We start from the raw sequence: 72,089 nt of genomic DNA, 5'->3' as shown, positions 1-72,089 counted from the left end.
ACAAGGGCTGGGATACCTCACGCCGGGTAACTGGCCTGCGACTAGCTGTGCGGGGGCACAAGCAGATGGCATCCCTGTCAGCAGCCCCGCCACGATCGATCAGACACCTCGAGTAGGATCCGAGTCAAACCAACAAATGGACTGGCAGCAGGGGACAGTCGTTACAACAACTCCTCTAGCAGCTGGAACACACCAGAACCATCAAGAGCTCGGACCAGGAGGCAGAATATTGAACCAGCAGGTAGCCGACAGGCGGACCCTAGATTCAGGCAGCATAACAAATCAGCAGTGTGGACAACGCCCTCGGGAACTGCGTCCGCGGGATCCACACTAGGCATAATCGACTCGAGGTTCTTTCGAATCGAATTAAGACAAATTAGAGTCGCCACCAAGTTTTATGGGAACTTGGAACCGTTCAAGTCAACTTTACACCTTTCATCGAAAAGCATAAATCCAATCGACTACGAGTGATTAAAGATAAAGACTTGTACCCTATATCACTCGATTTGAATGACTCTCGTAATCCAATGGTATTTAGACGGATCCACAAACCATAGATTTTGAGCAAGGGGTGAGGGTACGTGTTAGGAAGCCCATAAGGACACCTAACCCCGCCCGTCAATAACGGCCTCTACTAAGTTAAGTATCGGATTTCAAACAAGGTCGTAGCTACTACGATATGTCGTTTAATGCATGAATACTAACTTTGTCAAAGTTGTAATTTAGCATGTGGGTTGATTGATCTAACAACATACAAAACAAAGCAAACAAGGCTTAGGGGGAATGGGGGAGCCGTTGGGATCTATCCTATTACAACCCAGGCATTTCATGCCGACACAACGATAAATTAAAGATACAACTCGATCTAAAATACAACGCTATACACAAAATCGTACACGACACATTACACGGCCAATTCGGCCTAGGGAAACGTGCACAAGGGGGGTGGCCCACGGCTTACATGACTCACGGCCTTGGGTCACTCCTCGTGATGCGTGCTTTCACTTAATCTTATCGAATTAGACATAGGGCCACACACCAAAGCATGCATTAGCATAAATCGGGCCATGTTGCTTTAAACAACATGCGATTTACTACGCTCTTACATGCATTGGGGCATAACCATCTAACCAAACAAGACTAAGGTTTTTGAAGAAGTTTTGACTCGATAAAAGTAAAACAAACTTGAAAATTACAACTCGATGAACAAACTATAAATTACAAGCTACGAAACGACAAAGAGCAAATGATATGAGACAAACGAAACAAGAAGAGGCACGCCCACCCTCACGGCCTAAAGCCACGTCCAACCTAATTCCTAGGTTAAATTCATTAGGTTAGATAGATTTGCGAAGCGATGCGGGATGTATATTAGAAAACGATGATAAAAAAAGGTCAGAAAGCTTTGCCTAAAACCGGGTGCTCTACACGGCCTAAAGGGTCGAATTAGGTCAAGTTCGCTAATTAATTTAACTCATCGAGTATTAATAAGAAGGTGCTAATCACGCACTCTTATACTAGCGAGAAATTATGTGAAAGAGAAAGATGCATTCAATTAATTTACAGAATTGTTAGTTGATTTTAATGCTTGTGTCGAAGCCACCTAACGTGTCTAATTAGGTTATTAAATCGATCTAAAGTCGTCTAAATAAGTCATATGTTAACAATCAGAGGTCGAACTAACATGCGAAGGGTCCTAGGGTAGGTCGAATTGGTCGAAACAAACGAGGGGTCAAAAGCGAGGAACGAAGTTAGAATTCGTTTTATTAATGCCCTACCTTGAACACGAGGATATGTAAATGAGACGGGGTGTACGACCGACCGATGTGGCGGATTTCTTTCCCATCTCAAGTCAACGCGGGTGTTCGTGGTGGTACTTTAACTCATACTCGGACTAAACTAGTTTTATAGTTAACGATATCAAACGATAAAAAACGATAAACAAAATAAAACGAAACAATAAAAAACAAACATAAAAAAAGAACGAAATAAAAGGGAGAAGAGGAGGATTTGATGCACCCTCAACCTACATGTATCGTTGACACCGTCTTGGGTCGTAATCGATCGTAGATTTTATCTCGAGAGGCCGTCGTCGACGAAGGAACAAAGCAATAACACGTTTTTTTGCAAATCTGGACAGCAACTTTCAAACTGCAATTTCTCACTCGTTTCACGGTGAAAATTAGATTTAAAAGATGTTTTGAAAACTAGAAAGAGAGGAGAACAAAGATCTTAAAACAATCCCTGCCCGTTTTGAATTATTAGGCACGAAAAACGAGCACAAACAGAACTGGACAGACAGGAAAAGCCGCGAAAACAGAGTGTATGTCACTCTGTTTTTCGAGGGGATTCGTGTACTCTCAAGGGCAATTTGGCTCGTGAATCTTTGTCTAAGATGTAGATGGATGTTGTGTGATTAATTAGGAATAAGAAACTCGAATTTTAATGGAGGTTTGAGGGTTGAACGAAGGGTTCCAAAGAGGACACACAAACTGATTCTCAGTTTGTAAGTCGGTTTTGTCGAGGGTTTTTGGGAGGCAATTAGGGTTTGTTTCTGGAGTTTAAAGCTTGTGAATGACGGTAGTAGGTATGGAGAATTTAGAGGAATGAATGTATGGTGAAGGGGGGGTATTTATAAGGAGTTAAAGTAGGGTAAAAGGGAGCCATAAGCAGTCGGGCTGCTCTGTTTTGCTGCTGCTGTCCAGCAGCTATTGTGAGCTCGTGTAGGGTTTTGGAGGGGGTTTTCTTGGTGGTTAAGCTAAGTTAATATGGGTAGGATACTAGGGTATGGTGTAGGGTTAATGGGCACGGGTTTTGGTGGTGTTTGGAGCGGGTTTTGGGCTCGGGTTTGAGCTGAATGAAAACAGGGGGGTCGTGGGCTGTTTCGTTTTGGGGCCTGTTTTGGATGGACTTGTGGAAGTGTTTCGAGGTGGTCTAGGTGCTGGGTTGTTGTGGGTAATGTGGAGCATGGGTTGGTGGTGATGGGTTGCGGGTTTGGACCAAGTTTGAGTCGGTTTAGAAGGGCTTTCGATGGGCTATACAAACACGGGTAAAGGAAGGAATTGGGCTGTGTTGGGGGGATGTTTGGAACGAGATTTGGGATGTGGATAAGGGGGTTCGAACTGGGGTTGGATGGGTAGAAGCCTAGGTTGGTTAGTGTACTCGAGATTCGTGACAACTCGTAAAGAAAACGGGCCCCAAAACCGAGCTATAATCGAGCTCCAAAACGCGTGGTTGAAACGAGTTTTCGATTTTCAAATTCGATTTTTCAAATTGATTAACACATTAAAATAAATGATTTTTCAAATCAAATACACTCATAAAAATGATCTTTCAAATCAATTATTTATTTTATTTTCAATAAAATAAACTTGAGAAAATAAATTCAAAATAAAGTAAAATGAATTCACCTTAAAAACTTTAATTTAAATATCATTTAAATTAATAAAATACTTCGTCGAGAACGCTCATTCTACATCGTAAAACGAACCCAAATAATGACAATGACAACTAATAAATACATGTGTCCTATCATCATCGGGTGTTTGTCGGGTTCTCTATAAATTTCAATATCGACGGATACGGGTATCTACAAGCAGTACTAGGAGTTAAAAGAAATACTGAGTAGGGTCCCAGGATTGCCACCCCCACTCGAGAAAGCAGCTCTAAACAGCTACGCCAACTCACCATTCGTGGACACCATATCCATCAGCCACGCCAAAGGGATTCATAAATCCAAATATGCCTCTCTTCGACGACACGGCAGATCCCTTTGATCATATAAGCCAGTACAAGCAGAAAATGATGACAGTAACTGCGTGGACACCATATCCATCACAGCCATGCCAAGGAGGCTTGCATGTGCAAAGGGTTTGGGTCCACCCTAACAGGACCGGCACTTCGATGGTTTGTGAGCCTGCCCAACAGGTCGATATCTACATTTGCTGAATTGGTGAACGCATTTACTCAATAGTTCGCAAGCAGCAGAAAACCACAGAAGCACGCAGGAGATCTATACAGAATCGTCCAGGGGGCAGGAGAGAGCATTGGAAAATACAATACTAGGTTCAACAATGAGAAGGTAGCAGTGCGAGAGTGTGATGTCTCAACAGCAGTAGAAGCCTTCAGAAGAGGCTTCCACCACGACTCCGACCTATACAAGCAGCTAACCATGCATCCATGCCATAGTTTCGAGGCGGTACAGGAGAAGGCAGCTGCTGCAATCAGATTAGAGGAAGATATCCTAGCCGAGCGACCATCGAGCACGCCAAGTATTTCTAGTACCTCACCGTGGAGAAATCGGGAAGAAAGCAAACCACCAGCAAGAAGGATGAGAGGTACAGACCATATGGAAGGGGAGTCAACAGAATCGAGGAAAATCAGCTACTCCCCACTCTGGCAGAATATGGATTCACTACAGGTATAGGAGGAATCTTGAAGGCACTCAGGGAGATGGGAGATGGAGTCAGGTGGCCCAACCCATCAGTAGGAGAGCAAGCTTGGAGAAAGGATAGCAAGAAGAAGTGTGAGTTCCACCGTGATATTGGGCACAACACTGAGGATTGCTATACATTACGAAGAGAGATCAAGCGCCTGTACGAACAAGGAAAGCTGAGCCACCTATTACCACGTGGGGGCAAGCGCAAAGAAGATAAGGTAGGCTCCGCCAAGCCTGCAAACCCACCCACATGCACCAAAATCATAAACGTGATAACAGGCGGCTCAGACTTAAGCGGGCTGACATACTCAGCAGCTAAAAGACGTGTCACCGAGATCAAAGGAGACAGGCCAGCCAATTCTTGCAGAATTTCTCGCAGTGACCTACCAGCGGTCAGCTTTGATGAAGGAGATACATACGACGAGCGAGAACATCACGACGCACTTATTATCACCTTATCAATGGCCAATTGCACAGTCATGAAGGTCTTGGTAGATACAGGAAGCTCGGTCAACCTAATCATGCTGAAAACTATAGAAAACATGGGATTCAGCGAGAAAGATTTGCAGAAGAAGACTATTCCGCTAGTAGGCTTCAGTGGAGAAACAGCCAGCTCACTAGGCGAGATAGTCATCCCAACCTATGTGGGAGGAGTCAACAAGCAAGTCAAGTACCTGGTTATAGACGGTCCCTCCACCTACAATGTCATCTTGGGAAGACCATGGTTGCACCAGATGAAAGCAGTCCCCTCAACATACCACCAGTGCATAAAGTTCCCCACACCATGGGGAGTATAAACAATAAGAGGAGATCGGGGAAGAAGCTAGAGGTCGCTATAAGAAGGCACTCAAGTGCACCGCCAGACCCTCCCGCATAGCAATTACTGTATGACCTATCCAGACGAATACATCGAACCCCGCCAGAAGAGCTGGATCAAATCAACCTGGACAAGCTGCACCCAGAAAGAACCGTGCTCATTGGAGCAGGATGCACATGAAGCTTAAGACAACAACTAGTCAAGTTCTTACAGGATAACATGGATTGTTTTGCGTGGTCACATGATGACATGATAGGAATAGATCCATCCATCATAACGCATAAGCTCAGTGTGGACCCAAAGCAACCCATCCAGCAGAGAAGAAGAAAGTTTGAAGCTGAAAGAAACAAGGTGATCAACCAAGAGGTAGATAGCCTGCTGACAGCAAAGAAAATAAGAGAAGTAAAATATCCAGAATGGCTGTCTAACGTAGTGGTGGTGCCAAAGAAGAATGGAAAGTGGAGAGTATGTGTGGACTTCACCGACCTCAACAAAGCATGCCCTAAAGATCCATTCCCGCTGCCTCACATTGACGCAATGGTAGACGCAACAGCTGGACATGAGATGCTGACATTCCTGGACGCGTGGAGTGGATACAATCAGATTAAAATGGATCCTGCAGATCAAGAGAAGACGGCGTTTATGTCCGAAAGAGGAATATATTGCTACAACGTCATGCCATTCGTCCTAAAGAACGCAGGCTCCACATATCAAAGGCTGGTTAACCGAATGTTCAAAGAGCAGATAGGAAGAACAATGTAGGTGTATATTGATGACATGGTAGTGAAATCAGAGAAGGCCAAAGATCACATGCGCATCCGCGAAACATTCAAAGACCCTCGGGAATACAAAATGAAGTTAAACCCATCTAAATGCACCTTCGGAGTATCTTCTGGCAAATTCTTGGGCTATATTGTAACTCAAAGAGGAATAGAAGCCAAAGATCGAGCGATCAAAGTCAGTGTCTTACAATCGGAGTCGCCCGAGAGGCCTAAAGATGTTCAAAGACTAGTGGAAAGGTAGCGACCTTCAACATGGTTCATTTCAAGATCTTCAGATAAATGCAGGCTGTTTTACGACATACTAAGGAAAAGCCAGAAGTTCGAATGGACCCCGGATCACGAGCAAGCCTTCAGAAAACTGAAGCACTACCTCAGCAGCCCGCCGCTGCTGTCTAAACCAAAGCCAGGGGAACCACTGTTCCCATACCTAGCCGTCACAGAGGTGGAAGTAAGTGCTGTTCTGGTTAGAGAGCAGGAAAAGGAGCAGAAGCCAGTATACTACGTGAGCAAGTCTCTGCTGCCAGCAGAGACCAGGTACACATCTCTTGAAAAGTTAGTACTAGCATTGGTAGCATCTCGCAAACTGCGCCCCTATTTTGAGTCCCACATCATACATGTCGTGACCAACTACCCGTTAAAATCTATCATGAGGAAGCCTGAACTATCAGGAAGAATGTCAAAATGGTCTGTACACCTCAGTGGGTACGATATCCAGTATGACCCCAGAACAGCAATCAAATCGCAAGCACTGGCCGACTTTGTGTCAGACTTCAGTCCAGCCATCCAGAATCTGGCAGATACGGAGATCCTCACCTTAGAGGGAAGCAAGGAGACAGAGGTCTGGCAGATGCGTATTGACGGAGCCTCCAACCAAAGGGGGGAAGGTGTGGGATTAATCATGCGATCACCACAGGGAGACCTGATAGCGCAAGCCGTAAGATGTGAATTCAAGGCAACCAACAATGAAACAGAATACGAGGCCTTGATATTGGGAATGAAGCTAGCCCTGAAGTTAGGGGTCAGACACCTGCACATATCCAGACTCTTTGCTAATAGTCAACCACGTAAATGATGAGTTCATAGCTAGAGACTCGAAGATGATTGCATACTTGAAAATATCAAAGGAATTAAAACAAAAATTCGCAACTTGCAAGCTTAAGCAGATCCCCAGAGATCAGAATGTGGAAGCAGACGCCTTGGCAACTCTGGGGCCAACGTTTAAACCAATAGAGCTATCCAGCATTCTAATAGCACACATGCTGGAACCTTCTATCCAGAAGGCAGATGAAGTGGACAAAGGAGAATTGGAGGATCCGCAGAATGGAGAAGGAGCCCAGGCAGTTACAGAGGAAGGTGAGAGTTCACAATCACCTGATCAAACATCTAAGCAGGCAGATGACTGGGATTGGCGCACACCTTACCTAGACTGGTTGCGCCATAACAAACTGACAAACGACAAGAAAGAAGTAAGAGCTTTCAGAGTGAAGGCCTCCAGGTTCATACTCATTGATGATATATTATTCAGAAAATCACTAGCGGGCCCCTACTTACGGTGCCTGGATAAGGAAGAAGCACAGACTGTGTTGCATGTTCTCCACAGTGGCGAATGTGGAAACCATGCAGGGGGCATGAGTCTGGCAAATAAAGCCCTCAGACAGGGATACTACTGGCCTATAATGAAGGCAAAAGCAGAGTACGCACGCAAATGTGACGCCTGCCAGCGCTCAGCACCAATGATCCATCAGCCGGCAGAACCCTTGCACCTGGATGCTAGCAATGACAGATTACTTCTCCAAGTGGATAGAGGCAGAAGCATTCACAGAAGTAACAAATAAACAGGTCATTTCGTTTATAAAACGGAACATCATTTGTAGGTTTGGTATCCCATCAGAAATCATATGTGACAATGGCTCACAATTCATCTCCAACGATACCGAAGGATACTGTGCCAGGTGGAACATCACCCTAAAAAAGTCAGCACCTAGGACTCCAAAGTCCAACGGGCAAGCTGAATCCAAAGAACAAAATCATCATGGACAATCCGAGAAGGAGGTTACGGGAGTTAGGAGGAAAGTGGGCGGATGAATTGCCACTAGTGTTATGGTCGATTGTAACGACACCAAAGATAGAACAGTCGAACACCCTTCACTGGTATTTGGCGCGTGGCTCATTCCGTCAGAAGTTCTAGTTCCCACTCACAGGTATGAAAATATGACAGGGGAACTGAACAATACAGAGATGATCAGAAGCCCGGACACAATTGACGAGCTGCGAGCAAGCACAAAAATCCGTCTGGCTGCCTACAAACAGTCAGTGGCCAGGAGTTATAACAAGAATGTGAAAGTCAGGCTCCTTGAGGTAGGAGACCTGGTTCTCCGAGAAGTGTTTCAAAACACCAAGAATCGAAAAGCAGGCAAATTCGCCTACAAATGGGAAGGACCATACCAGGTAGAAGGAGTTGTTGGCCGTGGTGCATACAGACTGATGACTATGGACGATCAAATCATACAACGCCCATGGAACATACTTCACCTGAAGAGATATTACTTTTAATAATAAGTAGACTTTAGCTTTCAGAATGATGTACTATGAAAAGCCAAATCACTTTTAAAGTTAAAATAAAAATCCGGTAGTAGGCATACTGCCAATTTCACTTTTATTTCTGGTGTCTCTAGCTCTTTCAAAACTTTAAACTACTATTAGATGGTGTGGTCTAGCAGCGTCCTGGGACCACAAATGCTCTGGTACCCCATGAGATGGCGACAGGTACTTCACATCATTTTAATAGATTTTCTTATTTTCAGGCTTCTCTAAGTACATCACTTTGAATCCTAGTGTCTATGGTACTTTGAAAGGATGTCTAGCAGGACTGTCAACTGCCAACACGGGGTGACAAGGCACATGACACTCCAACATGCCTAACCTATTTTCTCCACAAGGAGCACCCTCACCAGGCGGACTGTGGAACATATGAAAGGGAGCCTGGTTGACAGCTAAATACGCTTATCCAGCTCCCCCTGATACCACCTCCTGGACGTAGCTCGCACTAATCGCAATTAATCAGGGCCCCAGCATGCATGCACACGAACATGGAACGTAGGGATATCTGCGCTACCAGAATCCTGCAGCGTCCCATTGGTCCTAGAATGACGATAAACTTGCCTAAATTACGCCCCTGCTGGCTTTAAACGTGATGAACACACCTTGTGTCATGAACAAGGTTAAGTAGTCCAAACCTGCGGCATACGCCTAAATCAACCATCAGGCTGACACGGCAGCTAGCTTAGTCTGGATCAGCCTTTTCAGGCTGACCAAGCTGGTCTAAATCAGCCTCTTAGGTTGACACGGCCACTCCTCCTTATATTGCGGCATATGCCTAAATCAGCCATCAGGCTGACACGGCAGCTAGCTAAGTCAGAACGTCAGTCAAGCAGGCTGACACGGCAAACTTTCTAAACTAGGGAAAATAAATAACAAGCACACGATATGTAAGCTAAAACCTTGCCAAACTATGACAAAGGGAAATTCCAAAACATGGCCAAAATACGGCCCCAAAGTTTAAACCGCCACCTTGGCGGAGCAACCACAAAAGAGAGTATTAAAACTTACAAGTCTGCCACCTCTGGGCCAGACTGTCAAAAGGTTCATCAAAACATAAAAATACTTAATTATCGGTCACATTAATGACCTCTACCTTTGGCATCTCCTCTGCCTGCTGACCTCCTATTTCAGGTACCGCACCAGCTTGCACATCCTCAGCCGCCATAGCTCCCTGAGCCCCGTCAGCAGCATCCTGGGACATTCCAGCGTTACCCCCAGCAGCTTGCTCAGCCAATGCAGGAGAATTCACCTCCCCAACTTCAGGCATCAGCGCACTCAGATCGGGTTGGGTGGGGTAGAGCATCTCCAATGCTTCTCCTCCTCCTCTATAGCTTGTTGGGTGGGAGCCTCCTCAAGAGCAGCACGCATCCCGCCGATGTTTCCCGCCGGGTAGCATAGGCAACAACGTTGGTGACCGGGAGATCACCACCGATCTTCTCATCGAGCGCTGAGGAGTCGGATAAAGTGTTGCACACCGCTTGAGTGTGAGCCACCGGTGATCGGCCCCCCTCCTTGGCCTTCTTCTTGGTGACAAAGCAAGCTCAATCTTCAGCTCCACCACACGCTCCTTCGATCAACCCGCTGCTGCGCCAAATCAGCAATAGTCCCCTTCAGCTCCTGGTTTTTGACGTTGGTAGCACGGCTGGTGGTCTGCACTATGTTGATCATCTTCCTATTATAGAGTGCAGACTGGAGGGTCTGGGTCAAGAAAGATAGAAGTCATTAAGAGAAATCTAAGCAAAAGCAAACAGACAGGTAGAAAATGAAGAGTATTTAACATGAAGGCATTGTGCACGTCGTTCTCAGCCATCTCCTCTGGGGAGAACTCTTAAAACGTCTCCTTCAGAGGAGGGAAGAGCAGCTGGTCGATCTCCGGCCAGTAAGGTACCTTGTCCACATTCTCAAAGCCCTCTGGGAAATGAGCAGTAATGCCTCCACTGGATGAAGCATGAGGACTGGCAGGAGGAGTAGGCGGATGACGAGACAACGGGTCGACCTCCAAGGGCTCGGGTGCAGCAGAACTGGAAAATGTAGAAGGAGTCTCGAAGGAAGCAGCAGAAGCACTCCTCTTGGAGGCAGAGGCCACATCAGGGCTGGCAGAAGGTCTCTTCCTTTTGGCACTTTGGAGGATGATTTCGAAAGGATCAACTTTTGAACCTGCAAGCAGATGTAGTCTCAGACGACAGGATACTTAGAGCATCAGGAGGAACTGCATGCAAATTAAAACGGTTGTAGAAGTCTTACCAGAAGACATGGTGTGAGCCGACTGAGGAGGATTGGAGGAGGAAGCAGGTGAAAAACCAGGGAGCAGGCCTGGGAACTTTCTCTCAGATTCAGAGAGGCTGAACAGTTTGCTGCAGGCAGGGATCTTGACACCAATACGGGTCAGGTCACAGGGGCCTGCACGAAAACGATGAAGTAAGCTAGTAAGCGGCGAGATAAAATAAATCAGGTGACAGGAAGGCTACTTACTCGAAGTTAGAACCCATTTCTCGAAGATGTAATCAGCAGGAGGTTGGATGGAGTCCTTCCTCACAAAGAAGAAGTCCTCAAACCATTTCTCATCACGGGATTTGGACAAGTGTTTGAAGGGAGCCTCTCCACGGCCCCGGAATGAGAATTGACTCGCCCTGGGGATCGATGTTGTACATATGGGCTAGATCGCCCGAGTGACAGATTACAAGATTCGACCGGCGGCCGAGAATAGAGAAGAACTCTCCAGATGGCAGCAGAAATTTGTGCCATGGCGAAGTTGTTGGTAAAGATGAAGTCTTGGATGAGTTTAGGAAAAGGAAAACGGAGGCCGTATCTAAATGGGTACAGATAAAAACTAACCCACCCTGGACGGAGGGCGTCAGCTTTTTGTCCCGGTTCAGGGATGGCGATGTCAACCCCGTCACCAAGACCAAGCAGACTCTTGATCATGGGAATATCGGCCGGAGTCAAGGCGGAATCACAGTCGTGGGGATGCTTAAAAAGTCCCCGAGAAGGAAAGGTTGGGTCGAGATTACGATCGGAGGGTGTGGAGGTTGATGAAGATTGTCGAGTTTTACCCATGCTGGAGAGAGAAAATGGAAATTAAAAGAAGGAAAGAGGGAGAAATACCTGGTGAAAGAGACGGAAGGGAGTGAAACAGTGAAGCCGGCAAAATGAAGAAGAAGGAAGGTTGAGGGTTTAGAGAGAAGAATATTTTTTGAAATGGATTGGAATAAATGAAAGTACAAAGTGGAAGTTGGGATTATAAAGAGGAGAGAGGGAGTAAGGTGCGAGAAAAGAGGAATAGGGAGGCTGACGTGATGGGTTTCATGAGAAGGAGTGTAAAAGAAGGCTTAAGGTTTTTAGCATTCGATTACATAAATTCCTTGCTCGACACCTTAAAGCGTACTTCACAAGAAATTTGGGGCAAACTGTTTGGGCTAAAAATAGCGCAATAAGAAAGGCCCACTTAATAAAATAAAAGGCTAAGGGAGGAGTGACAAGGAGGAAGGAAGTCCGAAATTGGGAGAAAGGGGAAACGGGCTAAAGGAAGATCAAGGGCCCATCATAGAAGGCGTCCGGATTAAGGAAAGAGAAGTTAGGGAGAAGTTAGGTAGATCAGGGAGAAGTTAGGGAGAAGTTAGGGAGGAGTTAGGGAGATCAAGGAGAATTGGGGAAGGCGGCCGAGTATGGAAAGAGTTCTTATGGAAATTATATTCCCTTTCGATAATCAAAGTAGGACATATCTAGGGTTCTTGCCCTATAAATAGCCAAGGAAGTAAATCAAGAAGGACATTCACACATTCACATTCAAGAACACATCAACACCATGGCATTAGCATAATATTGTACTCAAATATACATCCGTCCAAGATCTTGCAGGCCGGACGCCTAGTGCCAGCAAGATTAGCTTTACACCTCGATTGTATTCATCCTCCTATTCAAGTATAGTGCAATATTTGGCAGGGTACCGTCCCTCCCGCGGTTGTTCCTGAAGGAAATGTAGATCTATATACTAACATATTCATATATGTTTTAATTTAATTTGTCATAAAATTAAAGTTGGATTTTATTCATGCAAACTAAAACAAAAGAAGATAAGAAAACATTTTCTCACCATATGAAATTCGGTCATATTGGGCACCAACAAGATCTCCTTCTTGTTAGTTCTTGAGCTTTCCAATAATGGATGAACATACAAAAATCCCAAAGTAGAGATTCTCCAATTAGTAGCACCCAAGACAATCCCTTAATCCCACAAATAAATATGTACTAGATGTTTGTATTGTAGTTTACCTTAAAATCTATTACTAATACTCATATACTACTTCTAGTAATCTTAGTAATTTATATGAACAATTTGAATCAAATACTCATCTTTTTAATGAATATTAAGGAGAGAGAAGAGAGAATATTCATGAACATTTTGCATGTTAATTGAATGGTAGTGTAAGAAAAAGAAAAGAACCAACTCTCCTCCTTGTCAAGGGAGTGTCACGGTTTTAGGAGCCTAAAATGGCATCATTTCTTTTTCTTTTACTCTTCTCAAAAATAGTAGGTGTGTAAGAGGTGTAAGACTAGTAGCAGGTAGGCATCATTATGTTTATTTTATCAAATAAAATAAAACAACCAAAACCCATTAACACACCCTCCATTTTCGGTCCATATACTTAAAATGGACTACCATTTTATTTTGTCAATTTGTCATTTGTCACACAATATGTCACATGTAGAATGTTACATATTAATTAATTTGATACATATTTATCACATAAACATCATTTCATGAATTAATTAAATTTCATACAACAAATTGACTAGTGATACTTGATCACATAAATAAAATGGGTCATATAGTTATAATTCACAACTTCTTGTAATTATAATTAACCATTCATTCTTATCTTTATTGTTTCTCAAACAATAAATAATTTTAGCAACAAAGCATTTTATTACTAAAATGAATCTTATTTAATCCCATTACAATAAGATATCAATATTATTTCTCACAAATCGAATTGTTCAATTTTAAGGAATTAATTAGTCTGTATCGGTATACAACTAATTTACCTTTTCAATTAAGGGAATCGTCCTTTAGGTGTGACCTCAAGGGATCAACTGATCACCACCGTCGCACGACAGTAATGTCAAACTCTAGCCAGCCAATCATTACCGATATGTGTGGACCAGTTGACTATATATATGTAATGTATCATCCCTTTCGTATTCTTGGCATGAGATTTAATAATGATATTTAAATCATGTGATCGCACTATTGTTGAGGACACATTTCCCAACAATCTCCCACTTGTCCTCGACAAGTGTGCGTCACCAATTCTCTTGTCCTATTACTATCTCCCACTTAATGCAAGGTGTCTTTCGGGTCGTACTTGCAAGTGATCATATCGAGAGTGGTTTCCTCGATCTGGAGAATAACTGATTGACCGGAATTTATCCACCATGGATACCTTCCGAGCGTGGCCACGCATTTCGATTAATTACTCCTCGAGTGGCCCCGAGATATTGTTTTAACCCGACAAGGGGGTGGACAATTCCTATCGCACTTATTCCCTTCGACTAGCCACACCATCATAACCCAAAATATGCCCATTTGACCCCATTTACGAAGGTCGTAGTAACACAAATCAAAGTTAATCAAACGTGCCATCCGAGGCGACAGTCTTTAGTCAAAAGAATTGACTCATTAGAATAATATAGTAGCTCTCGCCACGACCAGGCTTTATAAATTTGCCAGAACTCTATAAGCGGTCACCGCCCGACAAAGTGTTCCTAATGATCTGCCTATGTGATCGACTAGTCATCTCACATGACTCTATGGCACTTGAACTTGCCATCAATCGCATCACACTCTAGTCACTTCGAGACGTCACCTCATATAAGTGACTATGGGCGAATACAATGCTAATCCGTGTTCACTTTAACGGGGTTCAATTGTCTTTACAACCCGTTTGGATGTAACAAAGTATAATAAAAGAGTTTTAAAGTAAAACTCGAACGACAAATGCGATTATCACATATGAATAGTCAATGCATGATTACTATTTCATGTTCTATAATCTAATTTGATCTTGTACGTAGTTGTTCATTTCAATTCAATTGAAATGACATGACTCATCATGTTTAGTCTTTGAGAAGGCTTTGGTTAGTAGGTTTTATCAATTTCTTGTACCTTACTCAACCTCACTACATACTCGTTTTCCTTTGTAATGTATACATTTGCATTACAAAACTTTCTGAGTACGTGTCGAGATCTAATCAAGACATAGGCCCTCTAGCCTAAGAATAGCTCCCACTATTTTCATAGTGTGCGGGACTCATCCTTCTTGCACATCTCATGATTGCAAGTGTACTCAATTTCCGTTATAAATATCTCTTATTGTTCTTTATTGCCTAGAACGATTCTAGAAAATCTATTTCTTAAATAACATAACCACAATGGTATCTTAACCATCCTAATGTGTTTTGATTATGGTTTTTGTCGGAAACCATGCGCAATCTCAATTGTCAATTGTCACTTGTGTAACACCCTTACACAAAATTGCATCATAAACACTTTGCTTTACTTCTTTAATGCTTCTGCAACCACTTAAGGGTAATCTTTATAGCTTACTTGGTAAAGATTACTTAAATTCGATTTTGAAAACAATTCATCATACTCAAAGCATATGAAGTGTTATACATCATTTCTTTTTAATTGATTCAAAGTTGTGAAGCAATTGAAATCAATCAAATATGTTCAATTTAATTGAACTAGTCATGAATCTTATCAACATAAGACTTCTTACTGGCGCTAATATCATGTGGATTTATCTTCATAAATCCGGATATTCAAGATGTATTATAATACTCCAAAAGTCTTAAATCATTCTCAATGATCAATATGTCATCCACATATCGGACTAATTAAAAATTCCGTAACTCCCACTAAACTCCATGTATAAACACAACTTCTCGACTTATCGAGAAACGTTTTATAACATGATCAAATCATTGATTCCAACTCATTGATGTCCTACTTAAGACCCTCTCTCAAGTTTCACATTATCTTAGGGTTGCAAGAATCTACTAAACTCAAGACATGTATTGAATACATTCCTTCTATTGAAGAAGTGGGTTTTAGATTCACTCGCTATGTGTTTCATAACCTCATAATGAAACAGAATCCCTAAGAAGATCCAAATAGACTTAATCATTTCAATTAGTGCAAAACCCTTTGCAACCAATTTTGCTTTGAAATATCTCTTTATTAGTGCAAAACCCTTTGTCACTAATCAAGCCCTTTTGATTCGGATTTTTATGACTCTAAGCCTTGTATTGAGTTGTGACTTAAACACTCTTATGTAAGTCATATGTTCATTACTTTCTAGAAGTAATCAACTTGAATCAAACAATTTATTTTGTAAGTTATAAGCTCTTTTCTTTCTTAAAAGTAGCATGAATTCATCATTTTTAACAAGTGACGAATTTAACCTCCTAGGTTTTAAAGAAACAATATTTTACACAAAACGTCTCATGTAGCCAAGAAATACCAGTTTCTTGCGACATAACATTCTTTGTGGCTCCTGAATAATTTTCTCCCACTCTGTCTTCTAGAAATAAACTTGTATTTTAGAAAGACAGCTTCACGAGCCACAAACCCGGTGTACTCGTGATAATTGAAAAAGGGGAAAATGAGCATTTGTTTCTTGTGAAAACTTACAAACATAGTACCCTTACCATTTCATATATTATATGATTCGATTTAGTGGAAAAATAATTTAGACAAAAATGATAAAATCCCCAAAAGGATCATGTAACTTAAAGTAACTTGATTGAAGTCCAAACCATATCGAATAGCGTTTGATTTCTTATCCAATCACACATTATTTCATAATGCGTGTTAAGAGAGATTAACTTGTGATATTAGATCACATTTCCATTGGCTTATATCAAAGTCTTCACTTTGATAATCCCATCACGACTAAATCGTGATTTCTTTAACTCTTTAAACTTCTTTAAAGATTTTCTATTTACCTTATTAAGTTAACACATTAGCGTCAACTTAAATCGTTGGTAAAAGAGAATGATCAACCTATTATGGATCAATGATTTATAACCTCGATCTCCTTTTCAACCAAAAGGCACGAGACATCTTGCTTTGAATACAAGATACGCATATACCATTAACAATCTAGTGGTTTCAAGAGTACTCGATAACTCTTTGCGTTCATCATTCCAAAATTTTAAGGTTTAATCTTGGGTTACCAATTTTGAGTCTTGCATCATCTTCATGATATATTATTCTAGTTTGGTTTAGAATATAATCACCTTGATGATGGGCTAGCCATACATCAAATCATGGTGTATAGGGTCACAAAAGTGAAACCTCTTTTTGTATCTTAACAAGTTTATATTCTTATTTAGAGTTTATACACTTAATAGTCACAATTAAGTACAACTTTAAATCCAAAAACTAGATTGAGTACACAATTACTCTATCTCTCGACATTATTGTTGCTAGTCGTCATATTCTAATCATCCTATGTATCAAGTACAATGATGAAAACCTCCATTGGTTTCTAATATTGACGAAGTGGTACTAGCAAAATTTATGTTTAATCAAATAAACATTTAAAGAAGAAGGTCCCATTAGATGTCCCACAACTAACTTGTTGATTCTTCAATAATTTGGGGCAGTTTCCTTTCTTGTGTCCAACATTTAAGACAATGGAAACTTTATTGGTCGGGATTGATAGGTTTAGTATCGTCATTCCTCAATGACTTTACTTTTAACATTACCTTGTATCAATTCCATTATTATCTTTACTTCTTGAACCTCGTCCTCATCTTAACGGTTTAAGAGAATGCTCCCACTTAATTCAATGAGTCTTTGCTTTGAGAAGCAAAATTGAATTCATGAAGATTCACTCTTCATTTGTTCGTTCTTAAAACTTTCATTGAAGTGGTTGCGTTATTTTGGTCAATTACGAATTCTTGAAAAAACTAATTACGAAAACAATTTATCGCTTCAAGGTACTTAATTCAATTAAGTATATGAAACATAATCCATTGTAAGTAGAAGTGTTAGTCAAGAATCAAAAACCTGTTTGATAATGAATAACTTTAATCTATACTCTTTACAAGAGATCCTTAGCAATGGTTCGTTTGAGGTTTTAGAAGCAAATTCAAATTTTGTCTTTAGTTACGATGTTTTAATGGAGTTTTGAATCAAAAACGAAATGATATCGTATATGAATTGTGGTAAAGAAATAGAACAATATAAAAAACGGAATAGTGGAAAACTTAACATTTATCGTTTTATTAATACTTGAAAAACAAGTATAGCATTTACATAGTGACCTCTACCCAACTATGATAAATGATTCCAAGACCCAAATTCATATTGACTTAGGCACGGTGGGGCCGATACATCCTTTATCAATATAACTCGGTGGATTAACGTTTAATCGATTCTACTTTTAGAACTCTTGGTCGATAATATTACATTAACATTTATCTTTAGCCCAAAACACATTCGACAAGGGCACGGTGGGGCCGATACATCCCTTATCAAAAACTTTTGTTGAGTTCAATCCAAATTTCGAATAAATGTGTCCATGATCCAAACCCACATTAACTTGGGCACGGTGTGGCCGATACATGCCTTATCAACATGAATTCGGTGGATAGACATTTATCACCCACTTCCCCTACGTAACAAGGTTTGTACCCCGGTGGGGCCGAGCGCACTCCCTCGCGAAATAGGTTTTCATGGTTTCTACTATTTGGTAAGGCTATGTCTCAATTGATTGTTTTATCGAGAGGTCATGTCAATTTATTATCTATCACGTTTTAAGTGAACTAAAGCGGTGAACTACGATAATTTTAATTGACACGGTCGATGAACTCGATAAAATAGGATGCATGTTTTAGTTATGGCGATTTAGCGATGCATGTGACATAAAATAAAATGCAAGCATAAAGATAAATAAATCCTAGTATGGCCTTTCCTAAAATAGAAAAACTATTTAACTATTACATATTCGGAAACCAACTCCATTGGTCCCTTGAACTTCGGTTGTGGCACGCATCTCGAGGTAACACCGTCTTTAATGTATCGTCATTCTTGAAGAAATCCGTCTTTGGGAACTCCGGAATGAATAAAATTACATAATAAATTACATAATTTCCTATTATACATTTGTAACTAAAATAAAATAAATCTATTAAATTACAAAACGGTGATACGAGATCACAATAAAATTACAACCGAATCGATATTCCCATACATTTCGGGAAATACCAATTAAAAACTAAGGCCATACTAAGTAAAATTACATAATTCAAAATTACATAAATTAAAATTATGACAATCATAAAGAAAAAAAATGCAGCATTATAATATGTATGAACATGCTCAATTTTATGCTAAATCGCCTTTAATTAGCCAATATCGTATATTACTCGGTTTTTACGGATTTGCGTGATTTCAACATTTTAAAATCACAAAGATTACATAAATTCATATTTATGCATAATTTAATTACCCTAACCTCTTAGGACTCAAAATTTAGTCTTCACTAATAATTTGACCATAATTAACCTATATTTTATAGAATTGTTCATAAATGGACCAAAAATTACAAAAATAAGCTATAAACTTCAAATAAATCACAAAATTTCAAATAAATTCAAAACTTGAAATTTAAACTCATGAACATTCTGGAAAAATACCATGACACTCATAATGTTCAAAATCTTAGGTTAAAAATTTCGAAATTTTTCCGAAAAAACAATGTTGCGGTTTATCGATTTTTAATAAAATAATCATAAAAACATGGAAAAATTATTTTCATTAACTTTTCAATTTTAGATCTGAAAAAGATAATAAAATGCAACATTAGACGTTTTTCCTAAGTCATAGATTATGTTTTATTAATTTTCGACTAATAATGTCACTATTTATGCTATTTTTCTTCAAAAATCCATAAATCATGCAAAAAGACTTCTTTATAGCCAATTATTTTACACACATCTTGTAAAATTGCATGTGACAACATATTAATTTTCTATGACCAGATTCGAAATTTAACTCATATTAACCTATTTTTCACCTAAATCCGAATTTAATAATGAAAAATTTATTTTTCGAGCATAACAAGTCCAAAAAATTATGAAAATTTACAGGTTATCTCAAAATAATATATGTGACAACATATCCAAAAATCAATGGAAAATTCGAAGTATAGCTAATTTTAGACCAAAAATGACATTTTTACTCATAAAATCATATTTAATGCCATTATTGTATAATATGAACAATAAAAATCCGAAAAATTAACCAAAATATCCTAAAACATTTTAGGACCAGAAATATTAACATGCATGGATTAATTTCGTGATATCTCATAATAACACAAATTTTACAAGTTTTATATGTTATTCTTATAACTCGGAAAAAGTTTTAACCGATTTGCATGCAAACAACCGTGGCTCTTGATACCGATTGAAGGAAATGTAGATCTATATACTAACATATTCATATATGTTTTAATTTAATTTGTCATAAAATTAAAGTTGGATTTTATGCATGCAAACTAAAACAAAAGAAGATAAGAAAACATTTTCTCACCATATGAAATTCGGTCATATTGGGCACCAACAAGATCTCCTTCTTGTTAGTTCTTGAGCTTTCCAATAATGGATGAACATACAAAAATCCCAAAGTAGAGATTCTCCAATTAGTAGCACCCAAGACAATCCCTTAATCCCACAAATAAACATGTACTAGATGTTTGTATTGTAGTTTACCTTAAAATCTATTACTAATACTCATATACTACTTCTAGTAATCTTAGTAATTTATATGAACAATTTGAATCAAATACTCATATTTTTAATGAATATTAAGGAGAGAGAAGAGAGAATATTCATGAACATTTTGCATGTTAATTGAATGGTAGTGTAAGAAAAAGAAAAGAACCAACTCTCCTCCTTGTCAAGGGAGTGTCACGGTTTTAGGAGCCTAAAATGGCATCATTTCTTTTTCTTTTACTCTTCTCAAAAATAGTAGGTGTGTAAGAGGTGTAAGACTAGTAGCAGGTAGGCATCATTATGTTTATTTTATCAAATAAAATAAAACAACCAAAACCCACTAACACACCCTCCATTTTCGGTCCATATACTTAAAATGGACTACCATTTTATTTTGTCAATTAGTCATTTATCACACAATATGTCACATGTAGAATGTTACATGTTATTAATTAATTTGATGCATATTTATCACATAAACATCATTTCATGAATTAATTAAATTTCATACAACAAATTGACTAGTGATACTTGATCACATAAATAAAATGGGTCATATAGTTATAATTCATAACTTCTTGTAATTATAATTAACCATTCATTCTTATCTTTATTGTTTCTCAAACAATAAATAATTTTAGCAACAAAGCATTTTATTACTAAAATGAATCTTATTTAATCCCATTACAATAAGATATCAATATTCTTTCTCACAAATCGAATTGTTCAATTTTAAGGAATTAATTAGTCTGTATCGGTATACAACTAATTTACCTTTTCAATTAAGGGAATCGTCCTTTAGGTGTGACCTCAAGGGATCAACTGATCACCACCGTCGCACGACAGTAATGTCAAACTCTAGCCAGCCAATCATTACCGATATGTGTGGACCAGTTGACTATATATATGTAATGTATCATCCCTTTCGTATTCTTGGCATGAGATTTATTAATGATATTTAAATCATGTGATCGCACTATTGTTGAGGACACATTTCCCAACAGTTCCCACATTGGGTTTACTGCGTCACCAAAATCTTACGTGTCAATTTACATTACGTGCTCTATTTATTTATTAACGTACGAACGATCATACAATCAACCAACGAGTAAAGACCGCATTAACCCTAATCAATTAACCTGGTAAAAAATACCTAAACAAAAGCTGTGCGCATCCTTTTATAAAAATAAATAAATAAATAAATAAATAAATAAATAAAAAATAATAATAATAATAATAATAATAATAATAATAATAATAATATTTTCCGTCTTGAGTTGTAGTGGGCTTGAGACGTAATTTTTGGTGTATATCGACTCAATTTTGCTTTTTGGGCCTAGTATGACTATTGGGCTCACATACTACTCTTTCCTCCTCATAAGAATCATGATGGAAACCCTAACTACACCTTCTTCCTCAAAATTTCAGTACACCATCTTCAACAACCATCACCATTTTTACACATTTCTCTTACAAATCTTCAAAACTCCATAACTTGCTCGATTCTTATCCGAATCAAGTGATTTTCACGTCTATTTCTTCCTCTCATCGCCCTCCGTCTTTCTAGGTAAGAAAGGAACCGACTTTCCTCCATATATAGGGCCGCCGGCTCATAATCGACACGGTACCCTTTTTCTAGTTTCTATTCTTAGTCTTAATTTGTGTTTTCTTATGTTTAGGAGAAAGATAAGTTGACCCGGAAGTGGATTCTTGCAAGTAAGACGATTCCATTAGAGATTAAGAGCTAAAAGGTAACGGTGATGGGTTACTCGACATTATATCAAATTTGTGTGTTTACATATTGTAGTTTGTTCATATGTATGTTAAAGTTTAAATCTTTACTTGTTTCACATGTTTGTTGTTGAATGAGTTTGTATGAGAAACCATCTCATGGTTGGTTGAAGAAATTTCCAATATTTTGGGTTACATGAGTGTTTACATGGATGAATTAGTGAGTAAACCATCTTATTCATGCTTAATATTTGTGCTTAATCATGTCATGAAATTATTAGTTTGGAAATATTTGATTTGAGAACAAATTGAGTATGATTAGTTGTTTAGAGTATGTAAACTTTTGATTTTAGAACAATTGGGTAAGTTGGTTGCTTGAATATGTAAACTATTGATTTCCGTCTCAAGTATACATATGAAATTCCTTATACTTACATGTTCTTATTCAATTGGATTGTAATGATAAGATAAGATTGATTTGAGGATGAAGATTTAGTTCGTATGTGTCGTGGGAATCAGGCCGTTGCCGCAGGCTCCGGCCACTACCGCAGGCTGCGGTTTCAGCCTAACCAGTTTTCGTAAAATGGTCATAACTCCTTCGTTACTTGTTCATTTTGGGCTTATGACTTACCGTTAGAACCGTAAGAGGATAAGCTATCACCTCCAATTGGTTTATCCTTATTATCATGTTTAGAACTCAAGTTATGACCGTTTGAAGTTGACCCTTGTTGTAGTCGAGTACTAAATTTGTTGTTATAGTTTGGGTTTTATGTTTCTTGTTGGGTATGCATCTTAAACTTGGTTCTAATGCTTGTGTATGGTGTGTTGACACTCTTTTTATCATGGGAGCCCCCGTTGTTTGTTATACTCATGTAATTGTATGTGCTTCACATGAATTATTTACGTTATGTTTGTGCAATCATTTTTACTCGTATTTGTGACCCAAGTGTGACGTTTTTATATTGTGTGACGACTTGACATGAAGGAAAAGTAGATCTATATACTAACATATTCATATATGTTTTAATTTAATTTGTCATAAAATTAAAGAATGATCTTATGCATGCAAACTTTTAAACAAAATAAAGAAGAAATTTTGTTCTTACATTGGAAATTTGGTTAATATGGGCACAAGAGATATCACCTTTCTCTCTTGTTCTTGTGCTTTCCTTTTGGATGAACAAAGACCCAAGTGTAGGATCTCTCCCAAGGAATTATACCCAAAGCACACTCTTAATTAAAATCAATATTATAAATACTAGTACAATATTAATTTTTGTAGAAAAAGACCCAAAATAATTTGGTTTTAATCTCCCAAAACCGGTTGAGAGAGGAGAGAAGAGGAAGTATTTTTATCTTTCTAAAATTCATATTTTTTGATGAATGAATAAGTGTATAAACAACAACAACATTATGTATTGTTTTATCAAAAATATAAGGCAAAAACCCTTGCCTTTCTTTGTCAAGAAAACCGGGTAGGAGGAGGGTAGGGGAGCCAATGCATGCCTTTGTTTGTCTTCACAATGTAAACTAGGTGTGCATGGCTAGATAATTAGGGTAAATGATTGTGTTCTCCACTAATTAATCAAACACAATATTAGCCTAAACCTCCTCCTTATTTCGGCACCTCCATAAAATGGAACCCATTTTATTTTTGTCAAATTTGTCAATATGTCACATGTCATATGTAACATAAATTTGTTATGTATTTTTAACATATTAAAAATCAACGTATTAACAAAAATACGTCATATACAAAATCGACTTAGTAATTTATAATTACTTGTACCAAAATATTTTACCAATTATAAATCACAACAAATTGTATTTATAATAATTCATTCAATTTAATTGTTTCCTTAAACAATGATTTCATCTGAGTAATGATACAATTCGATTACTCAGACCGTATCTCATTTTAATCAAATTTCAATGAGACACGTAAATTTTACTTCCAAAATCGTCCGTCAATTTTCAAGTAATTTAATTAACTCGTAACGTTATACGATTAATTAAATGATCAATTGAGAGTGTTGCCCTATAGGTATGACCTAGGGGACCAACTGATCACCACCGTCGCACGACAGTAATGTCAAACTCTAGTCAGCCAATCATTACCGATATATGTTGATCAGTTGACAGTAAAAATATTACTTCCCAATTGTATTCTTTATAATGAGATTTAAACATGTGATCATCATGATCAACAGTCGTGATCGCATTATTGTCGGAGGACACATATTCCAACAATCTCCCACTTGTCCTCGACAAGTGTGCGTCACCAATTCTCTTGTCCTATTACTATCTCCCACTCAATGCAAGGTGTCTTTCAGGTCGTACTTGCAAGTGATCATATCGAGAGTGGTTTCCTCGATCTGGAGAATAACTGATTGACCGGATTTATCTATCATAGATACCTTCCGAGCGTGGCCACGCATTTCCAGTTCATTACTCCTCGAGTGGCCCTGAGATATTGTTATAACCCTGACTAGGGATGGACAATTCCTATCGCACTCATTCCCTTCGACTAGCCACAGCCATCATAACCCAAAATATGCCCATTTGACCCCATTTACGAAGGTCGTAGTAACACAAATCAAAGTTAATCTGAAACTGTGCCATCTTAGGTGAATAGTCTTTAGTCAAAAGAATCGACTCATTTGAATACTATAGCAGCTCTCGCCACGACCAGGCTATATAAATTTGCCAGAACTCTATAAGCGGTCATTAGGCCCGACAAAATGTTCCTAAATGATCTGCCTATGTGATCGACTAGTCATCTCACATGACTCTATGGCACTTGAACTTGCCATCAATCGCATCACACTCTAGTCACTTCGAGACGTCACCTCATGTAAGTAACTATGGGCAAATACAATGTTAATCCATGTTCACTTTAACGGGGTTCAATTGTCTCCACAACCCGTTTGGATGTAACAAAGTGTACGGTGAGTTAATAATAACTCAAACAACAAATGTCGACATCACACTCGAGTAGTCAATACCATATTTCAACCTTGTGATGTATATCGTAAGTGTAAACACTTATTGATTGCAATAGAAGTTTAACATGCCATGTGTCCATGTGTTCAAACTTCTTACACTTGCATTTTCCTTTACATTCATGTTCTCTCTCATAGCATGAACCTTACCAAGTACAATTCAAGGTTCCCGACCTTGGTTTCGGTTCTTTTACTTGAAAGAACTTCCTTATCGATTATCACATAACGAACGAATTTGTGATGAATGATATAACTTGTACTGATCAAGTACTCCATCGACACACAATGCACTAGGTATATGTTTTGTAGAATCTTGCAACAATTTGTCAAGATGATTAGCCTAGCACTTCTCACAAGTCCTAGCATATTAGGAAAGATTAGTTTTGAGTAACTTATTCTCTAACTAAGTATCTTTCCAAACTTCTTATTTCTCTTTCTAGCTTGAAAGGTTAAGGATTCTCATAAATCCTTGCATGTGATCGGATTTTCTATAATATGTGCAACCTCTTGACACACAATAGAGCATTCCGTCAAACACCGAAATCGCTCATCGGATTCTACTCGAGAATTCATGACGTTTCTATTATGGCTTACCAATGAATCATCATGCTCTTATGCATATGATTCACTATTGGACATGTGCATGATTATTCTAATGGCGGAAACATTAGTAACTTTTAATCATGTCATCAACTATATTTAGGTTCAAGGAACGACCATGATCGATCGCTAATGGCAATTCCATTTTCATTTACATGAATAACCTATGTGTATGTTGATACGATGTGTATCTCCCAATACTTATCCAACATCCCTTGATGTAATTGGATTCATCATAGTCCATTTTCATCCAGAATTGAAAACTCAAATGCTTCTTTATGAAAGAAGGTATTAGCTCGTCATTCTTCAATGAGTGATGAGTTGTAAACATTCAAAGGATGATAGCTCCCACTAAATTCCATGTCTTCACATGATAATTTCTAATGCTCCCACTTAATTCCACATGTTTCGAAATTGATTACTCAATTGAACATATTTCAAAATTTGGAATGTATGTTGCTATGCAAAGTTATTAAGATGAAACCATATACGTTCCCATCATATCCTTTCAAAATTCCTATTTCGAAGAGGTCTCATCTTAACCTTATAGAAAGAGATTTTAAATCTCTAACACATTCATGTCATAATGATGTGTGGCAATGTCATTTATTAAATATAAGTAATATCCAATACACATCCTTCAAAATATCCCTTTTAGAAGGAGGTTTAACCAATTCATTTTCATAATGAGGTTAAGTAATGACATCTGCTTCGTTTAAAACTTTGGCTATTGATGATATCGGTATATCAATCCTTGCAACCTCTAGTCATAAATATTGCTTATAACTAGGATGTTATATTGATTCATTTAGGCTCTTAAGTAAATCTCAAGGTTGAAACTATTGGTCAAAATTTTCATAAACTAGTCAAAAAACTCTTGTTAAGACTTTACATTAGTCATTTTGTTCCAAAACTTTCTTTTGGTCTCCTCGTGTAGTTATCTTGAGAACATACTCTTATGATTACTTCACTTGGTCTCTTTAGTCATATAGAACTTACATGAGACCATAGATCTCATCTATTGAGTATACTATTTAAATAGACATACCTTCATTCAAATCATTCTCTCTTGCGTAGATCTCATTTACACAAGTACACAAAAATATCTTGCCTCGTGTGTTGTGTCCTCATTTTTCTCCCACTCTATCTTTAGAATAAATACACTAGAGATTCAAAGATAGCATATGAGACACAAATAATGATGTTGAAGTATAAGGAGAACTATCTCATAGGTTGACTAATAGTTTTATATTTCGTAAGTGTACTTGGTGATTGGCATTCCTTTAAGAGAGCTCATAGACTCAAAATTACTTTATAAATGATCATACACAAGCCTTAAGCATGTGGACATATAATAAAACCCGTCATTATATTTGTCTATTAGATCACTTTAAGTTATATGTTTCTAAGAACAAGCATTTAAACATGAATTTTAGAACAAAAGGATAAAATGATAAAACGGGTGACTTGGGTTGCAAACCAAGTTACCATTATCCAAAATACAACAAATTATCCAAAATACCTTTCCATGTCGAACACGGAAACTTAAGGTTCTAAAATCCAAAACATAATTTAGAATAAGACAATAAAAAGCGAAGCTCCATGAAAGCTATTCCTAGCTCCTTGATGGTTTCTTAAGCTTGCTTTTCTTTTCCTTTGTCATTGCTTGGTGGAGGCCCTATTTACAATAAAAAAGGGAGATACATTATCACAACTCTGTATCACAATACCATAGTTGAATTAGAAACATAAAAGAAAGGATAGTCATTTACCTACATGAGTAATCTTTCCAGCCTTAATATCACCAAGGTATTTGGAATAATTTCTTTTCCAATGTCCCATACCATTACAATAATGGCATTTATCAAGAGGACCCTTCTTGATTTTTGAAGTGCTAGCATTATTAGCCCTTGCTTTGGTGAAAGTGGGAGTTTGCTTCTTACCCTTCCTTGCATTCTTTTTGAACTTCCCCTTACTCTTAGTGCTTATGTTAAGCACATCCTTTGGTGGGCTCACATTTAACCCCATGTCCCTCTCGGCTTGCACAAGTAACTTGTGCAATTCTTCAAGAGACACATCCTTGTCTTGCATGTTAAAATTCACTCGGAATTGAACATACGCTTTGACTTTGGACAAGGAGTATAGAATCCTATCTACAATGAGTTCTTTGGGGATTTCAACCTTTTGAATTTTCAAGGTCTCGACAAGCTCCATGAGTTTGAGCACATGAGGGCTAACCTTTTGGCCCTCTTTGAAGTCGAGATCAAAGAATGCCGCGGCCGCCTCATATTGGACGATCCGCGGAGTTTGTGAAAACATTGTCACAAGCTTGGAGTAAATCTCATTAGCATTGCCCATTTTAAAGGCTCTCCTTTGGAGATCCGCCTCCATTGCAAATATCAAGACATTTTTCATTGCGGCGGACTCCTTTTGGTAAGCCTCATATGCTTCCCTAGTGGCGGCGGTCGACCTAGTAGTAGGTTCGGGAGGAGAGGCCTCGGTAAGGTAACGAAGCTTGTCGTCACCTTGGGCGGCTAATTTGAGTTGGGCATCCCAATCGGAGAAATTTGACCCATTCTTTTCAAATTTACATCGATCCATGAAGGATCGGAGCCATGATGTATTAGCGAGAGGCGTGGCATTAGGGCTTGGTGTAGCCATTTGTTATGAGAAAAGAAGTGGTCTACAAAACAAAATAGAAGGAGTAAAACAAATGCCGTTTTAATAATAATACTCGTAAAAATGTGTAATTTAAAAAAGTTTCATGCATTTTTCTAGTGACCTCTACCCAACTAGATAAATGATTCCAAGACCCAAATTCATATTAATTTAGGGCACGGTGTGCCGATATACCCTTTATTAACATAACTCGGTGGATTAACCTTTTAATCGATTCTACTTTTAGAACTCTTGGTCGATGATATTTACATTAATATTCATCTTTAGCCCGAAACACATCCGGAAATCGTCGTGAATACTTTCGTTGAGTACAACCCAAATTTCGAATAAATGTGTCCATAATCCAAACCCATATCAACTTAGGGCACGGTGTGCCGAAATACCCCTTATTAACATGAATTCGGTGGATAGACATTCATCACCCACTTCCCCTACGTAACAAGGTTTGTACCCCGGTGTGGCCGGGTGCACTCCCTCACGAAATAGGTTTTCATGGTTTCTACTACTTGGTAAGGCTATGTCTCAATTGATTGTTTTAGCGAGAGGTCATGTCAATTTATTATCTATCACGTTTTAAGTGAACTAAAGCGGTGAACTATGATAATTCTAATTGACACGGTCGATAAACTCGATGAAGATGATGATGCATGTTTTAGTTATGGCGATTTAGCGATGTATGCGACATATAAATAAAATGCAAACATAAAATAAATCCTAGTATGGCCTTCCTAAAATAGAAAAAAAATATTTAACTATTACATATTCGGAAACCAACTCCATTGGTCCCTTGAACTTCAGTTGTGGCACGCATCTCGAGGTAACACCGTCTTTATGTATCGCCATCTTGAAGAAATCCGTCTTTGGGAACTCCGAGATAAAATAAATTACATAGCAAATTACATAATTTCCTATTATACATTTGTAACTAAAATAAAATAAATCTATTAAATTACAAAACGGTGATACGAGATCACAATAAAATTACAACCAAATCGATATTCCCATACATTTCGGGAAATACCAATTAAAATCTAAGGCCATACTAAGTAAAAATTACATAATTCAAAAATTTTATAAATTAAATTATGACAATCATAAAGAAAATGCAGTATTATAATATGTATGAACATGCCCAATTTTATGCTAAATCGCCTTTAATTAGCCAATATCGTATATTACTCGGTTTTTACGGATTTGCGTGATTTCAACATTTTATAATCACAAAAATTACATAAATTCATATTTATGCATAAGTTAATTACCCTAACCTCTTAGGACTCAAAATTTAGTCTTCACTAATTATTTGACCATAATTAATTCATATTTCTAAAATTGTTCATTAATGGACCAAAAATTACAAAAATAAGCTATAAACTTCAAATAAATCACAAAATTTCAAATAAATTTGAAATTTGAAATTTAAACTCATGAACATTCTGAAAAAAATACCATGACACTCATAATGTTAAAAAAACTTAGGCTAAAAATTTCGAAATTTTTCCGGAAAAACAATGTTGCGGTTTATCGGTTTTTTAACAAAATAATCATAAAAACATGAGAAAAATTACATTCATCAATTTTTCAATTTTAGATCTGAAAAAGATAATAAAATGCAACATGTGACGTTTTTCCTTAGTCATAGATTATGTTTTATTAATTTTTCACTAATAATGTCACTATTTATGCTATTTTTCTTCAAAAAATCATAAATCATGCACAAAGACTTCATCATAGCCTTTTATTTTACACACATCTTGTAAAATTGCATGTGACAACATACTAAATTTCTATGACCAGATTCGAAATTTATCTCATATTAACCTATTTTTCACTTAAATCCGATTTTAATAATGAAAAATCCATTTTTCGAGCAAAAAAGTCCAAAAATTATGAAAATTTACAGGTCATCTCAAAATAATATATGTGATAACATATCCAAAAATTAGTGGAAAATTCGAAGTATAGCTAATTTTAGTCCGAAAATGACATTTATACTCATAAAATCATATTTAAATGTCATTATTATGTAATATGAACAATAAAAATCCATAAAATAACCAAAATATCCTAAAAATATTTTAGGACCAGAAATTTTAACATACATAAATTAATTTCGTGATATGTCATAATAACACAAATTATTCAAGTTTTATATGTTATTCTTATAACTCGGAAAAACTTTTTACCGATTTGCATGCAAACAACCATGGCTCTTGATACCGATTGAAGAAAAAGTAGATCTATATACTAACATATTCATATATGTTTTAATTTAATTTGTCATAAAATTAAAGAATGATCTTATGCATGCAAACTTTTAAACAAAATAAAGAAGAAACTTTGTTCTTACATTGGAAATTTAGTTAATATGGGCACAAGAGAGATCACCTTTCTCTCTTGTTCTTGTGCTTTCCTTTTGGATGAACAAAGACTCAAGTGTAGGATCTCTCCCAAGGAATTATACCCAAAGCACACTCTTAATTAAAATCAATATTATAAATACTAGTACAATATTAATTTTTGTAGAAAAAGACCCAAAATAATTTGGTTTTAATCTCCCAAAACCGGTTGAGAGAGGAGAGAAGAGGAAGTATTTTTATCTTTCTAAAATTCATAATTTTTGATGAATGAATAAGTGTATAAACAACAACAACATTATGTATTGTTTTATCAAAAATATAAGGCAAAAACCCTTGCCTTTCTTTGTCAAGAAAACCGGGTTGGAGGAGGAGGGTAGGGGAGCCAATGCATGCCTTTGTTTGTCTTCACAATGTAAATTAGGTGTGCATGGCTAGATAATTAGGGTAAATGATTGTGTTCTCCACTAATTAATCAAACACAATATTAGCCTAAACCTCCTCCTTATTTCGGCACCTCCATAAAATGGAACCCATTTTATATTTGTCAAATTTGTCAATATGTCACATGTCATATGTAACATAAATTTGTTATGTATTTTTAACATATTAAAAATCAACGTATTAACAAAAATACGTCATATACAAAATCGACTTAGTAATTTATAATTACTTGTACCAAAATATTTTACCAATTATAAATCAGAACAAATTGTATTTATAATAATTCATTCAATTTAATTGTTTCCTTAAACAATGATTTCATCTGAGTAATGATACAATTCGATTACTCAGACCGTATCTCATTTTAATCAAATTTCAATGAGACACGTAAATTTTACTTCCAAAATCGTCCGTCAATTTTCAAGTAATTTAATTAACTCGTAACGTTATGCGATTAATTAAATGATCAATTGAGAGTGTTGCCCTATAGGTACGACCTAGGGGACCAACTGATCACCACCGTCGCACGACAGTAATGTTAAACTCTAGTCAGCCAATCATTACCGATATATGTTGATCAGTTGACAGTAAAAATATTACTTCCCAATTGTATTCTTTATAATGAGATTTAAACATGTGATCATCATGATCAACAGTCGTGATCGCATTATTGTCGGAGGACACATATTCCAACATGACATTCCTCATTTACCCCTTTCGGACCTTTGGTTACGGCTATGTGTGCCATGTTTCTGGATTGGGTTATCCTACCGCCTCTTTGGACCTTTGGTTACGGCTATGTATGCCATGTTTCCAATTTTGGGTTACTCGACCTTTGGTTACGATCTGTGTGCCATGTTTCGAGTCTTGGATGCGGATAGGTCACTGCATGTCGAATCGGGTGACGCCCATCCCGAGAGTCTTGATCCAGGTTTAGACTAGGACCGTATTATTATCGTCGTCTTACCAAGAGGTTGGAGTCTAGGTGTTTCTCTTGTGAGTCCATGCTACGTAAATGTCTTGCTTGATTATGGTCACTGGCATGTCCTTATATACGGGAGTTTACGTCTTATATGATTGTTTGTAAGAGTCTTGGTCCTATCGGATACTAGAGGTGAGATGCAAGCCTCTAGTTGCGATATGATCGCCGGGATCGATGTTCCCATCCGTTCTTATGGTGATATGCAAGCCATAAGTATGAATGCGACATTAGTAGCCACGTCCCGTGCAATGTTTGTTTAGAGGTTTTCAAAGTAATGGCTATGGTTTCCATCCATGTATTTTCTATTTAATTGATACGTTGTTTATCTTCTTCATATGATTTAATGCCAAATCTCATATCTATGTTATTTTTCCTTGAAATGCGTGCTTTTGTCTAAACGACCGTGTTCGTGTCTTCCATGCTATTTAATTATCTCACATGAATAAGTGAGTCGAGTTAATATGAAATTGGTTGACTTAGTTATTCTACTTCTTTGAATGCAAATTTAATATAATGTACCATGTCTATCTCATTATGACTGTAATATGCCTATCTCATTATGATTATCGTTTATATCCCCTTGTTCATTATTATTCAAGTATGATGCATGATCAATATGTTTAATTAAGTTCTTGCTTACTTGTATTTTGACATATTGTGGCTGGGAGAACCCTGAGTTACTCTCCACTGACCGTGGCGTTCATGTTTACATGAATGACAGGTTCGTGATGCAGATCATATGGGGAAGACGTGTGAGCTAGCGAGAACGTTGACCCTTGGACTTTAGTTATCGTTTTCTTAGACTCACCTATCTTTAGACTTGTGCTTATTCGTGGGATATCTTTTCCCCAACGCACTTTGTTTTTAATTGTAATACTTAATTATCTTACTTTTCATTTCCGTCTGATCACTTATGGTGGATTTCGCACTTTAAACTTTAAAAAGTTTTAAAAATCTCGTATTTTCCGCTTAGATTTGATAGTTCTTTTGATGCCCTATCGAGGGGTGTCACAGTAATGGAGTTGGGTAGTAATATGAAAAATTTTAAGAAATAAGGGGTATTTTTGTCATTAAAATGCAAATATAGGGGTTTGGTAGCAATTTTTAAATTTTTGCAATACTTTGGGTGTAATTTTTAAACTTTTTTTTTAAAAGGGAGTAAGTTTTAAAAAGTGAATTTTAAAAGGGAGTTATTGATAATTTACTCTTTTTAAAAAAAAACTCAAAAACTTTATTATAATGCTCAAAAACTATAAAATTGGTGGTAGTATATCGGATGTATAATCCACGTAGAATGTGCATATATATATAGATAGTTAACAATAGATAGTTGGTGAAGGATAACAATGGTTAGTGAAGAGTAACAATGGTTAAGGACGAAAGGTTACAATGGTTGAGAATGAAAGGTATAAAGGTCATTCACAATATATATTTTATATCACTCCTCCTTGAATAACCATTACCTAAAATGATATAATGTCTCGCGATGCTCATGGAATGCTGCCTCGTTAAAACCTTAATAGGAAAACCAAATTAGAAAAACCACGGTGAAGGAAAAAGAGTACAACGTGCAAAAACTCTCGTGGATAAGTATATCCTGAAGATATTTGAAGCGATGCAATCCAAATTCATGAAGCAACTTCTTAAATGAAGCAGTAGGAAGAGCGTTAGTAAATAGATCTGCTAAATTTTCACTTGAGCAAATTTGTTGAACGTTAATATCACTATTCTTTTGAAGATCATGGGTGAAGAAGAATTTTGGTCGTATGTGCTTTGTTCTATCACCTTTGATATAGCTTTCTTTGAGTTATGCAATACATGTTGCATTGTCTTTATAAAAAAAACGTTGGTGCTTCTTTCTGGAAGGACAAACCACAATCTTCTCGTATATGCTGAATTACATACCTTAGCCACACACATTTACGGCTTGCCTCATGAATGTCTAAAATCTCAGAATGATTAGAAGAAGTAACCATGATAGTTTGCTTCATTGAGCTCCAAGAAATAGCAGTATCACCACAAATAAACACATATCCAGTTTGTGATCGGCATTTTGAAGATCCGATAAATAACCTTCATCGGCAAAATCAACTAAATTTTCGAGAAGACAAAATACCTAAATAAAAAAAATGGCTAATTTTTAAATCGAATTACACACCGAATCACCCTCATGTTTAAGTACAAGTAAACACATATCCATACGTACTGGCGTGTCTCTTCCCATAAACACGCCATACGTATTGGCGTGTCTGTTTTTAACCACTTTGCTAGAGGTCACATCTTAGTAGAAAAATTGCACTGAAGAAACACACCACTTCTAATGGTATGTTTACTTAGGAAGACATGCCACAACTAATGGCGTGTTTTGGATATATCATTTAGCCCAACTACTGGATTGTTTGGACTTCATACTAAAAAAAATAGACACACCATTAAGAGTGGCGTGTTTGTTGGTTATAACACGCCATTCGTTTTGGCGTGTTTAATTTGGGTCTATTTGGCCAAGTTGATGATGTATGTAAAATCCACACACGCTACTAGGTATGGCGTGCTTGACCTCTTAGACACGTCATTTGTAATGGCGTTTTTGTACCGTATCATAGGCTCAAAAAAACCGAGTCTACGTGGACATCATTTCGACAAATATTTTCAAAACCGACGCAAAACGACAATTATTTTATTTTTGAGCATTATTTCAAAAAAACGTTCTTTATAATACAAAAGGTATAACCGGATATGGTTGAGCTGGGGCTAGCAAAACAGGGCAGCAATTTGGGCCCAACCCAACTCATATATTTGGGTTGTTTTTAAGCATGGGTTTGAAGTAGTTGACCCAAACCCTATCTGACCCAACCTGACCTATGATCAGCTCTAGTCCTCTAACTAAACGTAATTAGGAGGTGTTCATCGGTCCACGCCGGATAACCCTTTATCCCTAAATGGGATACTGCATCAGTTAGGAGGAGACTCAGACCGTACCGCACCGGATCAGAACCCTTTGGATCCAGTTTTGGACCGGACCGATTTCACCTTAAAGCGTAATTTGAGTTTTTTTAGTTTGGATTGAACCGTAACGGAGATCGATCATCATTTTTTGGGGGATCCGGAGAACCGACCAGATTATATTTTGTCTGAAGCCTGGACTAACCGGGTGGGCTGTCCTGTCCAAATCGATCTGGTTTGCCGATCCGGTCTTCTTGATGAACACCCCTACATGAAGCAAGGATGGATGACATTTTCAATAAGCTTACAATTAAAGTTACTAATTTAAGTTTGTTAAATGATTATTTATATTTACGTTACGAATACGGCTTTGTTCTTTTCAGTTTAATTGCAGTTTTTATTGAACTCACTTTAGTTCAGCTCATCTTATAACTTCAACTCACTTTTTTTTTTTGGTAACGAGGGAACCCGCAGCCGCCACCTTTGGTGCGCACTGGATAAACCATCGGGTATACGTAATAGCCTGCAAACCACGTATATCAGGTAAGCCACGCGAGGGTGACATGCTCGAAGTCTATTAGGCATGGACTCAGGCCAATAATGCTCCACAAGATTTTGCTCTTGGTGAGGCTTGAACCTGGGTCTCCTGGGAATTTCACCCAAATTTTAACCACTAGACTCCACCCTTATGGGCAACTTCAGCTCACTTTAGTTTAGAATATGGCTAAATATTTGACGTATCTTTTGTAAACCTGGCAAGTGGGCCAGTCGGGTCTGTTCATTTCAGGTTGTCTCATTTTCAGGTTAGTTCGGTTCAGGTCATGTTGGGTTACCAATCTGTTTTGGGTTTGTTAGCCGGGTCAGGTTATTTCGGGTCGAGTCATTTTCGTGTCAATGATTAAGAGAGAAAAAGTCATTTAAAGTCTTTTTTGGGTCAATTAGAGTTATATTTTGTGAGGTCATTTTTGGGTTGGGTGGTTTCGGATCGGGTCTGTTACGGGTCAAGATAGCTCGAGTCATTTTCAGGTCGGGTCGGATCACATTCGGGTGCTATAGTTTGGGTCAATTTGAAGTCTCGCGTCAACCTTTTCAGATCGAATAATCGAATCGGTTTGATTTTGCCTAACCTATATCTTTGGTCGTGCTAACTCCCTAATTACTTTGGCCGGTGAAATACACAAATTTCAAGCAAATAGTTTTATGCCCATTATCCATTTGCATTTTGTGAAATGGCCATTATCCGTATACAGTGAGAATTTGTGTAAAAAAAAATAGGTAAAGAACAAACAAAATAAACTTAAATAACGCGCCAGGTAGGGATCGAACCTACGACTTTCTGCTTAGGAAACAGACGCTCTATCCGCTGAGCTACAGGCGCTTTTTTGATTTATTTCACAAAAGAATTGTGAAGAATGATTTATGTCATTAGCTATTAGAGAATCCGGCGGAATATTCGTTCATAGGAATCCGAACAAAACGAATATCACTGTTTTTATTATATACAGTAACAATCAAACAGATAATATAGTTTAAAATCTTTAATTGTTGATGTTATCTTGGGAGTTCATGTGCATTGATCTTGTTTATTGTGTAAAGGACAAATTTTAAACCTAGTATACTTTGCATGTACAGTGAATTTCACAAACTAATTAATATGGAGTAATATTTTAATTTTTAAAAGCAATTTTTATGTGAGACTGTTTTATTCCGTAAGAAAGTCTCATTATCTAAAAAGACAACTCAATAATAATATTTTTATAAAACTGGACTGTATCACAATGTGACCATCTTATTCAAAATTTTGTTTTTTAAAAGATATAGGGATTTTAGGGAGTGGTTTTGCCGTTTTGGTACTCAGTCATGAGTATTTATGTAATCTGTAATCACATATCTATAATTATAGATATATCAAATATTCACTCATTTTAAGTATAAGACAAACAACTAGAGTAGTTCTATGATAGGACTCAAAAATATCGTCACTTTAAGCATATTTAAGTGAGACTAATTGTTGTTATGTAATAGGTAAGGAATCATAGTACGATCCATTTCCATACTCTTTAAAAAACCCAAAACACATTTACTGTAGCCAGAACAGTAACTCTTATCATTTCTGCCCATTTTGCCCTTGCCTATTATTCATTCTATTTTTCGTTCCATTTATCATTCCTCACTAGGCATTCTAAATTCTCCCTCTTTCACTCTTCCACCTTCAATTCCCCTCACTTTCCCTCCTACTATTACCATCTGCGCACACTCATTTTCCCCATATCAATTGTTCATGCTTATGCGGAGGATAAATGAGATCTATGTGTCGATCAAAATCGCAAGCGAGGGACATCGGCGGGTTAGATGAGGTATCTTAAGTTTAATTAACTCTTTGCTGCTGATGTTAGATGAGGTATGTTATTGATTGTGAATTAAATTAAATAAGTTAGAGTTTAATTTTTTGGATTTAAATTGGTTGCATGCAGTAATCTGCGGCTTAAAAGAGAACTGATTATGTTCGAACCGAGGAGCGTCGCCAGCGAGGGACGTCAGCATTAGTGAGGTACCTTAAGTTTAATTAACTCATTGTTGCTGATGTTAGATGAGCTATATTATTTATTGTGAATTAAATAAGTTAGGATTTAGGGCCTCAAAGGAGAAGGACTGCCTTTGTTTGCACTCGAATACATTTTAATTTAACCGGTTTATTTCGTTTGTTTTTATACCTATTTTCTATTTTCCTAATTTTTTATGGTTACCTTTGGATGTGGGGGTGGCTAAATTATTATCATGCTATTATTCCAATGTAAATTTATGTGCTATTTTGGTGTTTCGCTATTGTATTTGATCTCCTTTCCTTGAAGATGATTTGGGGATTCCTGCATTTTATTGGTTGTTGTGATACCCTGTTTTCGTGAATGCAGCTGTTCAGAGCAGGAGACGGCGAAACCGGGCGCAGTGGCAGTTGATGGAGGCGGTGGTTGACTGCTTCCTCAATTTATTACTCGCTGCAACCGGTCACTGTGACTGTTGATGAAAGCGATTGTTGACAGTTTGCTCAATTTGTAACTCGCTGCATTGTCTTTCTTTTAATCATATATATAAGATTGTGTGAATTTGTTTGATTTGGTTTGCTCTTTCCCGGATATGGTTCTCTGATAGCAAACTTCTTAATTTTCTAGAGTTGTTATTACTTGCTAATTTACGGTGGTTATTGCATTCACTAAGGTCGTGCTTTGCTACATGTTTGTTGCACTGTGTTGCTATTAAAGTTAATTAGGTCATTAGTATTTAGCTAAGGGATGTCTCTTCTGGGTTTACTTGGGGTTTAATGAGTGGGAAATGTTTGTTGTTGAAAATTTTCAACATTCATTGGTTCCAAATTCTTGATTTCCCCTGTTTGCAGTAGAATGTGATGTTCCTATATAAAATTACAGCTTCGCTTAGAATCCGCAGCCTTACAGGAAACCATGGCTTAGACTAAACGGTGTTGCGGAGGTGAAAAACGGAAATCGGGGGTGTAGTATGGTGGATCTAGGTCCTGATCCTAGCCCGAAAGTTATAGGCGCATCAAATAGTAATAAGGTGGTTGAACATTGCACTCAAGATGCATGTGGATGGGCTAACTGAGGCACATTAGAAACCAATGGTTCTCCTGAGGTGGATAATCTATATGTCTTAGGACTTGCCAAATTCATCATTTGACTTTGTTGGTCAATTGATGTCAGACCATTCTATTATTATATCATTTTTAAAAAGTATTAACTATTGTATGAGGACTATATAATGGGTTGGAGGGAGTATCTGGCATATCTCAAATCTTATTATCTGTACTCTTGTTTGTAGAAAGTGGAAATTGAGATAAGTAGGGAGCCTAAGCCACAGAAGAGTCAAGGAAGAGGCAGAAGTGACAAACCTGTGAACATCAAAAACACTACACGAGCTTCACTTAAGATGACCAACAGTTCCATAGACGTTAAAAGAACTTCATATGGTACTCTGCATGCAAAAATACGACCAAAACAAGTAGTTGTGACAAATAAATCTATTAATGATCAAGCAACTAATAGTGATTTGAGCAAGGGCATAAAGGTTACACATGCAACAAGTCATGCTTAGAATGATAAGGTAGTTGTTGCCTTTATACTTCGATTGTGTTTTTGATGTTCTCCTTTTTCCTATTTATGAAAATATCAATTCTTTTGAATCTATAGTAAGCTACATTTTCGGTTTTGTGACAGTAGGTTTTCTCTTTTCTTGCAAACGTCGTCGCCCAAGTCTTAGACGTCTAGCTCTGCTAATTTGGTGTAGTCTGACGGCTGTGTGTATGTTCTCTCTCTTTCCTCCAACAAAAGTTGCTCTATATTTAGTCCCACAACATTATTTGTTTATTTTTGGTCCGATAACATTATATGGAAGTGTAGAAATGTTGCAGAACATCCACATTTGGTGTCGATTTATTGGCTCCAGTTAGTTAGTCTGTATAAGTTGGGGTGATTTGGTTATGATGGATTCATAGATGTACTTAAATAATCCATTAGCTTTTCTTAGTCAAGTGGGCGCAGGGCATGATTATTAATCTTCTAAAGAACGTGCATAAGCTCGAGCTGTTGCTGAATCAACCCGTACTTTAGTCCGTCTATTTGTTGTCCCTAAATTGACCAGAAGGTGCTGTTAACGCAGGTCACTCTCAATCACAGGAGATAAACCTAACGACAAAAAGACAAGGAGCAATCCTCAAAACATGTCAAACTGGACTCCGCTGCACAATCTCATCCTGAAAAGCACAGGTAACTGTCGTGCATTGTCGTGCTCTGTAATTATATTTATGTGTATGATATTGTGACTGGGGATGGGAAAGCTTACTGTCATGTATATTAGAAAATATACTCTCAAGCTGTGGCGCTTACTCAAATGTTTGGACACGAATACGGTAGCTGCATTCTTGTAGACATAAGTACACTGCTTATAAATTAGAATTTGGCTAACAAGATTTGTTTTCTCACAATTTTTTTTTAATTAGGGGAGATTGATTTTGGTCACTTTTTCTTATTGTTATTTATCATCCAGCTGCGCTTTTTATTTTGGGATAATTGATTGTGGTATGTGCACAGAATCATGTTATTATAAGATGCAATATATCGTAGGGAAGATAACTAATTCCATTAAAGTTATAAACTACCTCATACATGCCTACAACCTCAAAATTATTGACGCCAACCATAACTCCATATGCACCAATTACGAGGTTGTCCAGTGTGCCCACGCAAGGGAGAGCTACCTAACACTCTAACAGTTAAGAAAAGGGTTTCCGGCATTCGAAAGAACCTGGAGCCCACTACCGTACTTATTAAACATGATGTATTCACTTTATATGGAGAACCCTTCAAGAAACCAACTGTTCAATCCCCACCTCTTCTACCGCAAAAACACACATGCTCACCTGGAAACCCAACGAATGTCGTGAACTGCTTGCAAAGCGAAAACCCAGATTTCTATAAAGTTCTGTTAGACTTAGAAGCCGTTGTTAGGCGTCATAGGAATGCTTAGGGTTACAGCATTCAGGTTATATTCCTATAGCAGCCTTTTGTAATGATGTAAGGATGGCCGCTACTTTTATGATTTTGTTGGCACTTAGCCATTAATTAGGATATAGTGCTTTTAGAAATGATGAAATAAAACAAAATGAATGGTAAAATGTAAGCCCATATTATTAATTTGAGCTTGTGACAAATTTTGTTATGCATCTGAAAACAATGTATGCATGTTTTAAACACAAAGGTAAGGGGTAAGGCTCTAGGTAATGTTCTATATTGTACTTGGTTTAGATGTAAAAATATTTAGGGTCCTGTTCAGATGTTCATGCTGTAAATATCTAAATAAGTGCATTCTCATTTTAATGTTCGATTTGTTATTCTTATTATATGATAAAAAGCTTATCCTAGAAAATTTGCAAGGCCGCTTACTCAATATCTCTTACATGAATAACAGGTTGCAGGACATATGTTCGAGCCTGAGTTGAGTGGGTACAATGCTAGAATAGACATCATAGAGGGAGATATGCTTGGGAGACTTCGGGTAAGAACTTTTCTGCGAGCCTAATCCTCTGGATAGCATACGTTGTTTGTATGTCTTGTATTTGTTGTTCTATTTTAAGTTGTGATCTTCCGAGCAACAAAAAAAGGGCTAAAAAACCATTGTGCAAGGTTGCTTAATTCATAGTGTGGCTGATGAGAAAGCTAGTCAGGAATAGAGCATGGAGTTTGAAATGATACAATTAATAAATATGAATACACAATTGCACATAATATTTATCAAGTGTATTCAACTATTTAAACTATAAGTAAAAAATTGTGAGCGTATGGCTTATATAATGAGTGTGCTGATTTTAATTATGTTAATATTAGTATGTCAAAGATGATCAGATTGTGGCAGTGCAGTGAAGCTGGTAGCAATTATGTTATTAATTTCTTTTGTCCTTGGATGTGGTGTGATGGGCAGGTGTTCAATGTTTGTTTATTTGATTATAGTTACTTTGTAATTTGAAGTAACTTCGGATTAGGATTGAGAGTCCTCCAAAATATATTTAATATAGACATCCCTTTCAAGCGTAATATCTATTACGGCTATATGTTTGAGTAGAGTTAGTGCATTGAATTCTGGTCACCAAAGGAAATTGCTATTGTTCGAGATCAGCTCATAAGGGTTTGTTTAGAGAGGTGAGAAGATATTCGCATTTGACGGTGAAGATTTCTTTTGAGACGGTCTTATATTTGACATACAATTAATAATATTTGGCTTAAAGTAAATCACATAAAATACTTGGGACTTAACGTAAATCACAAAAAAAGTAATCTCTGTCGACATAGATTCTGGTGATCACAAGTGAGATTGTTCAATTAGATAAAGGGACATAAGAGAGCTATAGGGACAGCAACCAAGAGAGTAGTCTAATCGAAAACACGATCATCATATGGATAGGCTATGATACTCTGACCGCGATCATCCCCAAGGGATATGGTTGGAGGGAGGGAGGGAGGAGATAGGCTCTTTGTTTGCTTTTGTTCAGATTCGGAAGGAAAGGAGGGAAAGAGAGGGAGGGAGGGAGAGAAGAGAGCATCTATGCTTGGTTTTGTATAAATTGTCTCCGCATAGACGGTGTATGTGCCATTGATTTCGACTTATATGAGACTAACTACATATATATCACAACATCACGGAATGTGGGATAAGCTCCATATCCTTATTCTAAAAATGTCGTGCTTAATAAGGCATAACATTTTGTTGATGGGCACTAACATTTTCTAGAAAAAGACAATAGGATAGGGTGATTATTAGTTAGGTTTTTAACTTCCCACGTTATGTTAGGGGCCTATGTTTAGTGTTAATGTTTTTAAGTGGATATTTTTTTTCAACTTGATAAATTTTGTATCTCGTCTTTCTTAAATCATATAAATTCACGTACTTGATAGTTTAGTGTCGGTCTTATACGAGGCAGGGGGAGAAGGAATTAGACATGGAAAGGGAGAGGGAGAGGGAGAGGGAGAGGGGAGAAGGAAAGAGAGATTTGGATAAGGGGCAGATGTAGAGAAAGAGAGTGAGCGGGGGAGGATGAAGGATAAATGAGCTTTGCTTAGTATTTCTCAGATGAAGAGGAGAGCGGGAGAGAGACATTATGCTTGGTTTTTTCATATTGGGAGGGAGGTGGAGGGAGAGGGAGAATGGGCCGGAGGTAGAGGTAAAGGGAGGTTTGACAATTGAGAAGATAAGAGGAGCAGTGTCATTTCAGTGTTGATGTTGGTCATTGAGTTTTTCGATTAGGTTGAGATGGGACATTATGTGTTACTCATTTTAGTGCGTTGCTATTAGGACATGGGTCTTCTTATCATGGTTATGAATTGCTCAACCAAGTTTTCGAGCCATTTTGGGTTATGTAGGTTTTGCTTCAAATAATTTGATGTTGGTCATTGAATCGGGTGTTACAGATCAAGTCATTTATAGGTCCGTGTTTTTATTTTCCCCTGTTTGGTCAATTTTGTCAGGAGTCAGGACTACATATATCCATTTTCTTCATAGCCTCCCATTTAACTCATGTTTGATTTTTTGTTATTTAATATATAGATTCTTGTTGCTGCTGATGATGGTTCATTTTAGAGTTTTAGAGGAACGCTCGCTGCTCACATCATAGTATAGTTAATATAGATACGTAAGGTGGATGGTTAGCCTACTACTTTAATGCTGTCAAATTGCTTTACATTCATGTAAAGCTAGAAGTTTCCCTCGCCTATCTATGACTTTGTCTCATACAACCTAACCTAACATAAGAGAAGGAGAGGAGGAGAGTGCCAGATGCAAAGGGAAAAAGGACTGAAGACAGAGAGGGGAATAGGGAAGAGGGGGACGAGGAGGAACAGGGGGAGAGAGAGGAGGAGATATAGCAGGAAACAGGGGAAGGAGGAAGAGGAGGTGAGAATTATGTGAACCCCGTTGACATATTTGTGGTATTCGAAGTGAAGGTATCCATAAATTTGAAACTTTTTTACGTAAGAATGCTTTCTATATAAAGGACGAGACGGAGGATGAGGAGGAAGAAGAGGAGTAGGAGGGAAGGTCTTAGCAAAGAGAAATTTGACTCGTCTAGGAAGAGATGGAACTATTAGGTGATCAAATATTGAAGACAATTATGACATTTTGTTTTCTTTGATATACTCTCATATGTGACATAAACCCAACATAATTTTGGGAAGTAAAGGAACGCAACTGTTTTTCCTATTTCACGCATTGCAAGTTGCGACTCCAAAGTTAACAGCATTTTGCCATATGTGGTAGGGAAACCCACTACTGGCTATAGTTATTAGTCACCAAAAAAAAACACCTACTGTAACACCGTATTGTGGGGCTTTTATGAGACCATTTTCTTGATAAAATGAAGTTAAGACTTTTTTTTTTTGATATTATCCTCCTTAAAGCTTTACCCAGTCACACATGGTCTTTACTTGTTTTGTTGCACTTAACTGCTCATAATGTGAACTTTTCACTCCTCGATTCCTTTTTCGTGGTATATTACCATATGCTTGTATGTGTTTTTGGTAGGAAATATGTCTTAGATGATTGTCGGGTGTTTGTTTGACGACATGTTACAATGTTATGTTTCAGATTATAGACTGACATGTTTTCATTTTGGAGAATGAAGGGAAATAAGCCAATTAAGATCACGACTCACATAACTCTAAATTTGACCCAGAGAGCTGGGATATAGCACAGAATGATCATGCAAATTTTGAGCACGTCGAAAGGGTTCTCCGCTGCTCTTATATACTAAATATTCAGGAGGTTGTACAAGTTGGTTATGTGGCGTAAAACCCTCGCGAAAAAAAAGGGGACGAAAGCTCTCAAGGTGGTTCCCAGCCAGCACCAAGAATCTTGTCGTTGTTGAAGAGGTCACTACTGCTGCTGCACTTGTCCTGCCTAATGTATATGCTGATTGCTCTGTAGGCTGTTGCAAACTCTACCCTTTTACATGTCAATGTATGAAGGTGCGGTATAGTCAAGTGCTTAATAGGTAGCCTATGATAGGGCCTTTGAGTCTATGACGGCATGTCTGAACTGCTCATAATAATTTATATAATAATAGAATGTGATGAATTCATTTATGTTGTAAAGTAGATCAGTACTACCATGATGTCCTTTATTATTGAACGAGAAGTCATATTTTGAACGATAGGCTATTATTAGTGACTTGTGAGGAGGACAAGGTACTTGGTATACTGCTCGGCTCTAATAACAACGAAGTATATTTTTCATTGAGAGAAAGAATGGTATTTGTTATTTTTATCCGAATATACTTTACTTGCCTTACCTCATCTCGATTAAAGTTGTTATTTCTCCAAATTGGGGCACCGCGCCCGATAGGGCGCGGTGCAACAACTAGTTTAATTTAAAAGCATTGACGTTTAATGGGCAGCCTTCATTAGGACCACAACCATATGCAAAGCCCAGCTGCCCACTGCTAAAGTTCACAAAATAATTATTTGTAGTAATAAATAGCAACCTCCTAAACGTAGTCGACAAATTACTAAATATTGTCGACAATTTGTAATGACTTTCCCATTCTACCCTCACTCTAAACCACCAATATATTAACATCTTTTTTTTTAAGTACGAGTGTACGACATTTCCGTCACCACCACAACAATTCCGCCACCGAATTCAAGAAATCGACGACGCAAGTAAGGTAAACTAGTTTAATTTTTTTTAAAATTTGTAATTAGTTAGTAGATTTAGGTGGTTTAGAATACAATCTTTATTGTTAGAACGGATTAGCGATTATCGATGACCGCGCCAAAATTTAATAGAAGTCGGAACATGAAAAAAAAATCCTGACAAAAAAATTCTTCATCCAGACGAAAAAAAATCGTCCGGGATTTTTTTTCTCCCGGAATAAATTTTTTTCGTCTGGACGAAGAAATTTTCCTTCTGGACGGAAAAATTCTTCGTCCAGGCCCTTTATCGACATATTTTTTTTAAAAAAAATTATTAATTTCTATCTTAGATTAGTTTTGAGCGTTAGGGATCGATAATCGTTAATCCGTTCTACTCTAATCTGTTCGTCAAATCATAAACTTGGAACGTAATTAAAACGTAAACATATCTCTTAAACATCGTTACTAACTTGATCGTTGTTATCGTCATTAGTCGATATGTTTAAAATCGTTTTAATCGAAAATTTCGTAAATTAAATTACAATTTTTTTTCCAAAAAAATCGTCTTTTTTGTTTTAAAACATGAGAGAGAGAGAGAGAGAGAGAGAGAGAGAGAGAGAGAGAGAGAGAAGGGATGAGTTGGGGGGGGGGGGGAATGTTGGAAAGATGTGTTAATAATTGACGATAATTAGTAAAAGTGTCGACGATATTTAACACGACCTAAATCTATTTGCCTGGTTCTTATATGACTATGATATGTAATTTAAGGTCATATTCTTTTCGGTTGAAAGGAGTTTAATGGAAATGAACTTAACGAAACTGAATTGAACTAAATGAAAACTGAATTGAACTGAATACAACTGAACTGAAATGAGTCGATATTAAATCCAATTTGGACTTAATTATCGCTAATTTTAATTCAGTTTAGCTCAACATCTCAATTCATTTCAGTCCAGTTCAACTTCATTTAGTTTAATTCAGCTCACTTCTTCACAAATTAACTTTTAGGCCCAATTCTATTCGACTTATTTTTATTTTATTTGAATTTAATTAAGTTCAGTTCAGTATAACTTCATTCAATTAATTTAGTTCAACTCATATGCTATGTTATATCTGACTTACTTTAGGTTGGTAAACGAATATTACCACCTTAAATTGCCAAAACTCGAATAGCCAGAAGAAGGGTGCACATATATACACTTCTAAAACATACTGGGACACTAATTTTATGTGCAATAGACAAGAATACCCTTATAAAATTAAACAAACAAGTGGGATGAGATAAGGATGTTTTTTTTCTACAATTAGTCTAACTATAGACGAATATATCCGTCTAAAGTGAAAGATGGGTTAAATATGCTTTAAGTGGTGACATTTTTGGGCCCACCATGCAACTTGTTGCTTGTCTTATGTTTAAAATAGGTGAATATTTGACCCGTCTATAACTATAGACGAAAATCTCCCGTCTATAATGAAAATTTGTGTTTTTTCTTTTCCACATAAAATTAGTGTTCCAGTTTGTTTTGGAAATGTACATACATTTGACCTGATAAAATTGAACCGACCCAAAAATGACCCGATTTGAAACACCGAACCCGAATATGACACGGCAAAACATAACTCTAATTAAACTGAAGTTTTTAAATTGTTGTGAAATAAAGATAAGCGAATTGTGGAGAGAAGTCAGAGAGAATATAGAGAGAGACAAAATTGTATTCTTATTCAATTATGAAGGGTATATATATACAATACAATGGACATGGAGTTTCCATAAGATAATACTCCCTCCCATCCACTCCAAAGGTAACATGGACCCACTTTTCCTCTCATAAAATGTGGGTCCATGTTACCTTTGGAGTGGATGAGAGGGAGTATATTTTAGAGTTATTCTAAGATATGGGAATCCATACAATAATATTTCATAACACTTCCCTTTGGATGTCCATTACTGAAGAAAGATGTCTCGTTAAAAACTTTGCTACAAAAACCCCGTCGGAAAATGCTAGTGAAGGAAAAGTGTACATTAATCTTCAAACACGCATAATAATAGCTGTTTCGTTAAAACCTTCCATAGAAAACCCAGTGGGACAAAACCATGGATAAGGAAAAAGAGTACAGCGCGTGTCTACTCCCCCTGATGACTACATAACTTGATAAATTATAAAAGGATCTATAATTTGACATAACTTCTCGATCGTTGAAGTAGTACCCGTTGTGGTTAATAAACTTGAATCTTCGATCAATAGAAATCCATGACAGCTTCGATATTCATTTCAAAATAATACTTCCGTAATAGTGATATTGTTTCTCCTCAATAAACAACATAACATTATATGTCTAAAACAATTGCCATCTCAACAATCACGATGACATGACTATAGCGTAATAATGCGCTTATAGTGCTACCTCATTAAAAACCTTACTAGGAAAAACCCATTGGGACAAAAACCTAGTCGAAGGGAAAAAGAGTGTAACTTTCCTTCCTGAATTCATTGTTTTCAAGAGAATCAATCCGATCATTATTGAATAATTCATCCAATACCTTTGAGCGATTATCTTTGCTAAACCATTTATGTATGGATTAACATTTTCATCGTGGATTTTCAACACATTATTCTATTCGTTATGGTAATTCTGGACCATAAACTAATTTCACATGTTTAGCAAAACGCTCATTCAAATATAAATTCCAATATGCTCAAACTTCAAGTTGAGACAATAACTTTTCAAATAAACTTTATAGGAATTTTGATGTTCTATTTTGGGACTAATCACGATATCTTCTGATCGTATTGTAGAGGTTTATATATTTCATCAAGAGTTTTCAATAACTCAATTGATCAACCATTAACAATTGATGATCATTTATAAGAGGCTCCTACATGGAGTTATCCTCAAAGGAGTAGCTCATAAATATTTCTCCTTTCCAACATTATCCATTCAAAATTATATTATGAAACTTGTGCATGCATCTGATATTAAACTAAGTTCTAAATAACATAGCCTAACAAATATGCAATGATAATAATAATTATTTGAGCTAAAATATGTATAATAGGTGAAGCCCACTTAATAAGTTGTTAGAGAAATGGGCCGTGAAAGGGAGTATGGTGGAAGGAGAGTCCACGGATGGAAGAAGGTCAAATGGGCTAGGACGCGTGAAAGGAAAGGCAAAGCCCACTAGGAGAAGCGTCCGTGTTTAGGAAAAGACTCGGGGAGAAGTCAGGGAGATTAGGGAGATTGGAGGGAGACGACGTGTTATGGAAAGAGTTATTATGGAAGTTATATTCCTTTCCATAATCATGGTAGGATACATCTAGGGTTCTTACCCTATAAATAGTAAGGGAAGCAATCGAAGAAGGACATTCAAGATTACACATACACAATACCTCGTGCTAGCAAGATTTATATTATGCATCAATTATATTCAACCTCTCGTTAAAAGCTAGTGCAATATTTGGCAGGGTACCGTCCCTCCCGCGGTTGTTCCCACATTGGGTTTTCCGCGTCACCAAATCTTACTTGTCAATTTACATTCCGTACTTTATTTCTTTATTTAAATACCAAATACAAACGATCAACCAAACAACCAACGAGTAAGACCGCATTGACCTAATACAATTAACTTGGTAAAAATCACCTAAACAGTTTGGCTCCCACCGTGGGGCATTGTGGTCGTCAATCGTTGATAATCTAAGTACACCATGGATAAGCAAGTATCAGACGCCGTGTCAGGGAGTGGTCAACCGTCGTTGCCGCCAAACTCTACTCAAAACCCGGCATCAACGGTGTCAACTCAGGCAACTGGGCACACCTCAAGAATCATACCTACGGCAAAAACTTCTTTGCCTCCCAAAACCCCTGCTGCCGCAACCCATGCCAGATCAGATAAAGGAACGACAAGCTTAGGCCTCACCCCACCACCCAGTCCAACGTAAATCTTGCTTGCCAGCGTAGAAACCTTCAGAGGGACATGGAAAACATGAGAGAAGACCAGAAGAAAGCTGAAGCTGAAACAAGGAAAAGAGACAGAGAGCTCTGGGCACAGATAGACATTCTGAAGCAGCAGTCTGCCACATCAGCAAACAAGGTAGGTGAAGGAAGAGCTCCAGTAGTGGATCTAACACAGGGGGCATCAGGCAGCAGGAATCCGCTTCGACGGATTCCAGCTGAACTAGTAACGAGGCTGGATCTAGTTACAGTATCATCAGATGAAAGGATAACCCCACGAGGGTTGGGATACCTCACACCAGATAGCTGGCAGCTAGCCAGCCATGTGGAAACACGGTCAGGTGGTCTTCCTGTGGGTAATCAGATAGCAGCCAATCAGACACCTGGCATAGGGTCCACGGGCGGCCCGCAGGAGAACTGGCAGCAGGGAACACTCGTGACTTCAACCCCCTTAGCTGCCACGACGCATACGAGCTCTCAAGAGATCGGACCAGGAAGCAGTACATTGAATCAGTAGGTAGCCGATAGGCGAGCTCCAGACTCGGGGAGCATAACTAACCTGCAATACATGGAGTTGAGGGAGATGCTAAGTAGGGTCCCGGGATTGCCACCTCCACTTGAGAAGGCGGCACCTGACAGTTATGTCGACTCACCATTTGTAGACACCATATCCGTCGCAGCCATGCCAAAGGGATTCACAAGTCCTAACATGCCTCTCTTTGATGGCACGACAGATCCCTTTGACCATATAAGCCGGTACAAGCAGAAAATGATGACAGTGACAGCGGTAGAGCAAGTAAAGGAGGCTTTCATGTGCAAGGGATTTGGATCCACATTGACGGGGCCAGCACTTCGATGGTTTGTAAGCCTGCCCAATAGGTCGATCTCCACATTTGCTGAATTGGTAAATGCATTTACCCAGCAGTTTGCAAGTAGCCGGAAGCCACAAAAATATGCAGGAGACCTATACAGAATTGTCCAGGGAGCAGGAGAAACCATTGGAGAATACAACACCAGATTCAACAATGAAAAAGTGGCAGTTCGGGAATGTGATGTCTCTACAGCAGTGGAAGCCTTCAGGAGGGGCCTCCACCATGACTCCGACCTGTACAAGCAGCTAACTATGCACCCTTGTCATAGCTTTGAAGCGGCACAAGAGAAGGTAGTTGCCGCAATCAGATTGGAGGAAGACATTCTAGCCAGAGCCAGCTTGCCTAATACACCAAGCGTGTTCAAGACACCTGTTTGTAGAGAAATCGATCGAAAGCGTCTACTAGTAAAAGGGATGAAAGATACAGGCCATATAGAAGGGGAGTTAACAAGGTCGAAGAAAATCAGCAACTCCCTACTCTGGCGGAGTACGGGATTCACCATGGGCACCGGAGGAATCCTGAAAGCACTCAGGGAGATGGGAGATGGGGTAAGGTGGCCCAAGCCACCAGTAGAAGGACATACATGGCGAAAATATAGCAAGAAGAAGTGTGAATTCCATCGTGACATTGGGCATAACACTGAAGATTGCTACACACTACGAAGGGAGATCAAGCGTCTGTACGAACAAGGAGAACTGAGCCACTTATTATCACGTGGGGGCAAGCAACAGGATAAGGTAAGCTCCGCGAAGTCTGCAAATCCACCCACATGCACCAAGATAATAAATGTGATAACAAAGGCTCGGATCTAAGTGGATTGACGTACTCGGCGGCTAAAAGGCACGCCCCGAGACTAAGGGAGATAGGCCAGCAAACTCCTGCAGAATTTCTCACAGTGATCTACCTGCTGTTGCCTTTGATGAAGGAGATATATGTGACGAGCGGGAACATCATGATGCACTCATTATCACCCTGTCAATGGCGAACTGTACAGTCAAGAAAGTCCTAGTAGATACAGGCAGCTCGGTGAACCTGATCATGTTGAAAACCATAGAAAACATGGGGTTCAGTGAGAAGGATTTGCAGAAGAAGACCATCCCGCTGGTAGGATTCAGTGGGGAGACTGCTAACTCACTGGGTGAGATAGTCATCCCAACCTATGTGGGAGGAGTCAACAAGCAGACCAGGTACCTGGTCATAGACGGACCCTTCACCTACAACGTCATCCTGAGAAGACCGTTGCTGCACCAAATGAAAGCAGTCCCCTCAACATATCATCAATGCATAAAATTCCCCACTCCATGGGGGGTAGAAACAATACGAGGAGACCAGGATGAAGCTAGAGGCTGCTACAAGAAAGCACTAAAGTGCACCGCCATGATCCTCCAAAGATAGCAATTCTGACGACTGTCCAGACGAGTACATCGAGCCCCCAGCTGAGGAACTAGACCAGATCAATCTGGACAAGCTGCACCCAGAGAGGACCGTGTTAATTGGAGTTGGATGCACAGGAAGCCTGAGGCAGCAACTAATCGAACTTTTGCAGGCTAACATGGATTGCTTTGCATGGTCACATGATGATATGATAGGAATAGACCCATCCATCATAACACATAAACTCAGTGTGGACCCGAAGTGCAAACCCATCCAGCAAAGGCGAAGAAAGTTTGCAGCTGAAAGGAATAAGGTGATTACTCAGGAAGTAGACAGCCTTCTGGTAGCAAAGAAGATAATAGAAGTAAAATATCCAGAATGGCTATCCAACGCGGTAGTGGTGCCTAAGAAGAATGGAAAATAGAGAGTATGCGTGGACTTCACTGATCTCAATAAGGCATGCCCTAAAGATCCCTTCCCGCTACCTCATATTGATGCAATGGTGGATGCGGCAATTTGGACATGAAATGCTGACATTCCTGGACGCTTGGAGTGGCTATAATCAAATCAAGATGGATCCTGCAGATCAAGAGAAAACAACATTCATGTCCGAAAGAGGAATATATTGTTACAACGTCATGCCATTCGGCCTGAAGAATGCATGTTCCACATATCAGAGACTGGTCAACCGCATGTTCAAAGAGCAGATAGGGAGAACTATGGAGGTATATATTGACGACATGGTGGTGAAATCAGAGAAAGCTACAGATCACATGCTCCACCTGGCAGGATCAGTCAACACCCTGAGGGAGTACAAAATGAAGCTAAATCCATCCAAATGCACCTTTTGGGTATCCTCTGGTTAATTCTTAGGCTACATTGTAACTCAGAGGGGGATAGAAGCCAGCACCGAGCAGATCAAGGCTGTGTTGCAATTGGAGTCACCTGAAAAACCAAAGGACGTTCAGAGACTAGCTGGTAAGGTAGCAGCTTTAAGCAGATTCATCTCAAGGTCCTCAAACAAGTGCAGGCTATTTTACGACATACTAAGAAAGAGCCAGAAGTTTGAGCGGACTGCGCACCACGAGCAAGCATTCAGGGAGCTGAAGCATTATCTCAGCAACCCACCGTTGCTGTCAAAACCGGAGCCAGGAGAACCACTGTTCCTCTACCTAGCTGTCACTGAGGTAGCAGTGAGCGCTGTCCTAGTCAGAGAACAGGAGAAGGAACAAAGGCCAGTCTACTATGTAAGCAAGTCCCTGCTGCCATCAGAGACCAGGTACTCATCTCTCGAAGAATTAGTACTAGCTCTTGTAGTAGCATCTTATAAGCCGCGCCCCTATTTTGAGTCCCACACCATACATGTTGTGACCAACTGATGCGTGTCATTTAGATGATGTTTTACACCCTATTTTACACGCATTTTAGAGCTCATTTATGTAGTTTAAAGCTACTATTTACCCCATTTCGTCTACTTTCGCATTTTTATGTAATATTGCAGATTTATGCGGAAATGAGTAGATTTTGAGCTAAATCCGTCCGCAAGTACCTTGCACTGCATTTGACGTAAAGTTTTTACTCAAGGAACAAGCTTGGTGCGCATTTCGAGGCCCGAAAGATAAATTCACGCGAAGTTAGAAGTCAAGTATCAGCTACTTCAGTCGATCGACCGCTACCTATGGTCGATCGACCAACCCGCGAGTTCTAGTAGCTACTGTTTGGTGAAGAGGAGTCGATCGACTGCCTTGTGTGGTCGATCGACCAAGCCGCTATCTCAGACGTAAATTAAAAGATCGAGAATTAAGAAGCCCATTGTATTAGGTTTTAGGAAATAAGAACTACGTTGTATTCCTATATAACGTAGCTTTAGTTTCAGCATAAAGAGTTCCCTTTTGTCGAGTTTTATTCAGTTTTAGTTTAGCATTGATAATTAGGGTTCTAAAGATTATTTCGTGTTCAAGACAATTACTTTCGCTTTCGGTTCTGGATCTCTCTCTGCAATTCCTCTTCGGTATTCTTCTGTTCAGTTTCATTGTTTATTTCATTCGCAGTATAGGAATTGTTAGAATAGTCTCCCGAAAGCCAATTATCGTTTATTGTTATTTGTTATTTAATTAATTTAAGCATGAATTCAGTAGTCTATTTCGTTAATATTGTTGTTGTTTTTATCAATATCATGAGTAGCTAAATTATTCGTGCTAGGATGTAGGGAATCTGTAGATTAGGCGGCAGTAGAATAGTGACCTGAATCGCATGCCGGTCGATCGACTGGGTTCCTTGGTCGATCGACTGGCCACGTGAGGTTTTGCTTCGTTTTAATTGATTTAAATTCTATTTTTGACGAATCGAGTGCACGCGACTAGTTGAATGCTTAGTATATGACCGACCCATTAGATCGAAAGATAGGGAAAATTGTTAGACTACTAATTAAAATGACTAAACTATGCCAAGATCGAAAGATAAGTAAAGTTTAGATTATTAGTCACTTTTCGGGACGAGAGTCAGTACTAGTGATATTAGGGACCCGTAGCGAGATCGAAAGATGCTACTTGTTGAGAGTGGACCGAGAGGACCTCTTGTTTTCCCGCCTCATGTGTTTATTTCAGACCTACTTAGTATGCTGCTGCCGAACTATAGTGAACCGACCATCCTTGCACCCTTTTAATGATTGTTTTATCCGTTTATTTAGTTTATTGTCTTTTATTGTTTTAGCTATAGACCAAACCAACTCAACCCCCACATTCGTTACCTTAGACTGAAATCAGACAACTAATAATTACATCTGCCTCTCCGTGGTTCGACCCTGTTACCACTAGCTTCTGTTAGTTTTAATAGGTTAATAAATATTATTTTTGGTACTCACAACGACAGGTATCAAATTTTGGCGTCGTTGCCGGGGAGGCAATTGTTCTAATTTTTAGTTGTTTTATTTTAGTCTGTTTCTTAGTTTAAGGGACATCTGTTCCTTAAACTCTTTTTATATTCTATTTGTAGTTTCTTCTTATGCGCAGGTCACAGGGTGGTGAATTACAACCGTTCAATCCTGAGATTGAAAAGACTTTGCGTGAGTTGAGGCGATCAGCTAGAGTATTGCCAACAGAGGAAGAGCTGAGTACTCTGTCTAGTTACTACGAGAACGAGCTGTTCGAGGAGGATCCACCTTCATCTCCTATTTCTACTTCATCAGCTGAGACCGTCACATCTCCAGATTTTCTAGAGATGGCTGAAGAAGCAACTATAGCAAGTCACTATGAGCCGACAGCTGCAAATCTATATAAGGGGTTCGAATTACCGGGAGCTGATAGAAAATTCGAACCGAAGCCTTCCTATATTAACTTGGTTGAGAGGAACCAATTCGGGGGAGCTGCAAATGAAGATGCAGCCAAGCATATGGAGATAATGTATATATTCTCACTCCGCGATGCTGCAAGGGAGTGGTATAGAGACCTGGACCGAGCTGCTAATGGGATCACTGACTGGAATTCGCTGGCCTTAGCGTTTTATAAGAAGTATTTCTCCGCCTCAAAGACGAATGCTATTAGAGCTCAAATCACGAGCTTTAAAGAGGGTCCTGATGAGAACTTTCACGAGGCATGGGTCCGTTTCAAGAAACTGGTGCGAACCATTCCGCATCATGGGTTTGAGAAATGGAGCCTATGCAATCAGTTCTACAATGGGCTCTATGACAATCAGAGGGCTATCCTGGATGCGGCAGCCAGTGGCAGATTCCAGGAGAACATGGGAGAAACTAAGGGGTGGAAGATCATTGATGACTTGGCCACCCATAAAGCTGAGTATAGAAATTCCAGGGGAAATCAAAGGAGAGCTGCTGAATCTCCTTCTGTAGCTGCACTAGAGGCTCTCACGGCGAGATTTGATAAGTACGAGTTGGGAGGAGCTTTAAAAGGAGGGATTTACCATGTAAATGCTGTTTCAGACGGTCCTTTCGTCTGTAAAAGATGTGGAGCTAAGGGACATGTTTCAGACAATTGTCCTAGTCCCTTTGAGTCTTGTGCTGCCTTTCAACATTATAGGCAGACAAACACTTACTATGAGCCGAATGTCCATCCGAATCTGAGGTGGAGCAGCCAAAATGTCTTGAATCCGACTCAACCTCCACAGCAGCAGCAGAATTATGTGCCCCCTCATAAGCAACAGCAGTACCAAAAGCCTCCGTATGTCCCTCAGCAGCACCAGCAATCCCAAGGTTCGGATTTCAATGAGTTGAAAAATCTGTTGCTAAAAGAGTCTCAAGCTAGAGAGGCCGGGATGAAGATGTTAGAGAACCAAATTGCCCAATTGGCTAGCAAGAATACAACTCGAGCTCCGGGATATCTACCGACTCAAACTGATCAAAAGGAGACCTTAAATGCAATTACTTTGAGGAGTGGGTCTACCCTTGAGGGGCCTGCTATGGTAGAGGATGTCACTGAAAAAGATGAGGCGGAACCAAGCCAGAAGAAAGCAGTGACGAATAAAAACAAGAAAAAGACGATCAACAGGTATGTCAGTCGATCGACTAACATACCCGGTCGATCGACTGAAGTGCGACAAACAATAGCTTCTGGTCCTGTTGAAGTCAGTCGATCGACTGACCAACCTGGTCGATCGACTGACTGCGCTGCTGATAGTGATTCTTTTCGTCCTCCAATACCCGATAACTTGAGGGATCATTTGTTTCGGGGTACGACTGCCCCGAAAATATTGAGGCAAGACCCAAATGCTGATGGGTCAGTTCCGGTTCCGAAGTACGACCCTTTGTCGATTAATGGTTCACATTTGAGATGGTCTGAAGAAGGGTCAAGCTACGACAAGGTGAAGGTTGTGGACTTTCAGCCTAAGTCCACCAATGCCGGCATGAGAGATTTAGAGGAGAGGGCTAAGTTACTTCTTACAGCTCCTTATCCGGAAAGATTGGTGCCGACGAAGGAACAGGTATCATTTAATAAGTTTGAAAATGTTATTCGTAGCTTAAATGTGCAAGTTCCTTTTCTTGAGTTAGTCAATCAAGTGCCTGCTTATATGAAATTCAAAAGCTACGGGTCAAATAGTAGCTTTAAACTACATAAATGAGCTCTGAAATGCGTGTAAAATAGGGTGTAAGACATCATATAAATGACACGCATCAAACTCAAGAAAAGAGGAGTCCTTCCTCCTCTTTATTTTCCGACATAATTTTGTTTTCTTCAATTTCTTCATCTTATGCACGTAATTACCGTGTGGACAACGCCCGCGGGAACTGCGTCCGCGGGATCCACACTAGGCATAATCGACTCGAGGTTCTTTCGAATCGAATTAAGACAAATTAGAGTCGCCACCAAGTTTTTTGGGAACTTGGAACCGTTCAAGTCAACTTTACACCTTTCATCGAAAAGCATAAAGCCAATCGACTACGAGTGATTAAAGATAAAGACTTGTACCCTATATCACTCGATTTGAATGACTCTCGTAATCCAATGGTATTTAGACGGATCCACAAACCATAGATCTTGAGTAAGGGGTGAGGGTACGTGTTAGGAAGCCCGTAAGGACACCTAACCCCGCCCGTCAATAACGGCCTCTACTAAGTCAAGTGTCGGATTTCAAACAAGGTCATAGCTACTACGATATATGATATGCAAACACCGTTTTAAAACCCTAACATGTGACAACAATTTCTATGTCGTTTTAGATGCAACTAAACTGACTTTGTCAAAGTTGTAATTTAGCATGTGGATTGATTGATCTAACAACATACAAACAAAACAAACAAGGCTTGATGGGAATGGGGGAGCCGTTGGGATCTACCCTATTACAACCCAAGCATTTCATGCCGACACAACGAGAAATTAAAGATACAACTCGATCTAAATACAATTGTTATATACAAAACCGTACACGACGCATTACACGGCCATTCGGCCTAGGAAAACGTACACAAAGGGGTGGCCCACGACTTACATGACTCACGGCCTTGGGTCACTCCTCGTAATGTGTGCTTTCACTTAATCTCATCGAATTAGACATAAGGCCACGCACCAAAGCATGCATTAGCATAAATCGGGCCATGTTCGACCCGAAGTTTGAATTTGACATTACTTGGAATGTTGGGCCCTCGGCCCTTCAAAAAAATTGAATTTGAAATTTTGAATGATTGGGCCATCGACCCGCAAAGATTCCATTACTTGGATCATCTATCCCCAATTCGCAAAAAGTTTTTGGAATTTTGAAATTTTGAAATTTTTTGAAATCGAACCTTGATGGGTGAGCATGAAACACGACACAGACACTCTGTATGACTTGCAGACAACGTGGGCGTAGCCCGCTACCGTAAAACAAAAAAGAAAATAAAACCGTAAGTGTGCACGAGTTTAAATTCAATTATTGACTTGTTGGGGGTTGAAATGTAAATTGGCCATTCTGGCGCCAAAAGATGGCAAATGGGAATCTTTAGGTCGCCGGACTTGAGACAGAGATATCGTATGGCATGGGCGTGGTCCCAAGGGCACATGGGAATCAAGATCACTTGGCATTGACAAGGTGGATTAAACTCATGGAGCAACAACGTTGGCTTCGCCCAGACACTAAACACTGACTGATTTTATGAGAACACTTAGACATCACACATGACTTTTGTTGGGAACATTCTGTCACTCTTCTCCTCGCCTCCTTTCTTTTTAGTGAGTTTCATCATTTCTTGCCACCGCCTTCTTTCTTTTTAGCGGGCTTTTACTAATTTTTCTTCCACGCCTTCTTTCTTTTCAGCGGGTTTTTCATATTTTCTGTTCCCAACACAAACCCACATCTCTATGACTCAGCATCTTTGCCTACACCGTTCGATAAAGCTCATTCTGAGACTTGATACTATTAAATCCGAACCTATATCCTTATCCTAGCTTACATCGAGTACTAAGACCAACTCAAACAAAGGTGGCTTCATTTGGACTTGGTTAAGACCCGTAAGAAACTGACAAGATGACAATTTGGTTGATGAGTTGATTGAATCCCTTATTCTGAAGGACTGCCTACGTATTCGCGTGGAGCGAAATCAAATACGACGTAGTTCGATCAAGGTGCATTAAATTGGCATTTTGACTGTGTGTACACACTCGAAGGTTTCACCTAAGGTATCATGTTATATCCTATCCTAGCCTGTAAGGTACTGTTAAATCCCGTGTTTGGGGTTGGTACAAAAGGTTGTGGTTCTTTGGGATGTGGAGCTTGGTAATAACAAGTTTGAATGGTTAACCATCATTCTGAAGGTTCGTTTTGTGGTGTTAAGGCCAAGGGCTATGGCTGCTGATGTGGTTGGAATGGGTGTCTCGGGTTTGATGAACCACGAGTGCAAATGGGTTGAAAAATGATGTGGGTTCAAATTTCCATGTCTGGACCCTAAAGGCTTGGGTGTACTAACACAAGCAGATTGATTCTCAGAATCCCTAACTATTCCCTCGTAAATGCCTCGGGAAGGACTAAGAGGTATGGATGACTGCTGATGGCACTACCTAACCATTTTGGCTTCGCCTTTGAACTTCGATCAACATTTTGACATTTCTTTTTTCTTTTCTTTTCTTTTCTTTTCTTTTTTTTCTTTCCCTTTTTCTTCTTCTTTTTTTCATTTTTTTTTTTTTCATTTTTCCAATTTTTCTCTTTTTCTCTTTTTCTCATTTTCCATTCTTTTTCATCTTTTTTCTCTCTTTGAAAATGATCTTCTATTCATTCTCTTAGTCATAAATGGATACACTTTGAAAACTGGGCTTCGCCAACTAATTTGGGTAGGAACTAACAATTCCTTGTTAGAACGGGTTGATATCTTCTCTCTTCGAGATGGGATGATTTTGTTGGGGAAAAGGCTTGCCTTCCATCATCGATAGGGGAAACAAGGAGCTAGTCCGGGTTTGTCATAGAATCTTCTAAAAGCTTGTCACAAACATTGGTTCAGATGGAGGTTTTCTACCACCAGACATGGAATAGGTAAAGGAATCAAACACGGAATCCTATTGTACCTTACATTTTGAAACGGGACATAATTCTACCCCAGGGATGCCTTTGAGTGTGTTGTGCATTTTATCATGCTTTCAGAATGATTGAGGATTGAAAACAAGACATATTTTGAAACGAAACTGCAACTTTTTATTGGGAAGACAAATGCTTAACAGACTCGAAGGAACGACTCCTAGGACATACCCTAGGTCATCGCGGAAAAAAAGACTCAAATTCAAGAAAAGAAAGTCCTAGACTCGACTCGACTAAGAAAAGAAAACAGATCCCGACTCATAATTTTTCAAATCTGGTCTTGAGCTTTCTCTTGTTCAGCTGTCAGCTTAGATGCTCGGTTCTAGTCCTTGATCCCTTTGATGGTCTGCCTCCATCCTGAGGTAGTCCTCTGAGGATCTACGCCAGTGATGAAGGTTGGTGAATCGAATTGTCTTTTATTAACTTCGTTAATGAGAGGAGTACATTCTAGGGCAAGACTCCCGACTTGAACTTCATTCTTCGGGTTTGGCAAGAATTCAAAGCAATCCACAAATATTTTCCCGATAAAAACCCCTTTTAGACGACATGGGCGAATCAAGTGAGAGTAATCAACACTATCTTCGGTAGAGACAAAGTTAGTGTGGTCCCCAAAGGGGTTGGTGACGTTGTTGGGCTTTATGGCCGGGATTGGGAGCGTTCCGTTCTCAATCATGTCTTGAATTTCGTGCTTTAGTCTAAAGCACCTTTCAGTATCGTGTCCCTTCCCTTGATGAAAGGCACAGTAGGCATTCGGTTTGTACCATTTGCCTTGTTGTTCAGCAGGTGGATCCGGAGTTGGACCAATGGGCTTCAACTTTCCTTGGGCCATGAGCCTTTGGAGAGCGTAGGCGTAAGTGCACCTGATATCGGTGAATACCCTCGGAGCTTGGCGCGGAGGCCTTTTTTACTGTCCATCTAAGAGATTGACAGTTTCAACAAAGTGGGCCGCTGCTGGTGCTTTTGCTTTAGATGACGAGGCCCCTTGGTATCCTTTTGGCTTCTCAGCTTCAGCCATTCGGACATCATCCTCTACCTTTATCCCGATTCTTATCAATTCTTTGAAAGAACCAAAATTCTGGTATTTCAGAGCATTACGGTAAACAGGTCGTAAATTCTTCACGAACTTATCTACCATTTCAACTTCATCAGGCTTCTTAGCTAGTTTCACGCTTTCAGCGCGCCATCTTGCGAGGAATTCAGTAAAGCCCTCTTTTTCCTTCTGTGTCATTACTTCCAAAGTCCTTATGTTGGTTTGAATCTCAACATTGTCAGCATAGTGCTTACAGAACTCCACCGTAATATCTTCGAAAGTGGGGAAGTTCTTAAGGTCAAGATTATAGAACCACGCCTTCGGGTGTTCATCCAGAGATTGGGCAAAAATTTCAGAGAGCATGTCAGCAGGTACTCCCTTCAGTGCTAAGTACCCTTTATAGGCCTTAACATGGTGGACTGGATCTTCGGTGCCCTTGAACTTTGGGATGTCAGTGAGTACCATGTTCGTGGGCAACTTATCCTGAACTGGGGCATAGGCCCTAGCATTCTCATAGTGGATGTTCTTCCCCTGGGAGAGTTTCAGACGGTCTTCAATGAACTTGAACCGTTTCTCCAGATCAGTCAGAGGTGGGGTAGATAGAGGGGTATCTTCACCCAGCTTAGATTCGATTGCATCCATTCGGGTCATCATGAGGTTCACGGCCTCAATGAGCTTGTTGACAGCATCTTCCATTGCTTGACGTCGGGTTTTGGGCGGCCTTTCTACAAGAAAACCCCGAACCGAGTCAAAATTTAAAGTAAGAGCCCCCTGCACACTTAAGGACACGACACCAACTTGACTCAAGCAAAGACTCGACTTGAGACTGACTAACCAAAAGTTCGACTCACGGTTGGATTTAGACCTCGATTCATTTTAGACTCGACAAGACGACATGACTCAAGCTGTCATAGCTCGATTCTAAACTGGACTCGGTGTGACTAAACCCGTGATTGGACCAACATAGTCCTTAGGTTCGAGTGAAACGTCCTAAAGGGCCTAGCTTGGACGTTTCTGTGGACTATCCTAGACCAAATGGTCGACCAACATGACTCAAAGCCCAAGAGGTGAGCTTGGGTGACCCAACAGGGTCGTGTTCTAGACTCTTGGAACGAAAAAATGCCTGGCCTAACACGGCCATGACCCGGACACGACTCGACACATTTCATGCTTGGTTGAGGTTCAAGAAACATTTTGGATTGAATTTGGAAAAAACGAATAATTGATTTGAAAATGAGATTTGAAATGGGCAGCATGCCGGCTATAAAAGCTCATTTTGGCCGAAAATTCTAGTCCTATTTGGGCAGCATTCCGCGTTTTGAAAATCATGCTATTTTGAAAGTAAGTTGTTCAAAAGTCCGGTTTTGAAATTGACATGGAAATTTTGAAAAGACTCGGGAAAAAACACCTCGCACATTGTCATTCTCATGTTATAAGGATGTATGCTCCTAGACATCTCTAAGTCTCGGCAAGTCTTCTACAAGAAGGTCTCTGCCCTCCATCCTTTTGCGGTCTTATAGAGCAAGGGCCTTTAGGTAGAGTACCTAGAAGAGCATCCCCACCATCAAGAACCACGCGAGGCGGAGCGGAAGCAAGCAATGTGCGAGTTCCTGGCATAGTGGGACGTCGCCCCCCACGCATCACAAAGAAACGCTGGGACGGCCCGGGAAAGTCCTTAAGGGTTTATGCATGAATCGTAGCACTATGAGTAATGTTTTACTTTCCAATACTTTCTTTTCAAGTTTCACCTCGGAGGAAAAGACCCTAGAAACAAAGTGTAACTAGTCCTCTTTTCCCCAGCGGAGTCGCCAAAATGTGGACAACGCCCGCGGGATCCACACTAGGCATAATCGACTCGAGGTTCTTTCGAATCGAATTAAGACAAATTAGAGTCGCCACCAAGTTTTTTGGGAACTTGGAACCGTTTAAGTCAACTTTACACCTTTCATCGAAAAGCATAAAGCCAATCGACTACGAGTGATTAAAGATAAAGACTTGTACCCTATATCACTCGATTTGAATGACTCTCGTAATCCAATGGTATTTAAACGGATCCACAAACCATAGATCTTGAGTAAGGGGTGAGGGTACGTGTTAGGAAGCCCGTAAGGACACCTAACCCCGCCCGTCAATAACGGCCTCTACTAAGTCAAGTGTCGGATTTCAAACAAGGTCATAGCTACTACGATATATGATATGCAAACACCGTTTTAAAACCCTAACATGTGACAACAATTTCTATGTCGTTTTAGATGCAACTAAACTGACTTTGTCAAAGTTGTAATTTAGCATGTGGATTGATTGATCTAACAACATACAAACAAAACAAACAAGGCTTGATGGGAATGGGGGAGCAGTTGGGATCTACCCTATTACAACCCAAGCATTTCATGCCGACACAACGAGAAATTAAAGATACAACTCGATCTAAATACAATGGTTATATACAAAACCGTACACGACGCATTACACGGCCATTCGGCCTAGGAAAACGTGCACAAAGGGGTGGCCCATGGCTTACATGACTCACGGCCTTGGGTCACTCCTCGTAATGTGTGCTTTCACTTAATCTCATCGAATTAGACATAAGGCCACGCACCAAAGCATGCATTAGCATAAATCGGGCCATGTTGCTTTAAACAACATGCGATTTACTACGCTCTTACATGCATTGGGACACAACCATCTAACCAAACAAGACTAAGGCTTTTTAAAAGAGGTTTTGACTCGATAAGAGAAAACTAACTTGAAAATTACAAACAAACTACCAAACACGACTCGATAAATAAAGTAGTTACAAGATACGAAGTAACGAGATAAAGATGAGAAAATAACGAGAAAAGGGACTACAAGGACACGGCCAAACACGGCCTACACGATCTAGCATACCCTAATCCTTAGGCTAGATTCATTAGTTAGATCAATTGATTGCGAAACAAGTTCGAAAGCGGGCTAGAAAACAAGTTAGAAACGACGTTGATCGATTTGAAAAGATACCTTGCAAACGCGTATTCTACACGGCCTAAAGGGGTCAAATTAGGTCAAGTTCGCTAATTAAATTAACTCATCGAGTGTTAATAAGAAGGTGCTAATCACGCACTCTTATACTAGCGAGAAATTAGGTGAAAGAGAGAGATGCATTCAATTAAGTTACAGAATTGTTAATCGGTTTTAAAAGCTATGTCGATGTACCCTAAAGTGTCTAATTAGGTTATTAAATTGATCTAATGTCATCTAAATGAGTTATATGTTAACAATCAGAGGTCAAACTAACATGTGAATGGTCCTAAGGTGGGTCGAATCACACGAAACAAAGGAGGGGTCAAAAGCGAAGAACGAAGTCAGAAATCGTTTTATTAATGCCCTACCTTGAACACGAGGATATGTAAATGAGACGGGGGTGTACGACCGACTGATGTAGCGGTTTGTTTACCATCTCAAGTCAACGCGGGTGTTCATGGTGGTACTTTAACTCATACTCGGACTAAACTAGTTTCATAGTTAATGATAACAATCGATAAACAAAAACGATAAACAAACAAAAACGAACTATAAGAAAACAAACATAAAAAACGAAATAAAAGGGAGAAAGAGGAGGATTTGATGCACCCTCAACCTACATGTATCGTTGACACCGTCTTGGGTCGTAATCGATGGTAGATTTTATCTCGAGAGGCCGTCGTCGACGAAGAAACAAAGCAAACAACACGTTTTTTGCAAATCTGGACAGCAACTTTCAAACAGCGATTTCTCTCTCGTTTCACGGTGAAAATTCGATTTAAAAGATGTTTTGAAAACTAGAAAGAGAGGAGAACAGAGATCTTAAAACAATCCCTACTCGTTTTGAGTTATTGGGCACGAAAAACGAGCACAAACAGAACTGGACAGACAGGAAAAAGCCGCGAAAACAGAGTGTATAATACTCTGTTTTTCGAGGGAATTCGTGTACTCTCAAGGGCAATTTGGCTCGTAAATCTTTGTCTAATGTGTAGATGGATGTTGTATGCTTAATTTGGAACAAGAAACTCGAATTTTGATGGAGGTTTGAAGGGAGAACGAATGGTTTCAAAGAGGACACACAAACTGATTCTCAGTTTGTAAGTCGGTTTTGTCGAGGGTTTTTGGGAGGCAATTAAGGTTTGTTTCTGGAGTTTAAAGCTTGTGAATGACGGTAGTAGGTATGGAGAACTTAGAGGAATGAATGTATGGTGAAGGAGGGGTATTTATAAGGAGTTTCGAAGGGTAGAAGTAGGGCAACAAGCAGTCGGGCCTGTTTCGCATAGCTGCTGTCCATCAACTATTCGTGGGGTTTTTAGGGTTTGTATGGGGGGTTTGCTTGGTGGTTAAGCTAAGATAATATGGGTAGGATACTAGGGTATGGGTTAGGGTTAATGGGCACGGGTTTAAGTGGTGTTTGGATCGGGTTTTGGGCTCGAGATTGAGCACGCAAAACAGGGGGGGCTGTTTGTTATGCGGGCTGTTTGGGGAGTATTTGGGACGGGAATTGGATGGGTTTTGTGGTGTTCTAGGTGCTGGGTTATTGTGGTTAATGTGGAGTACGGGTTGGTGGTGATGGGTTGCGGGTTTGGACCAAGTTTGAGTCGGTTTAGAAGGGCTTTCGACGGGCTATGCAAACACGGGTAGAGGAAAGAAATTGGGCTGTGCTGGGGGGATATTTGGGACGAGATTTGGGTGTGGATATGGGGGTTCGAACCGGGGTTGGATGGGTAGAGGCCTAGGTTGGTTAGTGTACTCGAGATTCGTGCCAACTCGTAAAGAAAACGGGCTCAAAAACCGAGCTATAATCGAGCTCCAAAACGCGTGGTTGAAACGAGTTATAAATTTTCAAATTCGATTTTTCAAATCAAATAACACATTAAAATAAGTGATTTTTCAAATCAAATACACTCATAAAATGATTTTTTAAATCAATTATTTATTTTATTTTCAATAAAATAAACTTGAGAAAATAAATTCAAAATAAAGCAATAATGAATTCACCTTAAAAAAAAACTTTAATTTAAATATCATTTAAATTAATAAAATACTTCGTCGACAACGCTCATTCTACATCGTAAAACGAACCCAAATAATGACAGTGACAACTAATAAATACATGTGTCCTATCATCATCGGGTGTTTGTCGGGTTCTCTATAAATTCCAATATCGACGGATACGGGTATCTACATACCGCGTCCACTTTGCTTTCTTGGTTTTATGCGTGGTATTTGTTGTCTTTTCAGGTACTTTTTGGTAGCACTGCTGGCTACTGAAACCAACTAACTCACGCTGGTTTCGGGAGGTTTCCTTTTGCTGCGCTTAAAGTCTTGTGAGTTTCCATGTCTTTACTTCATGTCGTTTTTACTTATTCTCTCGCAAATTCCCGTTTCTCTTTTCTTTCATTACATGATTTTGCACAATGGGGAAATTGTGCGATTTGGTTTGGGGAAGGGTTTTGCGTCGCATTTCATTTGCTTGCATTCACGTTTACATTTTGTCTTGCATTGTTCTTTATTTCTTTATATATATAAAATTCAAAAACAAAAATTGAAAAATTTCAACAAAATTCAAAAAAATGCACGTTTATTTCAGCATATAGGTCGAGTCGGAATGGTAGTATTTCAATGATGACATTACATTCGCAGCTGTTTATGCATAAGCCTTGCTAATTGACATGTTATTAGTAGAATCATATATGCATAGTCCATGAGCTTTCGTTACATTCTTGCTGGACTTGAGACTTGACTTAGATTTTTGGCAAACTACTTATATTTTCTGAGATTTAGAGCCTGTAACTGGTGACATCCATGACCAGTTTATCTAGGATGTGAGTAGTTACTCCTTATGAGACATGTTACATGAATATGCATAAATATGAATTTGATCTGCTTAATACCTGTATGCATTCGGTTTGTGGTTAGTTGACATATGCGGTAGAGGTCTTCCTTTATTCATTTTGCCCATAAGCTCCACACTGTCAGAAATAGCCTTTCTGTCCCGTTACTACATCCTACATTTAGCCTGCCCGTGTCAAGCTAGTAGCCTAGTTTTGGGATTGTTACTATGTTTTTGGTGGCATTTGCTCATTTTGAGATGTTGTTGGGAGGATGAGGAAAGGAAGGGAAAAGAAGAAAGAAAAAAATTGTAGAGAAAAGAAAAGAAAAAAAGAGATTCGAAAAAGAAAGAAAAAGAGAGTGCTGTACTGTTTAATGCAGTCGATCGACTGCTCTACTTGGTCGATCGACCGATGCCCGAGAAGAAAAGAAATCAATTCGCATGATTCAAGTCTTTATTTTATGGCAATTTTTGCTCCCATGTTGCATTTATATCTTATGGGGAGTTGATTGATTAATTATTATGGAGATTGTGAGATTTGTGCTTCTAATTAGCACCGGGTTTTATTGTTGAAGTTTGAGCAAGAAGTGGATATTGTCATATGGTTTTTTTTATGGTACTAGCTTGATCACCTGTACCCCCACATTCCCATAAATGTTTTGCCTTTCCTGCCCATTACCTCACATATCCATATATACCTCGGCATGTGTCATGGTCATCTATTTGGTTGGAATGCATATGTACGGTTGTAGAGGTCATTTTCATATTAAATTGCAGGCATGTTCTTAGAGGTCGTAGTTAGGTGAGTGTCACAAACAAAATGAATTCTTTCTATCTTTTACATATACTCACCTGTAGTTATTGAGTGATTTGAGCGACCCGTGAGAGTCCGAATTGATAAGTCTCTATAGTTGACGGTTCAGCAGTTTTTAACGGCTTCATAACTCGTTTGCATGATTCATATGCTAATTGATTGTTAGTTAATGCATTAAACTGGTTTAGGTTTTACAGTTTGCATTTCGCTCTGAGATTGAACTCGTTCAATTAGGTTTTTTAGGATCGAGTCTAGTTCTTGCTTGGGGACAAGCAAGGGTTTGGTTTGGGGAAGTTTGATGCGTGTCATTTATATGATGTTTTACACCCTATTTTACATGCATTTCAGAGCTCATTTATGTAGTTTAAAGCTACTGTTTGCCCCATTTCGTCTACTTTCGCATTTTTATGTAATATTGCAGATTTATGCGGAAATGAGTAGATTTTGAGCTAAATCCGTCCCCAAGTACCTTGCACTGCATTTGACGTAAAGTTTTTACTCAAGGAAGGAGCTTGGTGCGCATTTCGAGGCCCGAAAGACAAATTCACGGGAAGTTAGAAGTCAAGTATCAGCTACTTCAGTCGATCGACCGCTACCTATGGTCGATCGACCAACCCGCGAGTTCTAGTAGCTACTGTTTGGTGAAGAGAAGTCGATCGACTGCCTTGTGTGGTCGATCGACCAAGCCGCTATCTCATACGTAAATTAAAAGATCGAGAATTAAGAAGCCCATTGTATTAGGTTTTAGGAAATAAGAACTACGTTGTATTCCTATATAACGTAGCTTTAGTTTCAGCATAAGGAGTTCCCTTTTGTCGAGTTTTATTCAGTTTTAGTTTAGCATTGATAATTAGGGTTCTAAAGATTATTTCGTGTTCAAGACAATTACTTTCGCTTTCGGTTCTGGATCTCTCTCTGCAATTCCTCTTCGGTATTCTTCTGTTCAGTTTCATTGTTTATTTCATTCGCAGTATAGGAATTGTTAGAATAGTCTCCCGAAAGCCAATTATCATTTATTGTTATTTGTTACTTAATTAATTTAAGCATGAATTCAGTAGTCTATTTCGTTAATATTGTTGTTGTTTTTATCAATATCATGAGTAGCTAAATTATTCGTGCTAGGATGTAGGGAATCTGTAGATTAGGCGCCAGTAGAATAATGACCTGAATCGCATGCCGGTCGATCGACTGGGTTCCCTGGTCGATCGACTGGCCACGTGAGGTTTTGCTTCGTTTTAATTGATTTAAATTCTATTTTTGACGAATCGAGTGCACGCGACTAGTTGAATGCTTAGTATATGACCGACCCATTAGATCGAAAGATAGGGAAAGTTGTTAGACTACTAATTAAAATGACTAAACTATGCCAAGATCGAAAGATAGGTAAAGTTTAGATTATTAGTCACTTTTCGGGACGAGAGTCAGTACTAGTGATATTAGGGACCCGTAGCGAGATCGAAAGATGCTACTTGTTGAGAGTGGACCGAGAGGACCTCTTATTTTCCCGCCTCATGTGTTTATTTCAAACCTACTTAGTATGCTGCTGCCGAACTATAGTGAACCGACCATCCTTGCACCCTTTTAATAATTGTTTTATCCGTTTATTTAGTTTATTGTCTTTTATTGTTTTAGCTATAGACCAAATCAACTCAACCCCCACATTCGTTACCTTAGACTGAAATCAGACAACTAATAATTACATCTGCCTCTCTGTGGTTCGACCCTGTTACCACTAGCTTCTGTTAGTTTTAATAGGTTTATAAATATTATTTTTGGTACTCACAACGACGGGTATCACCAACTACCCGCTGAAGTCCGTCATGAGTAAACCTGCGCTATCAGGCAGAATGTCAAAGTGGTCTGTACACCTTAGTGGGTATGATATCCAATATGACCCTAGAACAGCGATCAAATCACAAGCACTGGCAGACTTTGTCTCGGACTTTAGCCCAGCCATTCAAAATCTGGCAGACGAAGAAGTCTTAACCTTAAAAGGGGGCAGGGGGACCGAGTTCTGGCAGATGCACATCAACGGAGCCTCCAACCAGAGGGGGCAGGTATAGGGTCAATCCTACGGTCACCACAGAGAGATCTGATAGCACAGGCAGTAAGGTGTGAATTCAAGGCAACTAATAACGAAACAGAGTACGAGGCTTTGATATTAGGAATGCATCTGGCTCTGGACTTGGGGGTCAGCAACCTGCACATATCTAGCGATTCCTTGCTGATAGTCAACCATGTGAACGGTGAGTTCATAGCCAGAGACTCAAAAATGATCGCATATTTAGAGGTAGCAAAGGACTTAAAACAAAAATTCAAAACTTGCAAGCTCAAACAGATTCCCAGAGATTAGAATGTAGAAGCAGATGCCTTAGCAACTCTGGGGGCAACATTCAAGCCGACAGAACTATCCAGCATTCCCATTGCCCACATGCTGGAACCTTCTATCCAAAAGGAAGACGAAATAAACAGAGGATAATTAGAGGATCAGCAAGATGAATTGGGAATTCGGACAGCTACGGAAGCCGAGGGAAACTCACAGCCAACTGACCAGCTGTCCGATCAACCAGCTATACAGTCAGATGACTGGGATTGGCGGACGCCCTACCTAGACTGGCTGTGTCATAACAAGCTACCAGACGATAAGAAGGAAGTAAGAGGCTTCAAAATGAAAGCCTCCAGATTTATATTAATTGATGATATGCTCTTCAGGAAGTCAGTGGCAGGTCCCTAATTGCGATGCCTGGACAAGCAGGAAGCACAGACCGTGTTACATGCTCTCCACAGTGGTGAATGTGGAAACCATGCAGGGGGCAGGAGTATGTCAAACAAAGCTCTCAGACAAGGTTACTTCTGGCCCACAATGAGGGCAGATGCAGCAGAATATGCCCGTAAGTGTGACGCCTACCAGCGCTCAGCACCAATGATCCATCAGCCAGCAGAACCCTTACACCCCATCATTTCTCCCTGGCCATTCATGACATGGGGAATGGACATAGTAGGCCCTCTAGCTAGAGCCACAGGGAACATAATATGGATGCTGGCGATGACAGATTACTTCTCCAAATGGATAGAGGCAGAAGCATTCACAGAAGTGAAAGACAAACAGGTCATCTCTTTCATAAAACGCAATATCACCTGCAGATTTGGCATCCCATCAGAAATCATATGTGACAATGGCTCACCATTCATCTCCAACGGCGAGGGATCTGCGCGGATGGAACATCACCCTGAAAAAATCAGCACCCATGACTCCAAAGTCTAACGGGCAAGCTGAGTCTAGCAACAATATTATCATGGATAATCTGAGGAGGAGGTTACAGGAGTTAGGAGGAAAGTGGGCATATGAATTGCCACTGGTGTTATGGTCAGACAGAACGACGCCAAAGATAGCAACAGGCCAAACACCCTTCAGCCTGGTGTTTGGTGCGGAAGCAGTCATTCCCTCAGAAGTTCTGGTTCCCACCCACAGGTATGGATGTATGACAAGGGAGCTAAACAATACAGAGATGGTCAGGAGCCTGGACACAGTAGATGAGCTGTGAGCAAGCGCAAAGATACATCTAGCTGCCTACAAGCAGTCAGTAGCCAGGAGCTACAACAAAAATGTGAAAGTCAGGCTCCTGGAGGTAGGAGACCTGGTTCTCCGTGAAAGTGTTTCAGAACACTAAAAATCGAAAAGCAGGCAAATTCGCCTACAAATGGGAAGGACCATACCAGGTAGAAGGAGTTGTTGGCCATGGTGCATACAGACTGATGACTATGGACGGTCAAATCATACAACGCCCATGGAACATACTTCACCTGAAGAGATATTACTTTGAATAATAAGTAGATTTTAGCTTACAGAGTAATGTACTATGAAAAGCTAAATTATTTTAAAATAAAAAGAAAAAATCCGGTAGCAGGCATACTACCAATTTCATGTCCTTTTCTGATACCTCTGTTTCTTTCAATTTTCAAATAACTATTGGAGTGGTGTGGTCTGACAGCTTCCTGGGACGACAATTGCTCTGGTACCCCATGAGATGGCGTCTGCTACTTCACATTACCCTGATAGGCTTTTCTGCTTTCAGGCTTTCTAAGTGCGTCACTCTGGATCCTAATGTTTAGGGTACGTTGAAAGTGTATCTAGCAGGACTGTCAACTGCCAACGCAGGGTGACAAGGCACATGGCACTTCAACATGCCTAACCTACTTTCTCCACTAGGAGCACTCTCACCAGGCGGTGGTCGGTCCGCTTTGAGCTTAGATTTCGGTTACTTGTCATTAAGAGCACCTAGACCAAAACAATATTTATAAGTTCACAAACAACTCTACTATTAGTAAAGAGGCAAGTAAAGGTCGGATCCCAAGGGACGGGTATTAATGTAGGATTTTCGATTACAAGTAGTGGTGTCTAGGGGTGTCACAATTTGGGTTGAGATGAGAAGATTACTAAACTAAATAACAATAAAAGTAAACAAGCAGGATGACTAAAATGAGATGTAAACAATTGATTAAAAGCACTAGGGTGTCATGGGTTCATAGGGGATTCATGGGAATTGATCATACAAACATATTCTCAAATTATAAGTAAGCAATTATTGTTGGGTTAGGATCGAGTTGGTTTATATCTTACAATCCTAGGAAGGTTTGGGTCCCGGAGCCGAATCGATTAGATTGTACAACACCTACAAGTCGACTTAATCCTCCCTACTCAACTATATGCATGTTCTAATGAGACTCGAGTTGGTTTATGTCTTACAAGTCTCATTGAAAAGGTAAGTTATGGGTAAAAAATGCAAGGATTCATAGGCTCGCATTTCATCAAACATAACATGTGCATAAGTTAAGATCACAACAAGCAAGCAAATAAATT

The 72,089-nt window shown here is 39.1% G+C and overlaps 1 long non-coding RNA gene and 1 other non-coding gene across 5 annotated transcripts; one reads left to right on the top strand and one right to left on the bottom strand.

Annotated features, from left to right (window-relative positions):
- Nucleotides 1-36,471: 36,471 nt before the first annotated feature.
- TRNAR-CCU (transfer RNA arginine (anticodon CCU)) lies at nt 36,472-36,544 on the bottom strand. The gene has a single exon. It is a non-coding gene; the product is annotated as a tRNA-Arg (tRNA).
- Nucleotides 36,545-37,281: 737 nt separating this feature from the next.
- On the top strand, nt 37,282-44,816 carry LOC141605205 (uncharacterized). 4 transcript variants are annotated; one of them, XR_012526307.1, is made up of 8 exons: nt 37,282-37,523; nt 37,641-37,717; nt 38,079-38,219; nt 39,001-39,282; nt 39,399-39,479; nt 39,838-39,944; nt 41,146-41,232; nt 44,341-44,816. It is a non-coding gene; the product is annotated as an uncharacterized LOC141605205 (long non-coding RNA). The 4 variants fall into 4 exon arrangements; XR_012526305.1 differs by having other exon boundaries at nt 44,311-44,816; XR_012526308.1 differs by lacking the exon at nt 39,399-39,479 and having other exon boundaries at nt 44,311-44,816.
- Nucleotides 44,817-72,089: the final 27,273 nt, after the last annotated feature.

Source organism: Silene latifolia, chromosome 1 (genome assembly GCF_048544455.1).
Source record: "Silene latifolia isolate original U9 population chromosome 1, ASM4854445v1, whole genome shotgun sequence".
Taxonomy (NCBI): Eukaryota; Viridiplantae; Streptophyta; class Magnoliopsida; order Caryophyllales; family Caryophyllaceae; genus Silene; species Silene latifolia.
This window is presented reverse-complemented; position numbering and strand designations above follow the sequence as displayed.